This window comes from Ammospiza caudacuta, chromosome 4, assembly GCF_027887145.1.
Source record: "Ammospiza caudacuta isolate bAmmCau1 chromosome 4, bAmmCau1.pri, whole genome shotgun sequence".
Taxonomy (NCBI): domain Eukaryota; kingdom Metazoa; phylum Chordata; class Aves; order Passeriformes; family Passerellidae; genus Ammospiza; species Ammospiza caudacuta.
In genome coordinates, this window is record NC_080596.1 from 9,774,539 (window position 1) to 9,846,627 (window position 72,089).

General features: G+C 37.8%; 1 protein-coding gene across 1 annotated transcript; it reads right to left on the reverse strand.

Moving 5' to 3' along the window:
- Window positions 1-9,699: 9,699 nt before the first annotated feature.
- On the reverse strand, window positions 9,700-46,231 carry TACR3 (tachykinin receptor 3). Its single transcript, XM_058803975.1, has 5 exons — window positions 45,756-46,231; window positions 32,223-32,411; window positions 30,343-30,493; window positions 12,893-13,089; window positions 9,700-10,015 (listed from the first exon to the last, which is right to left on the reverse strand). Exons 1-5 carry the CDS (start codon window positions 46,229-46,231, stop codon window positions 9,700-9,702), a joined length of 1,329 nt encoding a protein of 442 aa, XP_058659958.1.
- Window positions 46,232-72,089: the final 25,858 nt, after the last annotated feature.

A 72,089-nucleotide genomic window follows, 5' to 3' on the forward strand; every position in this document is an offset into this window, starting at 1 on the left:
CTGCTGAGATACACAGCACAGTGGGTTTTACTCCATAAGAACTTAGTATTATATTACTAATGTAAGAGAAGTAAGTACAGTACTTATATATTAGGATTATAAAATAAGAATTAATTTGATTGTACTGATATCATGAGACGTATCCATGCCCTGTCATGGTTTGCAGTGCCATGTTTATGCAGTGCCTTCCTCATGTACACAGTTTGATATATATATACATATATATACATATATATATATATATACACACAGAACTATTGCTTTTTCATGTTAGAATGGTACAGACATGTTTGTGCTTCGATAATAAAAGGCCATAGATTATCTGGTGGTGGGAAATAAAAAAGCTCTCCTAACATTTGTGGGAAAGCAAGTTGAAAGGAATTACCTTTGCCGTCCCCCCCCTTCCCATTTCCAGTAAAAGCTTTTCTGGTGTGTTCATTGAGGAAAATGCTGAGCTTTACAAATATACATTTAATGATTTCTGTAGCTTAGAGACTGACTGCTTTCCCTCAGAGTAGACAAGATTAATCTACTTTTTCCTTCTTCTTTTCTATCTCTTTTCCCATTATCTCTTCCTCTTTTTTTTCCCCTGAAATTCTTTGAAATAAATGAACTATCAGCTGTTTCTAAGGGTGTTATTTAAAAACATTTGTATTAATTATTTAAGGGAACAATACATAACTATAATTTTGAGCTGACATTTGCTGCTTTGAATCTGTGTTACAGAGTAATGTTTTTTTTCCTCGAGTGCCAAAGCATTTTCTGCAATTCTCATCTTTGGGGTTATGAACAAACCTAGTTATCCCCTTTCCATCTACAGAATTTGGGACAAGCCTCCTAACAAAAGAGGAAGAAGAGCTGGAGACTAGTGTTTCTCAGCTTTAGTGGCCTAACTCTAGCACACTTACTAATGTAAGTCACAGTAATTCCATGGGACCATTTCCAGGCTGCCTTACAAGTATAGGCTATACATAATAGTCATAATAGTCTTGCTAGAGGAGCAAGAGAAAAGAAGTGGAATTTACAAATACGGGTAGAAGCTGATGATGAAAGTGACAGATCTGACACTATTTAATCTACTGGAGAAATATGGCAAATTCCAAATATTTTCAAGGGATTGAATTTCATCACTGTCTTACACTGCAATAGTGTGATTTGGTGAAGCATTCAGCAAAGCTGTGGTAGGAGAGAGCAAAATCCATTTTGAATAATGATATCATAGTCAAGTCTGACCCTGCGCATCAATAACTTGTGATAAGAAGTTACTTACAAATGCTAATTTAATCTGTGTTCACAGTAGTGGGTTTTTAAAAGCATCCAGCTGATACTCAGTTGTTAACTCTCAGGATATTTATGCTGCTTTTTTCAAGGTTGACTGGCATATAATCCCAGCATAGACAACAGAATTCTGTGCCTTCATCTTCAGTCTGATTAAATATGCCCCATGGAGAGAGAGAAGGTGAAGTTTCTTCTTAGTTTGAGGAGAAACTATATCACATTAAAAAAAATCCAAAAAAGAGAAGTGAGAAAAGGCATTGTACAAACTGGGAGAAGGGTTTGAGAATTGGTGGCACAAGTGCATTTAGAGTAATGCTGTCCCTGCCAGGTGGACACAAGTAGCTCCAGGTGAGGTTTCTGGCTCCTTTCCTCATGATTTGGTGCTCTGCAGAACATGTGCACTGGCTCCTTCTGTGGCCTAAGCTATATGTTAGAATTGCTGCCTCTGGTGTTCCCCAACACCAGTGAACATCTCTCCAGAGAGAACGCTTTTCAAAATTACAATTTCACATTTATCAGACAAAAGATAGCTTCTTATTCTAATTTATTTTGTTCCATTTTTCTTTATCCTTAGGTTCAGGCAGGAACTGTGGACCTTGCAGAGTTACCAGCCCTGGTAAGTACTCTACCTCTTAAGCAAAGTTAATTTGGTGTTTGACCATCATTATTTAGAGCTTTTGCAGGGATTTGAAATACAGAATAATATTAGCAGAGCTTTTTCAATTAAAACATGGAGACCTGTTTTAGTATATCCAGAAACATATGGTGCCCTGTGTCAGAGGAGTTTTTTCTGTTTTCAATTACCCCTAAAGGCAACAGGTCTTAAGTATTTTGGTACCTGAACTCCAAGTTCCTTTGTCACCTCTTCAGAAGCCTCAAAAGAGTTAAAGCCCTTATGTCATTATTAGTTCTCAGGCAAAATTTTTCAGTAGGACAGAAACATGCATTGCAGTCTGACTATCATATTAAATTGATTGGGCAAATGGTCATCCAGATCCCCTCAAAGCTGTATATCAAAATGATATGACTAGCACACTTTATCATATCACCCTCTGACACATCCACATGGATTTCTGTTGAAATACTCACCTGCCAGTGGAAGAAGGTGGAAGATTATTAGCATTTAACTATTTGGTTGTCCCCATGTCTCATTTCTGAATTCCTGTTTATTATTGGATGTTTATTACATTACTTAAAAATTACTGCATGGGTCTGAGCTCTGTGAAGGGGCCCCAGAACCCATGCTAAGAATTCAAGATGCACTGGGGACTTGCTTAATTCTTTTCTATAGATGAAACTTGTGAATTTCATTCAGGGTTGTTTTCTTTCCCTGGAGCTTGTGTGTGTATGTGTGCATTATTTGTTCCAAGAATTTCTGTGAAACACCCACCCTGGTATTTCACTGTGGCAAGCAAGGCAAATTGAATGATTTGGTAGAAAACAATTAGGATTATCACTCATGACTCTTTCAGGTATTTAGGTCTATGTTGAGATAAAGTGTGGAGCTCTTTGTCTCAGAACTTCCAGCAATGCTGAGAAATCTGTCAGGTCACACCACAGCTCCCTCATGGCCTTAGGGTCAGGCTTCTCTTGGGTTGAAACAAGGAGAGGCTGCCAAAGGTGTTGTTATGGCAGTAAGATGGAAGGTGTGTAGAGTGTGTGAGGAGTTCTACCATTTCATTTTTTGAGAGATGGTTAGGCTGATTTCCCTCCTTCCCCCCACCCCCTCCACCGTGGTACACATTAGGATAATTGCTTTGGAATGTAGAGGTAGTTACATATACTATGAGTGGGACATGGATGATTAGGGATAATAGAAATGGTCCAGCCAAATGTCAGTGTAGGCAAGTTTACCTGTGGTAGTTCGGTAATTTCAAGGTAAATTTTAGCCCCCACAGAGCTCTGTGTTCATATATCTGTGCTATTTTTTGTACCTAAGCTTATCTGCTGCTAGCTCTGAAGTATATCTACATCCTCTTAGTTTTAGGGTGATTCTATGTCTAACAAGCTGTGAAAAGGAGTTTAGGGACCAGGGGCAAGCTATTTGGCTGCTTTCTCCATCCTCTGTTAGCAGTGGTCCTGCTACTACCCCATCCACATTAGCCTGGCCAGGTCACAGCAGTCGCATGACTCAGTAGCCTTGAGGGTGCTGCAGTGCAGGGCGTACATAGGACAAGAAGTGAAGATAATGATGCTTCTATGAGCACTTCTTGTCTGCCTTGTTGAAGTTGCCAATCCTCAGGAGAGCTGCTCCAGGTGGGCCCCCTCATCTGGCCCATGCCTTCTTGGTGACGCATTTGTCTAAATGTTTTCAAGGTTCCAAACTCAACCTAATGAATATATAAGGATGTGAATATATTAGAACACACTTATGAATAAAAGCTTACTTTGCCTAGTGTAAGGTCCTACTGGGTAGAGCTTCAGGTGGAGACAAAGCTCTACCTTTGATCTTGAAGGTGTTGCTGACTGACTTAAATTTTTCAGTTCTCATGCAAGATGATACAGATTTCAGTATTGCAAACACGAAAGAGCTGCTGGCTGGACTGCTCAAAGGACTGCTGTGAAGTCCTTTGGTGCTGGAACATATCCCTGTCCTTGGTCAGACCTCCTCTGGTAGAACCTCTGCAAATCTGGAGATGCTGTCCAGGAAGTTTTCTCTTGCATTCAAGAAGGAGCTTGCCTGAAGTTTTGATGTGTGTAGTATCTACAGGCTTGATCTTTTACCTTCACTTGCATGTGAATTTGTGGGCAGTGTTGTAGAAGAGCTGATGAACATTTCAGGTGTTGTCACATTTGTAGGATTTAGTTGGTCAATGCCTGCTGATTAAATTATTAGTTGGTTGGTTTTGGATTTTTTAAAATCTAAAGTGTGTAAATACAAGCAAGCTGAGCAACATGAATTTTCATACTAAGTGTGCTTGGGAAGTACAGTTCATGTGAGTGTTCCAGGTGTCCTTTTTTTCTGTTTGCATCACAAATATTGCAGTGAAAAACTCCTTGTGAAACTTGGGAATAGTGATTCCAGAGGCTGTTGCAGAGTACTCATAACAAACAGCTTTGGTGTTTTAAAGCTTAACCCTTTGCTTTGGGAAATCTGATGCCAGTTGTAATGCAATATGCATGTTTCAGTTTTATAGATGGGAGAGAAGCAATTCAATTGGCCAGTAAGTATATCCATGTGATATATGAACTCATCTAAATACAATTTTTATTTAAATACCCACAGCAACTGCTCATGGACTGATAAAGAATTACCTTTGACTGGTCTCAACAGATCATTTTGATTTATGAATGTAGAACCACTTGAATCTGCTCATGAACAGGAAGACACAAACTGAGCTGAATGCATTATTTAATACAGGGAATTCACAAGATATCTGTAAAGAGTGGTATGCCCTTAGTAGTATCTCCTGCAACTTTTGCAGCAATCGTTGGAGGTATTCTTTAACAAACAGTCCATAGTATTTAGGACACTAAATTTAAACTCATCTTGAATTAGAGGAAGAAGTTCAGCAGTAAATTTCCACTTGGAATAGGCATTTCAAAAGCCTTGAAATAAATGCAAAAGGAACAAGAGTTCCTCTGAATCCTGTATCCTGGTGGGCACAGCCTGAAAGGTTTTGAAATTTATATCAGTGAAACAGGTTATTCTTCACTGGTGTGAAAAGAAATTCCCCAGTATTAAAGGAGGAACAGCCACTTCCAGAATACCTGAATGGTTTTATTTAGAAAAGAAAGCACCAACTTCTAAAACCTGTTTTGTTTTCCTTTTTTTCTTCAGTTCCTTCTGTATGTTATTTTTGAAAATACATGTTGGTATTGATCAGAGACCTTCCTCAGTGACACCTTTAGTTACCAGATGTAAACATGCTGCAAATAGCTCACTCTGTGCCGGTCTGCCCGTGCCTCCCAACCTTGACAATGTGCTGTAAGTGACCTAGAAGGAAGGCTGTCAAGAGATTCCTGCCAAAGAGATTCAGGCTGCAATCTGCTGAAAGCATACTGTCCAAGTACCCTGAGCTTGCTTGGAGTTCATTTTTCCTCTCAAGATCGTGCTTTTATGTTGAAGACTGTTGCAAATCCTGATTTAGTATTCTGCTGACTATGCCAATTTGTCACAATTGAGTGGTTTAGGTAGCTTGAAGAATCACTGTCACAGGTATTGAGAAAAGTAAGTTTTAATATAAATTCATGAAAGTGCGGCCAAGTTCAATGGCAATGTTCACTCTATTATTTACTACGTAAATGAAGCATACAAAGGCATATTGGCTTAAAATCACGAGAATGATTTGCATGGAGACCAGGGATGCAAGTGATTAGGGTGCAAAGGGAAGGAAGACCTTCCCATAGAGTCACAAGGTTCAGAGTGGATGCCATTGAAAAACTTAACCTTACACCTGATCAATTTTTCATGCTGAAAGGATTTAAGTAGTACTTAATCAATTAACTAATTCAGCATTTATGCAGTAATTCAATAAAATTGACTAAAATTGCAGAAGTGACTTAATTATCCTGAGATGTCAGTGTTTATGCTATATTTGCTACAGGATATTTAAATCAATTCACACATATGCATGCACACAGACACAATGAAGTGTGTACAGAAGTACCTGTGAAAAATTCCCCCTGATTTCTGTCAAATACCGTCGAGTGCTTTGGCTTTTCTCAGCGGTTAGGGCTCAAGGAGTGAGACTTTATCTTCCTATGCCCTGTCTTCAGCTTTCTCACAAACATGAGAGCTTGCAAGCTCTGAGAGCCATCTCCCACTCAAAAGGAGATTCTGGTGCATTCCACTGAAGTCCAGGGAAGCTCAAAGGGCCTCACTTAGGACCTCTATTTATAGGGTAGCGAGATGTAATCTGTAAGATTTCCATCCTCAGATAAGTAATGACTGGAGTTTCCAAAGCAATTCCAAATTGTTTCCAATACAATTTCAAGTTATTTTCTAAACTCCAGCCACAATGGTATTATTCCCCTTGGGTTGTGGTTCAGGGAAAGTACCAAGGCTGTAAGTGGGGGGCTGACTGTGCTCTTGTCCTTCATCTCAGGGATGTTCCCAGCTCAACCACTCAAGAGTTGCCATATGGTCAAGGGAAGCTTGACCACCCAACTCATCACACAAAGGCCAGTGCCCAGTGGGGATTCCTGAGGTTGTAGAGTGGTTCAAAAAAGAGTGTGGGGAGGAGAATGCACCATCACAAAGATTTGAGACAAGAAATGAGGGGCCTTTTTTTTATTGTTTAAATAGTTCTGTTTAGCTTTTTAAGTTGGTTTGGTTGCATGGGGTTTTTTTGGGGGGAGGGCGGAAGGGTTTCTTTTTTTTTCTTTTTTTCCTCTTTTTTTTTCAATGTTTAGCCAATGTCAAGGGAATGACAGAGTAAACTGATGCTGATTATTTTGTCTTTGGTGGTGTGAAAGTTAAACCTGTTCCCTACCAAGGGAATGTCCTTGCAAAATGGCTGTTCAGGGAGCAATGATCTCTTCATCACATAAATGTTTGAGGCAGACTCCAGTAGGAGCCTGGGCTGAAGTACTACAAACTGTTATACTGAGAAGGACGAACATGTTTCAGAAGATTTCAGGATCAGAAGACCTTTCCTGATGCTGTTTAATTGCAGCTGTTTTGGGGTGTTATTGTGCCCCTCTTGATAAGAAGCTAGCTCTGTATTGGTCTGTTTTCCTTAACTCACTCCTAGCAAAACTGAAGGGTGTGGATTGAAGGTTGCAGACATGAGACAGCCCCAGTGCTGCACCAGCAATCACGCAAGAGCATGTGCTCTGAATGCCCACTACTACTTTGAGCAGTCTTATTGACACAAACTGAGGGTGATCTGATTTCCTCTACACTTAGTGAAGGGTGTCAGGAGGCTTGTAAGGAATTTTATAGTGACCAGGCCACTTGCTGAAAATGCTTGTTCAGAAATAGTAATTCGTATGGAAGCTGCTGTCAGTCACAGCTTTTGCTGTGCTACTTGTTTAAGTGTGTAGCCCTGCATGTTCTTGGGGGCTGAGACACAGATTGATTTGCACCACATTATCACTGTAATGTTTTGTTAAAGCAGTGCTGTGATTACAGGGAGAGATTTCTCAATTTATTATACAGGAATATCCTGTAATTTCAGAAGAACTATAGGAATGGTGAGGGTGTTTTGATACCTCTAGCCCATGAAAAGATAGAGATATTATCAATGGATTAGTTGTCCAGGACGTCATATCATAAACACCTAAAGTGAAATTGTTTCACTAGAGGTACAAGTGTGAGGGGGCCACCATTGCTTTCTTGATATTTGACAATGAAAAATCCTAAATGTTACACGAAGATGATATTTTATACATTTATGCTGCTGTACTTTTATATACAGCTTTTTAAAATTTATACTCTACATTTAAAAACAATAAATTTATCAACACTGATTTTGTAATAGCCATTGTTAGAAAAGACTGTTTATTTAACAAGTATACATTTTCTCTATTTATGTTTCTCAGAAGTTGTACATGAGCAGACAGAGGACTTCACAGCATGTATTTGTAGTACATCACCATCAGGTTAATATACTTAGCATCATTTTTTGTTTGTTTGTGACTATCCAGGATCTTAAAAGAGTTGCTAAAAACCTGGGAAGATTTAAAGTTCTTAAAACAGAGTATTTAAAGGGAAAAAATTCACAAGTATTTTATAGGCATTGCATGACACTTGCTGGATTACTACACACTAAAAAAAGACAAGGAGAAATGAGAGCATGACACTTACAATGTTGGAAAATACTTGTTTTTTTAGAGAAGTAGACAGTTGAAAGGCATGGACCAACATTTAAAAGGGAAGTAATTAAGGAATGGATTGTTTCAGTGGATTTAATATCAGGCCATAGATAGAAAAAGTGTGAGTCTGGAATTGTGATTCATTTTTGTAAGAGTACAATATTCTGTGATCAGGTTCTTCGGTTTTTCTGTACATGGAGAATTTAATGTATCAGGTTTATGTATTTGAGGATATTTTACCTTAGGATTTTGATTTAGTGATACCACAGTTCACTGCAATCACTATACAAGTACAAGCTAACACTTAGCAGAACGTAACAATTGACTAGGTACATGAATCACAATACAAATATGATTCTTGTTTTACTGATCTTGTTTGATATGCTCATGGTCACAATGCTGATCATCCCCGGTTGCTGGGATGTGGACTAAAGCCAGCTCAAGCCTTTCTCTCTCCAAATGTCGCTTTATTAATTGCTCACCTTTGGTACTGTGCTGGTTTGGCTAACTGGGGAAGACATTCACACTCTTGTTTGTATTTTCATTAACTGTTTGACAACAAACATTCATGAAACCAGTCTATCCATGCAACTGACACAGTCATTTAGCTAAAACTAAGGCTGCTCTCTGGTCCCTTTTTTTGTTACAATCAGCTTCCTCTGCAACAGTGATGGTCAGTGGAAACATGTCTGTGTAAGAATGCCTAGAATATTTTCAGAGGCAGGTACAGGAGTATTTTTACATGCATCAAGCTATGGAAAATTTGTGAAAAGAGCCCAAATTAGGTTTTTTTTCCCCAGTGGAAGTTTGTCATCTTGACTCTTGTTACTTTATCTTCTGTAGAAAAGAGTCTGTTGCCACAGTCTTATTTTTTCATATATGAATCTCCAGTTTAAAATCTTTTGGCCTTTCTTATGTCAATCAGAAAGGTTCTGTTAAGGTCACTGAGACAGACCTTACCCACAGAACTAAGATACAAAGCTATGAGAGATTCATCCAAGCAACATATTCCCCTGGAAGTACAATCCCATTAGAATCTAATGTTTACTAATATGCAAACTTTGGTAGAATTAACTTATCTCTTAGTCATGTTCTTATATATTTTTGCAAAATTACTGTTGCAGACAGAGCTGAACTACATTCATGTGAACTTAATTTTATCTGTTTGTCTGGGAATGGAGCTAAATTGTGAAACAGCTTAATAGACTTGGGGCTCATTAGGTGTTCATTATAAATACATCTTTATAATCAAATATCACGTAATTTTGTTACTGTAGAATTAATACACTCATAATGGAAAACACAGTACATTTCTGCTTCAATAAGTAAAGGAGCCTGTTACATTTTGGTAAGTCAAACATAAATGCCACTGGTCAGAGACAACTGAAACAAAGTTTTTAATGCCATTGGTTTATTCTGGATAATCCCTACAAACACTGTTGTGGCTGAGGTGCAACTATGCTTTTGGACTGAGACACACACATGTCTTCAAATTCCTTTTCCTCTCCAAAACAAAAAAAAGGAAGAGATTTCCCAAAAATCTCACAATATTTATAGCTAGGGTTTATTAGTGGAATCTGGTTTGCTTTCCTGTGGTATGGATTCCGAGTCCCAAAGTGGGAGAACATTGTCCAGTGTTGCCCTTCTAGCTAAGAGAAATGTTTAGGAATAAACATCTGCTGATGTATGCAGTGAACTGATGAGGCTTGAGGCCGTGGAGACAGTGTTAGAATTCCTCTGTGAGCAACCATTGAAGTTCAGGTCCCTTGGAGCTGCTCTTTTCTTATGGCTGGCGTGCACGCTGTCTCCATCATTGGTGTCCAACACCACGGTCATGCTGGAGTCCATCCTGGACACAGCGTAGAGGCTGCTCTGCCGTGTGGGGTGGAACCTGGCTGCCTTCAGCTCCAGCTCCTCATAGCTGGACACCTCAATGAAGGGGCACCAGCGCAGAGCTCGCTTGAAGCCAGCTCGGAACCTACGAGGAAAGAAGCCTGGTGAAAGCCTGGGCTAGCAAGGCCCCAGGCCTTCATCTGAAAGCACAGAGTGCTGCCAGGGTACTGATTGGCCAGTTATTCTGCCCCTAGGCCTGGGTGGGCTGAAGTCAGTGGGAGTTTCCTTGACTGAAGTCAGAGTAGGACAAAAAAGATAGTGATAACAACTCATTTCAGTTTGATTTTCTATATGCTGTCCTGCATTTTAACAGCGGTGTTTTCCTTATAATGAATTTCCTGTCTTTTGCCTCTGCAAAGTAAACAAATACTAACTTTCACAGAACTGTCTTCAGAAATTGTTTTGATTTGACCTCTAATGAGATCTGCACCTATATTTTCATCTTCTTTCAGCAAGGAACTTTGTAACTTTTCTGTAAAGTGCCATCCCAATTTCCAAATTTCAATATCCCTTCTGTGTTTCTCTCTAACAGGGATGCTTATATGAGAATGAGTTAATGACTAATAATTGTTCATGTGAAATATTTGGAAAATAATTTTTAATAATGAAGAGGATCCTACAAAGTTGAAATCTGAATGTGAGCAATATATAAACGGGCATTTTGAGGCTTTAGAGCATCAGTGTTTGCAATACTCATACAGAGGCAGGGATTCACCGTAAAGACCATTGTTACATTTTGTATGTATGCATTTCCAGAATAAATGCTTAATATATTAATTAGAAAAGCAATTCTCTGTGTATCTGTGTATAAATGGAAAAAGAACACCTTTTCACCTTGACCTAAAGCTTATCTTTCTCCCTTTTCTTGCTGCTCTGGTTCTGTTTAAACAATCAGCTCTGTTGTTTATCCTGTCTGTAAGTTTTTTGGAGCAGTGATTAAACTACCACAGTGATGACTGTAGGTAAAAATTCAGATCAGGTGTTTAGGTAAAGTTAACAGATCTCACAGACGTGACTTTTCCTTCCTCAAATTTTTAAGTTTGCCGTGGAGTTCTCACATGATGACAACCGAGCAGGTAGGTTGCTATTCAGCATTCTCTTTACATGCAGTCCATATTTTGGAAAAATACTGAAAGAGCCTCTAATGGAAATGGATTTAGGGACAGGAATTGTAAAACCAAACCATCTTTTAACTGTATTACTTTTCTTGGCACCTTCCATCCTCTTTCTAATTCAGGGCATGTTTTTTCTTCATCTTGAAATAATGCTCTCTTTATCTAGATACGTAATATCCTAATTAGCCTGGAAGATGATGCTGGGGATAGATGTTCTAACTGTCTGATACTAGATCCAGCAGAGGCATGAATTGATCTGACTCCCAGCAACAAGCTCTCTTTTCCTATTTAATGGAAAGGAAGCAGATATTCTGGTATCTTCATTTCAATATGGAACTTAATTATAAGAGCACTGTCACCAGGACTTCATTCTTGCATCAAATTCTGAATAAGGTGACCTTTAGTATGTCTCAAAATATTAATTTTTCTTTGACTGTATTCTTGAATCCAGACATTTAATTTTGCAGTTTGCAAGTGTCAACATAAGCCACATCAGAGATATTATTTTTTATAAATACTTTTGTAATTGTGCCATAAAAAGTTTTTGAAGAAAATGGGATTGGTTTAGAAGTTTTATGGTGGTAATTGAAAAATATGAGCCCTCATTTTTCCTTGTCTTTGATTTTGCAGACACTGGACACTTAGTGAAATCTGGTTTCTGTTGAAATTAATGCAAAATTTGCCATTGGAGTTAGTTTTGTTCTGCCATGCTAAAACTTTACCTTGTCTTTAAACAGTTGTAAATGATGAAAAGCTCATCAGAAGGCTCTATGAATTTAGTCATTGCCTTGTCTTTTTAAAAGATCATGAATGGAATTGTCGTAAGTTATCCTCATCAAGAAGGATGATGCCAGTGTTTTTGCACCAATAAAAACTTTTTAGGATTTGTTCACTTCATTTTTGATTAGATTCCTTTTGACAAGTACTACATGATCTTTAATTGGGGTTTAGGAATACCATGCAATATTGCTATGAAGTTTGACAGTAATTAAACTTTGCACTGGCTGTGAAGTCAAAAGAGATTTAAAATAATATTTAAGATTACTTAATACTGATTTGTACTGACTGAGTTTGCGAAGTAATTAATTGTTCCTGGTGTTCTTTATCCAATAATGCTAGAAGAAATACTTGTGAATAGGATGGCTAGGATGATGTTTGTGTAGATCCTGGTCTTATAAATTGAAATGAAAGATTTGAGTCTATTCTGGAATGCAGTAGTCTCAGGCTAGCAAGTATCTGTAAAATGTCACCAAACTCAATAGGTACAGTGCCTTTGAAATTCAGAGCATAATGTGCTGCTATCAAACCCTACTGTAATTTAGTGTTAAATAATGAGAATATAAATACTTGTATAATATTTATCAGCCTATTGCAGATCTTGGAGCGCAGTGTAAATCTAATGCTGAGATCTACAGAGCACAGTTAATCATGTTTTGTATTGCATTCTTCCAGCAAAACAAAATTGGGTATACAATTGGTGAACATACAGCTTGCACTCTGTATCACTAATTACCATCTTCTTTATTTTTATATTTTGCAAACCAAAACCATTAAAATGCTATAGGTTTTTAAAAAAAAAATTTGGGGGTGCACATGGAAAGGACTGGTTTCTGAAAACTGCATTTTGCTCTCAAATTTGAATTAGGCCAGAATATTTACTGGAAGTCTGCCTCTGGGTTTTTGGGGCTTCTTTTCAAGTACAAACCTTAAAAAAAGGGGGTTTTTAAAATTTTGTTTTTTCCCTGCTAACTGGAATCTGTTTAAGTGAAAAATCTGTGTCTTTTTTCCATTTAAGCAGTTTATGTTCTTAGTGAAGTTATGCACCTCATTTCATAACCAGCTCTTACCTCTTATTAAGACAGCAGTAGATAATGGGATTGTACATTGTAGAGCTCATGGCAAGCCAAAAGCTGGCTAAATAGATTTGCTGAATGTATTTCCACCGGTTTAATTGTTGATAGATGCCAGTGACTATGAAGTAAATGTGGTAGGGCAGCCAGCAAACGGCAAATGTCAGCACAACCACAATCATCATTTTTACCACCTGAAAGAAATAATAATGGTATTAAGCCTTTTTAGTTTGGGCTAGCATTTCAACATCCATTAATAATTTTCTTGTAATTAATTTTTAAAGTTAGTCAAAGGAAAGCTGAATATGCTTTTATATAGTTTTTACTTTTAATCAGACTCTATTATTTTTTTCTTGACTGGAGATCCTCTTTTTGTGAAAAAAATATAGCAAGAAAACCTTTCCTGACGTTATTTGTATTGATTTTTGCAAGTAATGTATTTGGCTATATTAGATATCACTTCTTTTCTGTACATCTAACCATGGCATAAGGTTACAGAGTGTTTTATTCAGACACCTCATTTTGGCCTTTATTGACCTTGCTGTCTATTTTTATTGTGGTCTGCAAGTCTATTTCTTGTCCCAAATTTTTAGATGTGGTTTGAATATCTCTAAGTTGTAGGAAATGAGCAACTGCAGCATCCTGTGTAATTTCAGAGCCTAACAATTCCCTTGGCTGGTGATCCTTATTTGTTGTTTTCCGCAGGCATCACAACATCTGTTAGCTACCATAGTTTCCAGTGAGCACAAATGAAGAGGGGCTCTGCTTTGTGCTCCAAACACGAGAGGACAACTTGCAACTCATGTAAAAATTTCACTCCCATATTTCTCTTTTCAGTTATGTCAAATACTAGTCCAGCTACCATTTTCAGCACAATATGTCACATGTTTACACCACAGGTTTTCTTTTTGTAGCTGAAACAGAACTAGACATGATAGATCCATGCTGGGAAGTCTCTTGTTCATTTGTACTTTGTCATACTGAGGAATAAAAGGGATCTCTATGAACAGTTCCTGTATTTTCTCTGTACAAAGTGCCATTTCATACTGTTTCTAGTTTTACCAAGGGAAAAATCCAAACAGCTGAAATTTGCCATACTTACATGTCTTTGGTTCATGTTTTTATGAAATTCCAACTAACATAATTAAATGATTTTACATAAAAATGTTATGGTATCCTCCTTAACTCTCATTACATCTTCCTATGGGAAGCATAAAGCAATTTTTCATTTAATAGCTGGCACCAATTAACAATCTTTCTTGCTGGATGGGACTGTAATGTGCAAGATTTTGCTTATAAGAATACTTATTGTTATATATATGCACTGATCATCATTTAAAGGCAAAAAAGAGGCATCTGGCCAAATATAAAACATTTATAATAGTTGGTTCTTCTGAAGCACTTTTCATCAGTTAACTATAAATCATCCTGTGAGTAGGAAGATCAGTTTTATAAAGGAAGGCAGCGCACCAAAACATGGTATCACTTTTACCTTTCACAGGTATGTCTGTGTATCTGTGTCTAGGCATATATAGAAGTTTATGGGACTCTATATGTGATTTATGGGGTAGGGGGGAAAAGATTATGATTTTATGTGGACAGAAATTTCTGGACTAAACTATGTATGTGAAGTGATGCATAAGATATGTTGTCAAATCAGTCTATCATTAAATGGCATTGCTATTTCATTGCTTTTGACGTAACTTCCACTGTTCTGCTGGGGACTTACACCTCTGCCTTGCACACATTGTATAGATGGAAGTCTTAATCCTGTAGTTTTACCATGTTACTTCAACTCCCTGTCATTGATTTTCGGGTGCCCTTTGCATGTTGTTGTGTTTTTATAGATCTGTCAGGAATGATAAGTGTTACTTCAGCACCTTTCAGGACTTCTGTAATTTCAGAACACTTGAGAGTCTTCATTATTTATTTTGATATTTAATTAGAGGCCTTGCAGTTCCAGCTGTGCATGTGAAACTGTTCCTAGAATTAGTCATCACTGGAATATCATAGGTACTGAATGAAAGGATTTTGTGTCCAAATTTTCAGAGTGTAAACAGGTCAATCTGTATTTACAGCTTACAGTTCATCTGTGCAGTGCTTGAGAACCAAAACAGTAAAGCATCCCAGCAACAAATGTAGCTTAATCTGGTTGAGTTTAATCTGTTGTAGTTTAATCCATGTCACTCATGCCCCAGAGATGCTAGAAATCACAGAAAGAGTCCATGTTGCCTGTTTGGCATACTCAGTTGTGTAAATTTTTTTCCAAAAGAAAGTTGTTTGTCTTTTTTCTGATATCCAAATGCTCATTGTCTAGTTTTCTGTGAGATATTGAAGGGCAAGGCAAGAAGAGTCTAGAGTCTACTTAAAGGTCTCCTAAAGCTAATAAACCTTCACAAGCTGTACGAAAACCAGCTTTTAGATTTCAGCTGCTGCACAAATTAAATTTGAAGGAATGAAGTTTCAGTTTAAATTACTATTAAATACAACATTTCAGGTTTTTTCAAGGGACCAGAAATCCCAAAGTAACTTTTACCCTGCAAAGAAAATCCAAAATTTTTCTTGTCACAATTTCAGGCAATTCAGCTCTAATTTTTTTAATCAGGCAATTCAGTTCTAATGTTTTAAGTTTTGAAATGAAAGATGCCAAATCACCCCCAGAGAATTGCATCTTTCCCTGCAAGGTTACTCTTTTGTTTAAAACAAAATACTCATAGTTTAAAAGAGTGAGATTCGTATAAGGCTTTCTTGTTGCTGTTTCTCTCTGGAAATCCATGATTAAATATTAAGTCATCATCCTTCTGAAAGCAGAAATTTCTGAAGCAAATAGTCAAACTAGATAACAAGCTACAGATGATTTTAGATGGACATTAGTGTTTGATTTAATTTGTGAAGTAATGAGTCACTTGAATGACAGACAGTGAAGCACATTACATTCTTAATCATTCAGGTTTGCATGCCATTTTAAGTATTTATATAGTACCGTGCACTTATTGTCATATTTCCTAGGATTAGATAAGTGAGATGTTGTAAGTCTGTGTGGTGTAAAATTGTTGGAAACAGAAGGCAATTAAGGTTAAATTTGAAGTCAAATGCAAAAATTGTGAGAGGAATCAAAAAGACCTAGTCTGTTGTCATGTCATCATCTAAGAATGACTATGTGTTGGCAAAAATGGAGGGAAAAAAAAGAATCAGGAGGAGGAGGGAGATTATTTCCCATGTCCTTTTCCCTTTCAGAGAGAGGCATACGCTGCAAGGCCATACCTTGCATTTTATGGCTGCAGTTCTTGTCTGTAGTGTTGGTCTTTCCAGTATAAAGTTTCATTTCTTGATTATATCAATAACTATGAACTGAAAGTGACTTCAAGGTCTTTAAACCCAGGGCACCTTGAGTTTACTTGGAATAAATTCTGATGAACAAGTGCCTGTAAACCAACAGAGAAAGTAAAACAGGCCCAGTAAGAATTTACCACAAAAACTTGATTGTCTTTTCCCAGTACACTGTGGTGTTTCATTAAGAAACCCCAGTGAGACTTTACAGGTCCAACTGCAGAATATAAAAGACCTTCAGTTGTTTTTTGACTACTTAAACCTGTGACTGAAAAAAACCCAACTCTTTTTTTAATAGGTCTGTTCTGTTTCACTTTTTGAGATATTACTATTTTTCAGTTGCTTTTCCTTCTGTTCTGAGTTGCATAGAATTCATTAGAAAGGTTTTCTCTTGTGCATTAGGAAACATTTCTAAAGCAAGAAAATGACTGAATTCAGTTACTTAGCTTAAAATCTAGCTCTGTTCCTGCCTCCATTTCACCATAGAGCTTTCCAAAATGTGAATTGCAGTCAAAATCTTTTGTCCCAGTGGCACCATTTTCTCCTGGTGTTCTGTTCAGTCTCCCTCTGTGTATATTGTGGGCAGCATGACTGGAGAAAAGAGGATTTTTTTCTGTTCTAGGCAATACTTTTGTTAAATGAGTTGTACTGAGTCTCCTAGTTGTGCAACCTTCATGCAAGTCTTGAGGCTCGATTTGTAAATGTAAAATCAAGGTATTTATTTTTATACATTGGTTTTCATCAACCAGTTCTGCTGATACTGATGCACTGCTGCCTATGTCTAAGAAAAACTCTGTCTAGAAAAAGCTAATTTATGTGCTTTCTGGTCTTTATCCATTCCTTAAATCCTTTCTGAGTAAGAAACATTCTTTCATTAATGAATGTAATGAGAAAAACAATGTATATGAAAGAGCAAAACTGATGTAAGTTCGTTGGAATTGGAGCTTGCAAGTTTGCCTTTGCTGTGAAACATTTGGAACAGTAAAAGTGAAAAGGAGCTAATAGATTCTGCTGCACTTAGAAAAACCAGCAAGTACATTTATTTTTCCATACTGTTTTTATTTTGCATGAAGAATAGCTAGAAGAGTAGTCTGGTTTAAGATGTAGCATTGAGAGCAGCTCTTGAAAGATTGGGAATAACATATACTGTTCTGAGAGACTCAGTTGCTGCTAGAGGAATATAGCAATTCACATTGCAAGGCAATGAATTGCCAGCAATACCTAAGGCTTGGACCCTACAATCATTTCCTTTTCAATCTTCTCTGCAGCTCCTTATTGCCTTTCTAAGGCATCTTTGATACTGCTGCTTATACAAGTACAGGAATTTGGCTTTTGATTTCATTTCCACTTATGTCACACAGAACAATTACTTTCAGAACTTTTACTCCTGGGTGTTATGCAGATATGAACAAGAAGCAAATGATTTAAGAACCCATGGAGTGTAAGAATGTCTTGTTTACCCTCTCCTGGATGTTTTTTATTCATGAACACAGCTTAAACGCAGTTCACAGATAATCCCTGGAATCATAACTTTGGCCCTGTACTCTTGGGAGAAGTAAAATACCACACTAATATTTCACAAAATGTTTCTCCAAGCATGTTAGGATGCAGCCAGTAAATCCACTTCCCAGTCCTGGGGACATACATGGCACTTAGGCACCAGAGAGAAAGGAACACCAATATGCCTTTTGTTCTCCATGAAGCTTATTTGGAGTAAACTATCTCTCTTCTTCAAGAAATTTAGGATTCAAAGGTAATTCTTCTGGCAGTAGTACAGAGATGGAGCTGACTTCTGAGGTACCAAGTGCTTTGACTCATTCAGGGATTTTCTGTATTCTTTCAGCCCATAGGAAAGGATGGATTATCAATAGTTGAAGGAGACGCACATTTAGGAGGAGAAAGTATGAGAATGCTTGGAAGTCTTTCAGCCAGATAAGGTATTTGCCAATTCCAGTGCTCCAGATGCTTGAGTCTTCTGACTTATGTTTTCCATCTGTTTTTCTCAGCTACTTGAAATAAAGAAACTGTTTTTAATTTCAATTTGCATAATCCCTTGGTGCAAACAATTAATAACCATTTACTTTTTAGTTAAACTCAAAAGTTGAAAAATATATTCTTGTCTAGAGTGAAGTAGTTTTTAATTAGTTTGCTTTCTTCCAAATTCCCCAATGTGGGACTCCCCTCAAACCAAAGCAATTCTTACATTTTTTATGAATGGTCTTAGCTACTGCTGGTTTAAATTATTTTCCCCCAAAGCTTCATACAACACAGAAGGTTTGACAGTGATTTTGCGTTTCTCTCAGCATGTCAAGAAATATCTGTTCCATTGCAAAGAAGAAGTACATATTTTGCTCAGAGTTTTATTTTCCTTGAGAATATGTGATTTTACAAGCATCTGACTGGGGGTAAGGAGGAAAAGTTTCCACAAATTTTGCTACTTAATCAAAGAAGAGATGTCTCACTTTCACACAGGAGATTGAGTGTTAGGCAATAGGCTCATGTCTGCTACTCAGCCTAAGAGAGTTTTCTGTAAGCTAGACAGCAAGTAAAGGTAGGTGGCCTTGTATCATTGTCTTGGTCTTAAGCCTTGAGTGGCATAAGAAGTTTATGTTCTTTAGAAAATGACTCTGAGTGCTTGTTGTGGGATTGGCGTTATTGGGCATGATTATGCACCTGAGATCTAGTTCTTGGAAAAAGTAGAAAAACTGATTGAGTGCTTTTGTGCTTAAGATTTATACCACCACTTATTTTACAATATTTTCCTTCTTTACCGGGAGTGAATGATGGGGTGAGTTCATTTCCATGCCTACAACCAAATATGTGATTTGGTGTGGGGGGAAATAAAATAATCTTTTTTTTTTTTTTTTTTTTTTTCTAATAGGGGTAATTAATTCTGAAGTCCACTTTGACACAATTCTGAAAGTGTTCTGGAACCTTTAATCCTCATTGTAGGCTCAATGTTTAAATTAATTTTCCATGAAAGACTTCTGAAGAAATGGCACTAGTGAATGTTCTCTTTTGAAAATTATTCTTATGTATTGGACACTGCAATAACCAACTAATGCTATGATGAATTATGCCAATGAATTATGCAAAAGTTGCATACTATCCTACTTGTGTTTTACTTTATGTGGGTTCCTTATAATGAAACCTGTCCTTCTGAACCTAAAATGAAATGGGTACCTTTTGTTATGTTCAGAATAGGAACACAGACTCTTATTTCATATGGAAAGACTACTGTTGGAATTGTTTTATTTCCGCCTTATTCACCCAGGGGAATTAAATAAGTGATTTATATAATTAGAAGCCATTTGAATGTCTACCATATTTCTCTAGAATTTTGGCACAAGAAAATAATGAGAAGTAATGCAGATTGTTTCCTACATAGTTTGAAAAACCTCTTCTCTTTTCTGTTGTTAAGAAAATAACTATGAATTATTCCTGAACTGTATTTATTTAAATTGCATGACTAAATTCTGTTAGAGAAAAACACAGTTAAAGCTATTTTTTAGTTGCCATCCTAATTATGCATTTGCAGTGGTAAGAGCATCTTCTTTTTCAAAGTCTGAAGAAAAAACTTCTATTACCACCTAAGAAAAAAAAAAGGGCAAAAAATTTTAATATTGTTCCCCAGTCCATTTTCATTTGAATTGACTTAAAATGAAACTGGTAATGTCAGTGAAGTTGAGGTTTATATTTTGAATTTAATGCACCTAGTTTATTTTTGTCATTCTTCAAATGACTGTACAAGGTTGTGAATTTATTAGGAGAAATAGACTTGTAACTCCCATACAGAATATTTTGGGAATACTTGGTCAATAAAAAGTGGTATGTGCTCTGGTCAATTATTGATGAAAAGTATCAGGTGTGTCATTATCTTGACAAGGATTTATTTTTGTCGAGACGAGCGTTCCTTCAAGTAACAAAGTATCCACATGGCTTGGCCATAGTGGTCAATACATTGGTCATTATTGCACTGGTTTGATACTCCTGTGGTATCCCAATTTGTGGAATAAAGTATAAGCTGACCCATGCCAGGGTGGCTGAAACTGTTTCCTAGGAAACCTGCTTTAAAACCTGGGGAAATAAATTACTTCTATCCAACCACAGAAAATGAGTAATTAAATAAAGATGCTTTGAATAGGTTGTAGTACAGAATTATTAATTCTAAAGAATTATATTCTTGAGTAAAAGGATTGGATTTGTTAGGAGAAGGCATTAATAGACATAACATAGACACCCCTCTGTGTGGAGGTGTGTAGATTTCTGCTTTAACTCAGAAAAAACCTGTGCTGGAGTTACATTTTGTTTCGACATGAAGAGCATCCTGTAACAAATGCCAAAGTGTGTGGGTGTAGTACTGGAACTGCAGTTCTGTTCTGCTGAATATACAGGTTTTGGCTCTGCGGTCCTCCAAAATGAGTGATCTGCATCAGATTTCCTGGGCTTTCCACCACACAGATGCTTGGCAGTGTTCTGGAAAGCTCAGCAGACTGAAAACTCCTGCTAAAATTAATTTGTTCATGACTTCCCTACAGGGATTTGATGAGGAAGTGGCTTCTTATGCACTCTCGCTCTGTATATATGTGTGTGTATGTATATATACACAAATGTGTTTTTATGCACCCATGTACACACAAGAATATTCATGTGATCATAATTTAGCATATGTAATGGGGTGACTTTGACTGCAGATTAGATGATACAACAAAAGACCTTTTGAAGTTTCCAAGGTTGGTTTATATGCTGGTGAAAAAATTTACATATAACTTGAAGAACACACTTTGTCCTGAATGTGGCATTTTAAGGTTATTGTTCTGGAGGGTCAGGTCCCAAACTTGAACTTGGGGAGAACTGCAAAGAAGAAGTGAAGTCTATCTTAAACCCAATTCCATCATTTGAAACATGAAGATCATAATCTCCATGTTGAAAATCTGAATGTTGAAAAAGAGATACTTGGCTTTCATTTCTCTTTCTCGTAGGTATCTTGGTTTTATTATTAACAAACATGTATAGTTGAATTCAGCAATGCAATGCATTTGAAAACACACTGAGCTCACTGACATTGGAGTGAAGCATTGTTGAAATTTTTTGTCTCTTTACCTAGTGTTACTTCCATTCTTAAATATATGAGGCACTAGTAAGCAGAAATTTTTGCCCTAGGACTGTGCCTGGACTTCATAATTCACATAAATTTTCTGCCGATAGTGATGGAAAATATAAAAATAATGAGAAACATCACAGCAACTGTAAGTGCACAGTTTTGAGCCTAATCACTGACCATGCAGAACCAATCTCTTAAATCTGCTCCTGACCTGGAGATGTTGCCAGCTGTTCTATAAAGAAGTATTGACCAGGAAACTTTGTCAGTAAATATGTAAACTGGCAAGGCTATGCGCAGTATAAAGCCATTTTTAGTGTTTACTCTGCTTTTACTTCTCTATGATTGCTGCTTGAAGCATGGATGATGGGTGTGGAAAGATGTGTTTGTTCACAGGGCATAGCTGAGTTTTAGGACCTTGAGGCAATGAATGGAAGCTGGTACTGCTGCTGAGTGTTCTGTAGTTATTTGGAGATAGACAGCAGAGAAGAGCAATAATTCCAATAATTTTGTTATATTTCACTGTGTCAGTCATGTTCAGAGAATGATCAGGAGGATGTCTGACTTTATTTCTACCTCAGTAGGAAATCTTGTTCAAAGTTATGGGCAGATCATTAAAAAGAGAACAAATTGCTAGGAAAAAAATCTTGAAAAGGAGAATAGGTGAATCCTTTTTTTTTCTGAGGTTCTAAGACCATAAAACAGCTCTGTAAAAAGTATTTTGTGTTTAACATGCATTGACAGTAATTCTCCTGTACTCACGCCCCAATTTTTCCCTCGGCAATTTCTAAGCATTTGAAGAGTGAGACTGTGAAATAGAAATCATGATTCACAATATTAATAGTTACTTTGCTCATTCCCTACATTTTCGGTGGGTTTTCAGTCTATATACTTGGTAATAGAATTTACAGAACTTTTTAAAACATAAAACCAAAGATTATTGGTTATTCTGCCTCATCCTAATGGAAAAAAAGGTGCCTCTTTGTGTGTATGTGTTTAGGGAGGGGGGTCATATATTGTCATTAATGTGATGACTGTGCAAGAACTTAGTTGTAAATGAAAAGCCTAAATCAGGCTTTCATGTTAGTATTCTGTATTCTTGTGGAGATTTTTGATAGCTATGGGAATATATTACTGATCAAAATAGTAACAACTATCTTATTCTGCAAGTATTTTCACCAGGAAAGATGATAATGTGATTTTCTGACCCTCAATACCCTTTTGAAGTTTAAGAAAAACTTAGAGAAAATAAGCTTAAAAAAAAAGTCCTATTCTGCAAACTTTTGACTGCAATACCAATTACTTGCAAATAGAGACTTTGACTTTAGTGTTAATAGCAACCTGGTGAGTCTGGCAGGGTATTTATCTTTATCATTATGGAACAACTGCTCAAAATGTTAGTGGAACACTAACAGTTGCAGTTGGGTCCAATAACCTTGTTAATGGCCAGTCCTGGCTCACCCCTGCAGAGCCATGGAGAAGGGCAGCAGGCAGGGTAAGCATCTGTGCTCTGTAGGAAGCACCTCACATCTCCTCGTGTAACTTAGTCCATCTACATGGTTACAAACCCAATTTTAGGCATGTGTAGCACTTTGTGAAGTCAGGCTTAGCTTCATTAGCATTGGTTTGCATCTACCATATGAAGAAGGCTATTTCATACTTCCTGTGAATATTCAGAGTTATGGGTATCATAGTGAGAGGTGCCCTGAAGCAGAATGAGAGGAAATCTATCTTTAGTTATTAATGTTTGTAAGTAATTTTACCTGTTACATTTCTCCACTGAGCTTGATTTGGGAAACACTTTCCACTGGAAAGGTAGTTGAGAGAAAAAAAATTATTGAAAGTATTTAATACTAATCTCTCTCTAATCTGGGGTATGTTCTCTAAGCATCGATCTTGAGATCTACCTAATTTAATGTATTAGGAGTTTTGTACAGCAAAATAAAGGCATGCCAGATAAGTTTGATGACAAGACACTTCTGAGCAACTGTGCTGCTGCAGAAGTGAGAAGGAACTGTGGGAGCAGAAAGGAAGTTTCACAGTGCTGTTCATATACTTTGTATGGTACCAGTAGTGATTGTGTCCCTAGGTGGGGTGCTGGCAGTCACAGATATCACAGAGCAGATAGGAACTGCTGGACTGGTACTGTGCTAGTTTTGATGGGTTGTTTTACACTGTACTTCCACAAGTATGATTGTACTCAGCAAATTCTGGAATTTGCTCAATTAAGGACTAATAAAATTATCTGATGTGAATTTGTTTGCCTGTTGCGAACAAAAGAGGAGGAGACAAATGTTATTGACTCATTATAGCAAGACCAGGCCATCCATTTCATGAAAGGAAAAAAATGAAATATTAGGATGTTCTAGATGAGGCATTCTCAGTAGAGAACAGGGAGTTACCCCTGTGCACGACCATAGTGACACTACGTTGCTGGCTTTCCTTGTCTGGTTTTGGTCACTTTTTGCATAAAGATGTTATATAAAAGAAAATTAGAAGCACTAGTTTCATTTATGTAACAAATGTAAACAAAGACTGAGAGAAGAAATGGACATAAAAAAAAATCTGTAAACATGACAGCAATGAGGGATGTTAAGTAATTAATTAAGCTAACTGAAAATAACAGCATAGAGCTGTCTATAAAGAAATTTAGCTGGAAAACTGAACTCTATGGTTTGTGACATTTTTACAAGATGGAGGTTTAAGATGATATCAGAGGAATTCTCTAAGAGTTGTTTGTGGCGACAGGCCTGAGGGCTGGTTCCTGTTCTGTTTTCATTTAATGTTTTACCATTGAAAGAACACAAACTGACACTCAGTGAATAAGTGGAGAAAGCACTGGACAGCACAGTTTGAAATCTTCCAGTGTCTGGCAAACAGGGGATGAGTTTGTTTTCTAAAGAGCCTTTAAAACCATCTGAGAATTCCTTCTTCCCGTTTTCTTTTTCCTTACGTTAAGTAAGAAATGTGACATTGTCAAACACAAAACTTTCCATGACTCATTGATATGGAAATCTTCAAAAGTATTTAATTTTGAGAGTAGCTTCACAAAATCTGAGATACATAACTATGTGATTATAACCTCAGACGAGACTGACTTAAAAGTATGAAATCATATAGTCAGATTAATCACTTCAGAAACTTTTTGGTCACTTTGATTTTTGCTTAGGGGAAACGCAATGTATGAGCATAAGCTGCCCCTTTGGTATTTTTGTTACACCCTCAGTTGCCTGAGGAATTAATTAGGGACATTTCTATGTAAGGACTGCAGTCTTAAAAAGCATCTCTGTTTCTATTGATTGTTGGCTGATACCAGAGCAGTGGAGTGCCCAGAAGTGGTGCTGGCTGGGGCGAGTTGTTCTTCAACCTCATATTGCTAAGCCTTTTTTCTTTTTGAATGTGCTGAACAATGATTGCTAAATTTGTCAATGTGGCTGCGCTCAAGTACACCTGTGGCTTTCAATCATGGTAGAGCTTTGGCCAGCAAGGTGCTCACAGTGCATCAGCATTTTGGATAAATGATAATTTAACTGTAGCTGTATGAAATTTCAGCTAGTCAAGCCATACAGCCACTCACACATTACAATATAAGCCATTGTGCTATGACTGTTAGATCAGTGAGATCACCTCTTCTTAAAATAGTGTTTATTTCTCCAGCTTAATCTTCTATGTTAGCTCTCTTTTAGTATTTATTTAGTCTGTTTTGTACTTTGTTTTCATTGCCACTCTCTGTAAAGTCAAAGAGAAGATGCCTTTACAGAAGATATGTATCGATGGACCAAAAAATTATACAGGCCCCTATTTTTGTCAGGAGATGCACAGTATTCCTAGCAAACTGAGCTTCTGCACCTCATTACCCCACAACAGGATGGGTAGGTTGTTTCACATATCACTCCCAGAAATGTAAGATCAGCTAAAGGGAAGAGGTGTGTCTGACCACCATGGCCGTCATTCCTGCCTGGGTGCACAAGCACAAATGAATCTTCAAGGTGGAAATGCTCGTGTCCCATGAATAAGTAAATGATGAGGATGGCACCATGGCAATGTAAGTTCTCCTCAGCAGACTGCTGTTGCATGGCAGGTTTGGGTGATCTGTAGTCCTAGAATGTATGTAGGGTGAAGATGCCTTCACTGTACATACAGGGTGTTCTAGGATTTGCTTCTCTTTGCACACTTAAACACGTCTAGTGAATATTTTGACATGTGCAGCCTTGGTAAACCATTACCCAAAAAAAGACCATAAAATTGTGTTTCTTACTGTCTGACTTTTAAAAACTAGTCACAGGTGATGTTTCAGTGTATATAAGGGCATCAGCTGTCAAGATTGGGCTTTCCCTAGAAATCTGTATTACAAATTTGTGTAGAGTAATTGACTGCAGAGGGGAATTAATTGAATTTAAGATAATCAAGTTATATTTACTTTCTGCTGCATTAAACTTCTATTCCCTATGTCATTTTGAAAATGGCATATAAATATAAGGTAGTGGAGACTACAGTGCTGGTTCCCATGCTGGGATAAGCCAGAAGATGGGTTGCTTTAATAAGTGGTTTTAAATAACTGACTGAAGATTTTAAACTTACCATGTGTTTATGCAGTCCCATGAGAAAGCAATTACTTTCCAACCTTGAAGAAGTCTAAACAAATATGTAGGATAAAAGTGAAGTTTCAAGATGGTGTAGGAAGTCACATGCAAGACAAACCCTTGGCGCCAGAGTATCAAAACGTTTTGTTTCACGTGGCTGGATGCAAACTTTCACAAAAGGTTTTATGAATGGAGCAATATCTAACCCTAGTCTGTCTGTCTAGGCCTAGTGTTGCTTGTTAACTAGAAGGATCTCTCATTTTAATTATTGGCTATCATCTGATCTGTGAGTTCATAGTGTAATATTTCATCACCTATTTATTTTGAATAAGCTTTATATTATGAGTATTGTTTTTTCAAATCTGTCAGCCCATAATTAATTCAGTATTTCAAGAGTTTTGATGCCGTACTGCAATGTTTTAGGCTTTGACTTCTTGGGGTTTTTTTTCCTTTCCTCTTTTTTCCTGCCTCTTCTCCACAATAAATTACTCCATAGAGAAGCAATTAATCTTTTTTTCTGGTCTGACCTGTTTGGCTACCTTTTAATGCCAGCAAAAGTATCATTATTTCTAACTAGTGCTTCTCTTTGTAAAGTGTGGTATAAAATACATATTAAAGTGTTTTCATGTAATTTATTAATATGCAATAAAGAAATAAAAAAGGAAAACCTGCATTTTTAGTGGCATTGAAAGCCAGTGAGAAATCAGGAGTATTTTTATGGCTACACTGCTATGTAAAAACAGGAGCATAAAGACATAGGACAGTTCCTTCTAAATCAGACAGCTGCCCATCTATCCTACTGTTCTGTCTCAGAGGCAGTAGAAGGTGCTGTTTACCCCATGAACCTGGCAATTTTCCATCTTCTATTTTCCTGATACTGTCCCAGCACCCAGGATTGTTTTAAAGAGGAGTGCATCTCTGATTCATCCTTTCAGTATCTACTTGGACATTAGGGAGAAATTTTGGACATCAGGAAGGATTTCTTCATTGAAAGGGTTGTCAGTCATTGGAAAAGGCTGCCCAGAGACATGGTGGAGTCACCATATCTGAAAGTGTTCAAGAAATAAATGGACATGGCACTTAGTGTTGTGGTCTGGTTGACAGTGGAGACCGGTCCGAGGTTGGACTCGTTGATCGTGGAGGTCTTTTCCAACCTTTTTCACCTCTATGATTTATGAATTTATTGCTTGGTAATTTTTCAAAACCCTTTCTGAAATCTGTGAGATCATGAGCATCTGGCAGGAGAACCTCTCAGATGCCCTTCACTGACTTTTAAATTACACCTTCTTAAAGTGCTCTCACTTCTACCAGCCTTGTGCTCCTCTCCTATTGGTTCTTGCATTTCAGGATTTGGTGACCAACAGTTCTTCAGTCACTTTTATCCACTACCTTTGTGTTTCTCTAAACGCTGACACCTTGTCCCTTGGCCTCCTCATCTCCAAACTAAAAAGTGCTGGCCATTTTAATCACTTCATAAGTCCTTTGATAATTTTTAGGTGCCCTTCCTTGGACTTTCTCTAAATCTATGAAAAGGAGGGGTAAGGAAAAAAGAACAAGCCAGAGAAATATGTGTGAAGTATTCATACTGGAGTTCTCACAAAGGCTGTGAGAAGCAAACATATGGGACTTTTTTTCTCATTTTATATTCAAAATTGAGTAAAAGAAATACATTGAAACAATGTGTCTTTTAATCAATATTCGTTGCTAAAATAAATTGAGATGACACCTCAAGCTGTGTTAGGAGAAGCAGAAAATGCAGAAGTGTAAGTGTGGAGGAATGAAAATTACTGAAAAAGATGCCTGGTGACATACTATCACAAAGTAGCAGTCATAATTAAAAAGAACAGTAAAGAAAATACAAAAGTTAAGGAGAGCATTTTCTGCTGCTCTGTATTCTTCCCATTGTGGCCAGGCAGTAGCATCTTTTGATGAGATAAATGTTCTTTTTTCAGCAATCTGTTGTATCAGAATTGTACCTCTTGATAAAACCAATACTAACTGATTTTACTTGCAGTACATTATTATTTCCTCATATGGTTTAAGTAAAGCTGAAAGAAGGATTGGAACTTTTTAGCAAGCAAAAGCAGGGTGTGGAGGCAACATCTGAGAGCAAGGATTTGCAGTGGATATAAAGAACATTTTGGCCTAGCAAATCTTACAATAATATTATGAGACACTTGTACAAACTTGTTATGTGTGACACCACTGAGACTATAATTCCATATTATGAAAATAGGAATTGCAGGAGAAGAGATGATGCTCAGCTGGACATTAGTCAGTCTCATGACAGGAGCTTTAAGAAGAAGGGATAATGGTTGCAAAGTCCCCGCATGTAGCAAATGTTCAGAAGTTCAAAAACTGATACCAGGCAGATTTAAATGGGACGGTCCCTGAGATATTTGAGCTGTGTGTCAAGGAAAAAAAAAAAAGGGTTTTGTAGTTTCATCCAGTCCTGAATTTCTAAATATTTGGTCTTTGACCTTACTGATACTAAGGATGACTTTGTGTTGTCCAGCCTACAGTGTGTAGTGTGAAATTCTTTGAATCCTTCATCCCTTAATGATGCTTTCAGGAGGATTCAGGACTGTATTGCCCAATCATATATCTGAAGTGATGAGACTATCTGTTGAACTACTAACGGCTTTGTCAAGCTTCAAATCTTTTGCCACCAAACATTGTTTACTTTAAAGGTCTTGCATGAACTGTTCACTACCTTCTTAATATTAATTACCATTTCAAACAACCCTAATCAGACACCTTTGTGCTGTAACATTGCCTGATATGAAACAGTCACCTATTTTATATTTCTCCTTCATTATAAGTGCATAGATTTTCCATATGTCTTGATACCTATATACTAAATAGCAAGAGAAACAGATTATTTCTTTGCCTGAAAGGGGCAAAGCACTAGCTCTGTTATGAGAGGCGGGCTGAGTTATGGCTTTATTTGAATTCCAGTCCGTTAGTTCCTCTCCATGAATAACCAATTATGATTCATCTTTCCAAATACCAGTTATTTCATAAATCCTGTTGGAGTGCACAGCAGTGTAGCTAAAGTGCTGTCATGGAGCTCTACCCATAAAGTCACTGATGCAGTTATAATATATCTGCACATAATTTAATTCCCCTGTTGCATGTCTTGAAGGTAGGCATCTCTTTACTCTCACATTTAAAATCCTTTAATTAGGGATGCTTTTCCTTGTCTCTTGTATATATTTAGAATTCTAAACAGGTGCTGTTTTTAAAGTATTCAAGGGATTTAATTGGGCTCTCTGTTTCATATAGTAAAAACCAGATTTGGTCTTCAGAGACCTCTAGTTTCTATGTCACAAGGTGATTATTTTACTTAGTCATTTTGATAACAGGTCCTGCAGTTTTGGCATATCCTGGTTCTGCAATAATTTAATAACTTCCCTTCCACATTTGCTTTTGCAAGATGTATCTGTTACAGAAAGTTATTTCTGCAGTGTCCTGAAAGAAATGAAAATGTTAGTGTTCTCCAGAATTTGCAGGAGATCTCATGTTCTGTCAGGACCCAATATGCCCCACTCTGCTGTTGCTGCAGCCCAGTAGCATATTCCACTGTTCAAACATACAGCAAACTGGGCAACTGCAAATGTGCTCATCATTGTAAATTAGAAGTTTGTATTAGGGTACCATTTTTTCAAGTCTGAAAGGTTAAATACATTTTTGTATAAAAAATTGTGTCAGAAATAAAAATGTAGAAGGCTGTCTTACTAAATAAGAAAAGTTAGGTTAAGAAAAATAATGTTGTAGGAAAGAAACCTTCATTGCACTGCAACGTTAGGAAAACTGAACTGGAGATGGTCAAACAGTTAACAAGCAATGCCAGGTCTAGTTAGTTTAAGCAATACCTACAGTGAAAGGGATTGAAAGAAAATATCTGGGAAAACTTGGTTGCATTTCTCACAATAAAGTTATTGTTTAAAAATATAATTTATATATTACAAGGAGGCTGATCAGTGCTTATCTCAAATATGCATGGACCTTAATCACCTGACAGTTACAGCAAGATTCACTTTTGTTTCAGTAGGATAATAATCTTACCTAACAAGAGCTAATGGTTTGCTAGCCCATTGTTTAAAAGTCAGTTTCTTAACTCTCTGAAGGCTAAACTTTTTTGCCTTAGTTTCCACATAGCAGACACAGTGTGTGCTGCTACATGTGGAGTAAGAAGTTAAAACACAAATGTTTCCTTTATTTAATGACAAACATTAATGTTATGAAAAGAACAGCCAGTGAACAGAGAAGACAACTTGTCAAACTTAATCAAATTTTGTATTGTAGCTGATCTCTCATTACTGCTATTTCAAGTGATTTGGTGTTTCTGAAAGAATTTACTGTGATATGTTGCAACACAATTGCAGATGATTTTATAAGTATTCACTTAGTGGGATTTACTGAAACAGTACCTTTCTCTTAGCTTTGAGCTGCTCGTGATATTTGTTGGATGTGTCGCCTGGTATTTCTCCTCCCCAGAGGGTAATTCCCACCATGGAATAAGTGATGCCCATGATGAGCAGTGGGAAGCAGTAGACCAGCACAATCACAATAACATGATACCTGCAATGAAAAGATAGTAAGGTGGTAAGTGCCTTCAGAGGAGCTATACCAATGGAATGGGCTGCTAGAAGTCAAGACTTCTATTTTAGCAGAAAGCATGTTTTATATTAACTGGCTAGTCCTTGGTGTTTTCACTGTCTTTTTGAAAGTCTGGAATTGCACTGCAAATTTATGTACATTTTAATGCATGTGCTTTGTGGGGTGTCTAATGCTGAGCCTGGACTAGTGTATTATGAGTGACTCTATGGTTATTCTGATTAGTGACTGCAGAATAGGGTGGGTTTGTCCATAACTAGCTGAGTTGATTTAATTGCACAACCAAGTATCATGAGGGAAAGCTAGGCATTTGGAGCTCTAGTCTGGACTATAAAATAAAGAGGAAAGTAAGTATTTTAGTGATATATTGATGCAAAACCCCTGATAAGAGTCCTATCACCCACTGTTCTTCATATGGCCCATCTGTGCACACAGACAACACAAATCTGTGTGCAGTATAGTCACCGCTGCTGATGTCAGCACTGGGAAAACAAAGATCATTTCTTTTGCCTCCTGCTAGTTCCTGGTTAAATGTCAACTTCAGATGAAATCCTAGTGAATGATAAGTGAAGGATCCCCAACAGTCACTGAGAGTGACCTTCCTGCCCTAAAGAGAAATGTCTGTGAGTGGCTCCTAAAGTGATAAAAATTATATGTGACTAGGATGTCTTTCACCTGCCTCATAAAGAGCAAAAGGTCAAATTTGATTCCAGATAGTTACAAAGACTTTCAGCCTTGAACACAATATTTTTCTTAAATGTCAGTGATGACATGAAAGGACAGATGCCTAAGTAGCCACTTATTCCTAACTCTACCAGAGGGACAAATAGGATATATTTAATTTAATTGACTGATATTCTCACATTCAGAAAGTGGAACCAGTTACAGGTTATCCAGTTTTCTCTTTTGGACTAACATCTGACATAAGTAACAGAATGAAGTGGCAAAATCCAGCCCTCCCATGGAGAATTCTAGAGAAAAAACCAGCTGGTTAGGGCCTTCTCATTCTCTACAATTACCTGAAAGTAGATTGTAGTGAGATGGATGTTTGTCTCTTCTCCCTAGTTACAGGAGAAGAAATAGCTTCAGGCTGTACCAGGGAAGGTTTAGACTGACTATTAGGAAAATTTTATTCATGGGAAGGGTTGTCAAGCATTGGTACAGGCTGCCCAGAGAATCAATTGATTCACCATCCCTGGGTTTATTGAAAAAAACCTGTGAATGTGGTACTCAGGGACATGGTCTAGTGGCAGACTTGGTAGTGTAGGGTCAGTGGTTGAACTTGATGACCTTAGAAGTCTTTTCCAACCTAAATGATTCTAAGGAGAGACTAGAAAGCCTTTTTTTTTTTTTTTTTTCCTGGTTAGGATAAAGAGGAAGCTTGCTTTGAATTGCATGTTATGTTCCCAGTTCTGACCATCTCTGTCTGTATAGAAGTAGTGATCTTACATGCAGCAATGACGGTAAAAGTGCAGCACAGGAGGGAGCACACTCAGATGTGGAAGAGACTAAATTTGTTCTGTTTATCACACATAATGCTTTATCATCCGTAGAAAACTGGCTCTGCATTTCTCAGTGATCAAAGCTGTTAGTTATTCTGCGTGTAGAGTATCTGCACAATGCCAGAGATTTTGCCAAGTCCATTGCAAGTCTCAACATCACCATGCACAAGTTTAAAAGAACAAAAGCTTACGTAAAATGCTGTTTTGGACCACCTGGCCATGCTACATAGCAAAGAGTTCTCCCAGGCATCACCTTGGTTATGGAGTATAGGCACTGGGGAAAGGCCAACAGGAATGCCAAAATCCATATGCTCCCAATGACCACCTTGGTAGCAGTTGCAGAGAGCCTAGGTTTCAAGGGATCAATAATGGCCATATATCTGTAAAAGAAAACAAAAACCTCTGTGTAAGAACTCTTCAGAGATTCAAATGTATCTAGAATCAGCCAAAGCTTAGGGTAAAAGTGGAGATATTTGTCTTCCTGCAGTTCTGATGTTGCTGTGCTCTTTGTGTGGTTCTGCTCCAGTGAAGGCAGCACTGAAAGGAGAAGCAGGTTCATTGGATATTATTTTGCAGCCATGGGACACCCAGTTAATCATATGTACTATCAGTAGAGAAACTATTTTGCAAAAAGTTAGACAGTTCTGTTACTGTACAGCCTGATGGAAAAGCACAATGCAGCCGAATCCTCTGTTACTTTGCTAGGTCATACAACATTTATTTCTTATACAAAATTTTGCAGCCAAGTTGTCAGGATTAATAGTCATCTGTCCCAAAGCTACAGGAATCTGATAAGTCCACATGCATTTATTTCAGTAGAGAGAGACTGACTTCAGATTGTCTGCCAAAGAACACCAGAGCAACTGATTCATACAGAGAACTGAGAGAAGAGCCAGTTTAGAACTGGTAAAAGCATTAAGGGAAATAGATGCATAAAGCAAGAAAACATCTCATTTGCCTTCTCAGTTCCCATGCTCCCAGGAAGGATAGCATTCTTTGTCCTGGCCCATAATTGTATTGGCAATTCAGGTATGCTGGTAACCTTAGAAGAACATGCAAAAAAAGAATCAAAATGTTTAAGTAATTACAATTAAAAGTTTAGAAAAAAAAAGCAATGAGAAAAAGCATCTAAATCAACAGTAATAGAAAAACAAGTCTTGTTTTCTGTTTTTTTTAATTTCTGTTACAGATGCAAGGAATAAGGGAGACACAAAATTTGTATCAACCATTTTTTGATTAATATCTTGTGTTTGCTGCAATTGAAAGACTCATACTCATTTCAAATAAATGGAGTAATATATTTTAAATGTTACGGTACACATCTAGGTTCTTGTCAGACTTGTCCAAGGTTTTTACATATCGACATTAGCCATGAGACAATAACAATAATATTTATAAAATAATGTTTCTGATAAGAATTTGTGCAAGAATCTTTTACATCCATATTTACATGCTGTGATACACAAATTTTACTCAAGATAGTCTTATTTTTTTGGAAATTCTATCTTTGACAGATGAGTAATTACAGAATAGATATTTGTTTTAGCAAAGCTAACTCTGTTTATAGTTAATGATAAAATATGTGATAAATCCAACATCGGTCATAATAGTGCTATGCCTTTTCTAGTAGAAATAACTGCCCTAGTATCTTAAAACATCTAAGTGCTGTCAGAAACAGGGAGCGATCTAAAACAGCTTCAGTTCAGTTCTGAATCATCAGTTTCCATACCTGGAATTTCAAGTTTGGTAATTTTTTGTTTTCACTGCACTTTGATATTTTTTCTCTGTAGGGTAACAGTTAGTTCCCCTCTCTTTCACGTGCCTTTGGCTTTTTATTGCTTTAGGTATTACATAGTATGAAATAGTTTCGAGTGCTGGGTGTCTTCTGTTTCTTGAGAACAGCAGTTGGATTGTTGCCCTCTTCTACCTGGTTCCTTTCTCCTCTGAAGAGTAAGTACCACTTGGTAAAGAAGTCAAGTTTGTAGTCATATGCCCTGTCTTTCAAATTGAGCTGGCTTTTGTGTGGACTGCCAAGCACTGTCCAAATATTTGAAGATCTTTACTTGTAGTAAGTGATAAGCTGTAAGCAAATAATAATCTTACATGCTTGTGAGATTCTTGAGGCATCTTCTTCTAGCCTGGAATCATTCCTTCAAATTGCTACTTTTATTCAGATTGCACATTGCTATTATTTTATGTGCTATTGTCAGATTTCTGTTACATTCACATTATTCTTATTCCCAGTTATATTAATCTTACTCCCAATAGATACCAACAGTAGTTCTTGTTGCCTAAGATAAAATTTGGTTGTTTTATCTCCCTGTCTGCCCTTTAAAGACATGGATTGTTTGGGTGAAGTGACTCATACAGCTGTACTGATGGAAATTTTAACAACTGGCTGTCTGAGTAAAACAAGTCAAAGGCCAAGCATCAGATAAAAAGCACGCTATTTATTTTTAGAGTTCAAATTTGAATGATAAGCCAACAGCCTAGCTATTGCACAAGATTGATTACAAATATGTCGCAGGCAGTCATTCTAACAAGCAAAATGGAAAGGAAGTAGGGGAGCTTTGACTATTCCCTCAATAATAGCTTTGTTCTGGATAGATTTAGTGGAGAGTATTGACAGCTCTGTTCCAGAGCCTTTGATAACAAATCTAAGTTATTCTACTTTGCCGGTACACTAACAATTACAGTGTGTTCTGTAAGTGTAAGTTCTCTAAGTGGCTTTTCTTAGAAACAAAATTGCTTCATTAACATAGTGAGATATTGCTTTATAACTGCAATTATTACATTCACTCAGATTTGTCATACATGTTTGGTAGCATTTTCTTAGGGAAACCATCATTGCCAGAAGTAAAGTAGAAAATGTGGATTGAGCCTTTATTGAAGGTCAAGAACTACCTCCACATTTGAACAGAATCTGGATGTTATCTCTGTAGCCAAAAGAAGCCTTGAAAAGGAGTTCTTCCTGCACTGTTAGCTGTCATTTGCAAAGGAGGCACACATGCTCCTGCTTATGATTTTGTTTGCTGTAAATGTTATCTTGCCATTGCAAGTATCTATGGCTAGTTTGTCTATCTCTTTAGACTCAATCTGAAGTAGCGGTCACTAAATTTTTGGTTTGCTCTCACTTTTGATCTCTCTCCATTCAGCAAGGGTGCTTCCAGCAGGAATGAAAGCTCCTGCTAGCACAGGCTAGAGGTTCCATGCTTAGGTGTTGCTCAGAAAATCAGTGAGGTAAGGAGGCTAAGGATAGGATAGTGGGTATGTATAATGAACATATTGCCTCTGAATATTACGATTGCTCTGTATGATATCCTTACATATATTAAGGATGGAAAAATGCCACTTACAAGGGGGAAGAGTAGACATGTTATCTGAATTGTGCAGTGAATGGTGCTGAACATGGTGTAGAAATAGAAGAAATGTTTGAATAGGCCAGGAGTGAAAGGGAGAATGATGAGATATATAGGATCTAGCAAAAGAACTGAGACTAGGGAGCAGTTTGTTGAATGAAAAAAATAGGAGTGAAAAGAGAAAAATGACAAACTAGTAGGAGAAGTAAAGAAAGGAGAATTGTAGAATAACAGCATATAGAAATTGTGTTGAGAGAGGAGAGAGTAAGAAAGGAAACTGGGGGTCATGTGAGAGCAAAAGACATGACAGAAATCAGCCCTAGCGTAGCAGAGATTCCAAGGTAAGTAGATGTGGTAAAAAACCAGAACATTTTGGCAGTGTGGCTTGGTGGCAAGCCCTTCTGCCTTTGCAGCTGTATGGGAGAGAACTCCCAGAGAGTTTTTCCTCTCTGTAATCAGCCAACCATAAACAACATGCAAAGGGAACAGCAGGACTTCTTGGGTGCTCCGATGTCATCTGTCTTACAGACTGTTCTGCTACTCCACAGTTCTTTCAAGTTGTCTGAGCTTCATCATAGACTCATAAAATAAGCTGAGTTGAAAGCAACTCATGAGAGTCAGAGTCCAACTCCTGACCCTGCACAGGACCATCCCCAAGAATCACACTGTGTGCCTGAGAGCATTATCCAGGTGACACAGGCTGTGCTGTGCCCACTTCCCTGGGGAGCCTGTTCCAGTGCCCAAGCACCCTGACAGTGAAGAACCTTTTCCTGATACTTGAGCTAAACCTCTCCTGACTCAGCTTCATGCTGTTCCTCCAGGTCCTGTCACTAGTCAGGAGGGTGAGCAAATTGTTGCCTGTCCTTGTGCTTTCCCTTCTGAGGATGCTAAAGACTGCAGTGAGGTCTTCCCTCAGTTTCCTCCTCTCTAGGCTGAGCAATCCAAGTGACCTCAGCCACTCCTCATAAGGCTTCCCCTCCAGACTCTTCTCCAGCCTTGTGGTCCTCCTGTAGATGCTCTCTAGATAGAGTAATGCCTTTATGTTATAGTGCCCAAAATTTATGCAGTTGTTCTGAAGCCAGTGACAAATGCAGAAGCCCTCATAGGTTCACCATGTTCTGTGACATTTATATGCAGACCTTGTACCTCTCCACACCTCACAGAATCACAGAATCACAGAATTTTCAAGACTGGAAGAGACCTATAAGATCATCTAGTCCAGCCGATGTTCTAACTGTTCAGCTAGATCATGGCAGCAAGTGCCACATCCAGTCTTTTTTTAAATTCTTCAAGGGATGATGCCTCTACCACCTCACTGGGTAAATGATTCCAGTTTCTGACCACTCTTTCTGTGAAGTATTTCCTTCTTACTTCTAACTTACATCTAGCTTGACGCAACTTGAGACTGTGTCCTCTTGTTCTATCCGTTGTCGCCCGGAGAAAGAGGCCGACCCCCAGCTCACTACAGCCACCCTTCAGGAAGTTGTAGAGAGTGATGAGGTCACCCCTTAGTCTCCTTTTCTCCAGGCTGAACAACCCCAGCTCCCTCAGTCGCTCTTCATATGGCTTGTGTTCCAAGCCCCTTATTAGTTTCATTGCTCTCCTCTGGACACGCTCAAGTAACTCAACGTCCCTCTTAAAGTGAGGGGCCCAGAACTGGATACAGTACTCCAAGTGAGGCCTCACCAGTGCCGAGTACAGGGGAAGAATGACCTCTCTGTTCCTGCTGGCCATACCATTTCTGATACTGGCCAGGATGGCATTGGCCCTCTTGGCTACCTGGGCACATTGCTGGCTCATATTCAATCGACTGTCAACCAGCACCCCCAGGTCCCTTTCCACCTGGGCACTATCCAGCCACTCCATCCCCAGCTTGTATCGGTACAGGGGATTATTATGGCCGAAGTGCAATACTCGGCACTTGGACTTATTGAAGTTCATCCCATTTGATTCTGTCCATTTGTCCAGCCGTTCCAAGTCTCTCTGGAGAGCCCTACACCCCTCTAGTTGATCTACACTCATACCCAATTTGGTATCATCAGCGAAACTACTAATAAAAGACTCTAACCTCCTCTCTAGGGACAGTAAAAGGTGATAGGTATTTGAGTTGAAGTAGGATTTCTAATGGCTACAAGCAACTGAAGCCTTGTTACACCACTGAAAAGCATTCTGGAGCCACGCAGACATTTTTTCAGTGGGGTGCTGTGACAATTTGCTTTGCAGTCTTTGGACAGTAACTGTTCAGTCTGTCACCAGGCTTGAGCAGTGTGGTTCCCTGCTGAATAAAGGAGTCTGGACTCCCACTGAAGTGGTTTGATTTAAAGATGGGACTTGTAATGATTTCTCACTCCAGTGGGAGCTGCTGATAGTGCCACAGATAGTTTATTTTACCCAACAAAGCAGGGATGTACTGCTGAAAGGAATGAACTCATTATACTGATTTATCACAACAAGCAAAAATTATTATTACCCCACCCAACAAAACATTTATACTTGGAAAATAATTATAAGATGGAATATGCATATTTAGAAATGCAGGAATGGAAATATGTACAGGTAGAGTTCAAGCTAGCACTTCCAAGAATGTGGGTTGCTCAACAACTGCACCATGTTCTACCGTGTATGACTCCAAAGCATTTGAGGTAGCACTTCAGTTTCATATGCACATCATTAGCACATGATTTTTTTTTTTTTGTGGCCATATGACATCCCACTGTCATCACTTCTCTTACATCTTTATCTTGTGTTAATCTTTGTCCCTAATTGATTACTACTGAAGTCAGCAAGAGTCTTTCCACTAAGTTTAATGAGAAATCATTCAGGCTGCATGCTACAATGGCTGGTGCATCATGGTGTACTTGCTGCTGCTCTCTTTTCGTAGCTGCTGGGGTCAGAACAGATCCAGTTCCCTTCTGAACTGCTCTGTTTGTCTAGAGTCTTCTCTAGACAATTTAGACTCTTCTTTTCATGTGTCTTGGGTTCACCAAATCAAGAAAATCTGTTTTCTCAGAAATAGTCTTCTTTTGAATAACATTGATAAACTCTTTAAGCCAGTAGTTTTAATGGCAGCATAATCATATATCTCTCTTACAGTTTTCAAGTAATATGAGCCAAATAGCTGCTAAATACTATAAAAGCTTGAGAAGTTTTTGTATTATGGTCCCAACAATAGAAAAGATTAAAAATAAACCCAATTTGTCTTTTTGTAAAATAGCATAGACTGGCTAATACAGCCAGGAAGACCTTTAGTCTTTAACACATCATTTAGAAAATTGTGGCAAAAATACACAAGATGTTATTAAAAGAAAATGATGTTCAAAATTGGATCCTGCAAATGCCCATTTGGAGATGCAGCTGGAAGCCGTTAATCATCCTAATTGATTTGTTTCACCTGTTTACAATGTGTTTATAAACTCACATGGGGCAAAATGTAATCATCTCAGATTGTAACAGGAAATTGGAACTTGAAAAAGGAAGAGACTGAGAGAAAAATCATAATGCTTACATGTAAGTGACTTGTCAACAGGACACCACAGAGCATGCTTCTTTCATGAATACAGAGAGGCTGTTATTCCCTCAAGACAGAAGCTGATCTTAGGACTTTCTATTTAGAATCAACTGGTATTTAAAAAACTTAAGGAAATTGCTGTGATTCCCTGCCCTTGTTTAGAACATTGGTGTGGAAAACCCTCCAAAATGTAAGCTATATAGGGTAGACTAAAGGTGATGGAATGAACTAAGATTTTAAAGGCTTTTTTTTGTATTATGAAAACAAAATCTTTAACTTTTGTATTCTTTAATCTCTATCTGCTACCTACTAGAGCAAGGCTCCTTCTTTTCTTGTGTGACTGGTTTGTATTCATTTATTTAGTCTGACTTTCTCTGCAGGAAGAGTGGCTGTGGGCATTTCTGTAGGACTGTAACTGGCTGTTGAGACAGACTGGTTTTGCTGCCCTGAAGGGCCTGTTGTGCAGTGTTCACCTTAAAGCTAATGCCATAAAGGAGGTGTGTGACAACATGATAGGTAAACACATGGTACATTTGAGAATCAATATCCCAGGAGTATAATTTGGCCTTGATTTACCCAGAGGAATGTGTGTTGCTCTGGGTGAATGACTATTTGTGCTTTGAGCAGGGGGAAACAGTTTTTCTGAAATCAGAAGTAGCTTCCATTGCCTTGCTTACAAGCACCTCTTAACTAAAACCTAAAACCGGTAACATTGAAAGTTTCCAGGATGGCTGAGCTCTCATAAACAGTGCATTCTGCTTGAGGAGGATCTGATAACTGACAATGGGCTAGATTTTTATAAGTATGCAATTGATTTTATGCAATGTATTCTGTATCAATGAATATTGATAGAAAAGGCCTGTCTCATAAAGTGACGGACTGACTTCCCCTGACAGAGAGGTTTCTGTTTCTCCTTTTCTTTTAATATCATCTATGTAGGCTATTGAGGACCAGTATCAGTGCAAGGTCTGTAGAAACAGCTCCAGCTGCATAACCACTGTTAGTTACATTTCTTCCACTGTCATCTAGATGGGTTCCTTCTTGTTTCTGCAGTTATCTTGAAATAATTTTATTTTAGGGAAAAACAGGTATATGAATGATACAGCTTTATTTCCTGGTTGGTAAATCAGTCAGAAAAACATGCATGTAGGCAATAATATTTAAGAAAATCAGCAAATAAACAAAACAAACTGCTCTCCCCCAAAAATTCATCACCCCAACCCTTGACTAACTTTTAAAAGTACCACAGGTCACATTGCATAGTAAACCACATAGTGTATTTTAATAGTTTTCATTAAATTATAAATAAGAGTATGTATTTAAGGCTAAGATTCTGTCTGAAATGAACTTCTTGTTTGAACATAAGGTTAAAACTTAGTGGATATTTCCTCTCTGGAACAAGAATTCTGGGGGCTTGTTGCTGTTGTAAATGTTGCTTATATTTCTCAAGATATTGGTGTATCAACCTCTTTTTTTACAGCACCTTTTGAAAGCAGCTTATTAAATAGAATATTTATTCAGTACACAACAAAAAAGAAAAAATAACTGTTATGCCTGTATTTTTTTTCCAGACTGCCCCAGTATGTTTTTAATAATTTAACTCTGACATGAATTTTGGCCAAAACTGGAAAAAAGTCCTGTCTTTTTGCCCAATCACCGTGAAATTGTACCATTGCAAGAAAAGGTTTGTTTTTCCTAGGCCTCTGCATGCTGAATCCTGTTGCCATTGCTTCAAAGTGTTCTGCAGAAACTATCTCACCTCTTTACTAAGAGAGAAAGAGAATGGCCAAGTCCAAAAACTATTTTAGACCCCCAGGTGGGTCCTTTGTGTTTCAGCTCTTGATATTTGAACCCTTAATGCCCTCCTATTGAACTTTCTCTCCAGTTCTGAGAATTTGTAGCTTTCAGAGGGCAGCCTAGATACTGGAACTCATAAATAAGATGTGCTTCATCTTCCAATACTCTTTGAGGAAGACAGAGAAATGCAGAAGGAATTTTCTCTTTGAATTCTATAGTTTGGCAAAGTAAGAATAGAAATAATAGTGATCATTTCTAAAGCATATCTTGCATTTTTTGCCCTTTGTGATGTGCAGTGACCAAGTCTAATTCCTGAAGTTGTGAATTTGAAGTGCAAATTCTCACTTCTTTTTAAATGAAAACCATTTATTTTGAGACATCTAAATCTGAGGGATAGGGAATGAGAGAGGGGCGAAAGGCTGCAGTTCTGTTTGAGCAGAGCTCCGTGCCAGGTGTGGCAGCTGGGCAGTGCAGGCTTCCTTCTGTCACTGCTTCAGCCTCCTCCATTCACCAGTGAGCCAAGCACAAAACACTTGGTGCCAGGCTCACATTCAAGGTTGCAAATACCAAAGGATCTTGATGTGCATCTCCTGCTGACACTGCTGCCATATCATCACAACACAGGGTCATGCCCTGTGCACTCCGTGTCTTAAACTGCCAGAAATGTTTGAGATCATTTTTATACATACACATTTCCCTGTACTTTATTATTTCTGAGCACACAAGGTAGGTAACAGATACTTAACAACAGTCAGATAATAGATGATTTGGAAGGACTATCAGTTTAAAATGCTTATGGTGCATGAAGGCCTTGAGCAATTTGTCCCAGGAATGGGAAATCAGGGAGAGTGTGATACCAAAATGTATTCTACTGGAAAGATAAGACATTTTTGTGCCAACTGCCTACTTCAGAATTTCAGTAACATTAATTTATAGGGCATGTGGTACTATTTTGTGACAATAATAACTGCTCTTACAGAATACATCTGGAGAGATTGAAGAGCCTAAGTGATGTTTTCAGGATGTGAGTGTGTATATATGATGAGTTTGGATTTTATTTTATGAGGTGAATCCTGTGTTTTTCTCATGTCCATCTTCTGTTACAAGCTCGTATCATTGCTTTTGCTGAAGTCTGAGTATATAGAGGAATTATTAACAGCCATCAGTAACTGAAAAATGTCACAGGAAAAAGAGAAAACTGACACAGTATATGTGTGCTTCTGTAAATATATTAAAAGTGAGAAAATAAGATGGGAAACTAGAATGACAGGTATTGAATAAGGATAAACATATGCTTGCTAGAAACTAGGTAATACTAAGGTTCATAAAAAAAGAGAGAAGACTGTGCAAGCAGAGAAATAAAATTGAATATTAAATATAAAGTCAAATAAAATGAAACAAATGTTTTCTGCCTTCAAAGACCAAAAACTTTCAGGTGTACTAGAAAGAAAAGAAATGGTAAGATATGAATAGGATCAGCAACTACTCATGATTGCTATTAGAATACTTTTAAGTCATGAGGAGTTGCTTTTACGAAGAGTTAAATTCATTGACATGTGAAAATCATTATGGAATTGCAGAGAGAAAAGTAACTGAGAAAGTAATACAGTAAATGTGCTAAAACCAGGGGAAACTGCATAGCACTAAGTGCTCTAATGAAGACATGTTATTTTGTGCTATATTGCTGCATTCCCAAACTTCCACTGTAACCATCAAGCATCTGCAGAGAATTTTTAGGCCTACACACAAAACAGGTTGTATAATGAAGCAATCTCTGGACTCAAAAATAATTGCTGGCGTACCTGAGCCACCTTCTTTGCATGCTAAGATCTTGTAGGAAAGACAGCAGATCTTCAGTACTAGGTGGCCTAAATTCTGCATAATTTACTGTCATTAGTATGTCCAAGAACTGTACAGCAGTCACACACTGTATTGCCGTGATCACAGATGGAGTTTAGGATCATGGATGGACCCTTTAGGATCATGCACTGGTGAGTGACAAGGGCATATTGGCTCCTATTCAGTTTATCTTGGACTGTTTACCAGTTTATCCCCATAACATAGCTAAAGGAACTGTTGCACTGGAAGTAATGGAACTGTGCAGTGCGAGCTACAGAAGAATGCAGGAATGAATGCCTGCAGCACAGTGTAAAATCCCTGCTGCTTCTGGTGCCTGAAACAACTTGGTTTGAGTACCTGTGCCATCTCTGCAGTAGACTGCAAACAGCCTGCTGGAAAAGAAGGAGAAAGCAGGGAAAAAAACCCACTAGGAAGGGTTGGTCAGAAGTGTGAATAAAGCCACATGAATTTGAGTCTGTGTTCAAGGACCAGGATCTTCAGTCTTGGATACTTTATTCGTCAGCTCCAGATGCAGCTCACCCCCACTGCAGGAAGTGCGTAGTTCACAAAACTCTGTGTCAGCCCAGTAATCTCACAATTCACACATCTTAGAATGTCCCACAGAACCAGATGGGAAAGGAAACTTGTACTGCCCATGACCTCTGCTCAGTGATGTCCAGGTTCACAGTCACACATTTACACTCTATGAACATTTGGATGCTCTAAAGCAAGCAGTGGAGCATAACACAACATACTTTTTAGTGAGTTACTACTCATGACCTTTAGTATTTTGAGATGGTAACAATTTCTAAAGGAAAATCATCTGATTCCATCATTTCAGTTCCCTTAGCAGCTTTATCCAGATTTGTAGCTTTTGTTGTTTTAATTCTTTAAATTAAAAGAATGTGTAAGGATGAGTTTACTGGGTTAAAATGGCTGAACTTATACGAAAGGCAAACGGGGAACTAAAGTTTTAAAAGGCATCCACCCAGCAGATCTTTGCCCTGGAATAGGGCAGTCTGTACATCCAAGGACATTCCTTGGGATCTGTTTTGACCCTTAGGTTTCCTCAGCTTGGCAGAATTGCTTTGCCGAGGTAGCCAGGGAATATTTAAAGGCACTGAATGCATTGGGTGTGATTCGGCATAAAAGGAATAGCAGTGAGAATAGGGAAGGAGGGATAGACTGCTCTTCTGTTTGTTTTACATGATGCCGCTTGGTACTACAGAGAGTTCACCTAAACACAGCTATGCCATTGTTCATTGAGAAGATATTCATTTGCCTTTGGAAGCAGGTGAACTTGGAGGATGTAACATAGTGATTTCTTCAGGGGATTTTCTGACAAGAACTAGATCAGAGTGAATAACAGTAGCTATTTACTCACCTCTGAGCACCAACATTTTGCACTGCTACACTAAGGAAAACATTTCCAATAGATGTATCTGTCCATTGCACTTTAGTCAGTGTGGAGCAGAGCTGTTTTCTCTCACTCTGGAAATGCATTTGGATTCCTAAGGAACTGTATTCACTTTTGTTCCCAATTTCCTAACATAAATTTAGGAACTACCAAAGTAGTAAGTACTACATCTCTGTGGATAATTTTGTCAGGAAAAAATGAAACAAAACATTAGTCAGAGCGTTCCTGTAACTGCTCAACTAATGACTTGATGAGCTGCAGCAGCAACTATTCAATATGCAGCTCTTGCTGTTAAATACTTCAACTAAAGCCGTTTTATGTTTCTGAAAGCCTCAAGCTAGATGACAGTCTTAAGCAAAACTCAAAAAGAGAATGAAAAAATCTTTGCCTGGTCAAAGGTGGTAGCATTGGTGTTACACAATCTTCTCAATTTTTAATGGGGATTGAGATTTGAGAAGATACATCACTAGCAGGAGGAAAGTGTGCTGATTTCCTCACGTCTTCTCCCATCCTCAGAGCAGAAAAGTACAAGAGTTGAAAAGAATCTAATTTGCTCTTTCCTTCCTAGCTTTACAGAACTGAAATGCATTTAGCCGAGAGTGCCCCTGAAAATTTTCTATTAGTAGGGCAAACAGAAAAGTATTATTATGAACTTGTCCACAAGTTCATAATAGGCACAACAATGTTTCCCAATCTTTTTACCTGGAAAAATGAGAAATAACATTTAAAAAGTGGATTGAATCTTATAAAACCTTAACTACCATCAGTTGGAAATACTGCAGTTCTGATAAGTCAATTCAGAAAATATGTATAATGTGATTTGAATATGTAGGAGTTTAGTGAATAATCTCAGTGCATTGCTAAGAGGAGTAAAAGACCTGAAATACAAATCAGTTAAAAAAAAAAAAAACAACAAAAAACAAACAAACAAACCCCAGTAAGTTATCTCTCCAGCACAGCAAATGTGAAAACAATAATAAAGAAACATTTCCCAGGGGAGACTCAGAACAGTCTCTGAGAAACGGAGTCCATCAATGCATCTGTGTAGGAAACTGGCAACTACATCTTCCCTCTGCTGTATGGATGTTACGACTGTCTTATTCCATTATTGTCAGGACTACAAAGGTAAAGTTTTTCCCAGATATTTTTTCTTTGAGAGTCACAAAGCTTTATTTTGCTTCAAGAAATCAGAAAAAACCTGAGCACTTTGAAACTATGTTCTTACCAGACCTCTAGATATGCACAGATGGTAATGTAAATAGTCTCATTAGTTAAAATCAGCAGGAACAAAGCATCTCAGAGCTGACTGTGAGAAAAGCTATTAAAAATGGGATCTGAAGTGATTTCTGAAGAGGAGGCAAATGCCTCTGCCATCTGCAGAAATACAGAAAAGAGGGAAATTTGAAATCCTCTCCCTTTACACACAGACGCTCTGCAACTCCTTATCAGTATATATCAGATGCCTGGCTGAGAGACAGACTGTTTTCACAGTGGGAAGCAAAACCCTGAGTTGCTGTTACAGAATAAGTATTGAAAGATGGAGCACAGCTGAAGTCAAACAGAGAGAGGAAATTTTGGTATAAAAGAAAGCAGTAGAATAAAAACAATGGAAACCTGAAGAAAAAAGACCAAAGACCAGGAGGAAAAGAGTGTTAGGAAGAGATCCTAAAGAAGCACAGAGGAGCACAGTGAATGAGCTATTGAGATCTTTGCCTCTCATCGCTATGATTGTTGTCTCTGCATTTTTATTTTGGCAGAGAATCTGATCTCAGTCTCTCACCCCTACACTTTTCTCTTGTCTCACCTGTCCACAGCGATGGCTGTCATGGAGTAGATGCTGGCGAAGACAGCTGTGATTGGGAAGAAGTTGTGGAAGCGGCAGTAAGCCTCTCCAAAGTACCACTCGCTGTGCAGCGCGTAGATGAAGTTGATGAGAGTATTGAAAGCAGCCATGGAGGCATCAGAGAAGGCCAGATTCACCAGGAAGTAATTTGTCACTGTCCTCATGCGCTTGTGAGCCAGGATAATCCAGATGACAATCAGATTCCCAAAAACGGCCACCGCCACCACACCACCGTAAGCCAGAGACCACAGGGCAATGCGCCAGGAAGGTTGCACGAACTGATTGGAGAAGTTGCCTGCTGAGGAAGCTACAGGGGCAGAAGCATTTGCTGCTGGTGCTTCCAGAGCCTGTCCCCAGGGATCTCCTGCTTCAACAAGGCTCACGTTCCACCTGCTGCTTGTGCTCATGTTCCACTTGGCTGTGGGGACCGAAGTCATCTTGGGTGTTTCTCTCCCCTCTTCCAGGAATGATGTAGCTCTCCCACCTCCCTATCCCAACCCCCCCAAAATCCCCACCAACAGATAAGAAGAGGGAAGGAAGAGAAGGGGAAGTAAGGCAGCACAGCAGGTGCTGGAAAGGAGAGCTCTGTCAGAAAAAAATCTTTGGCTATGCTGTTCAAACTGTTAGAAATGCTCTAACGGACAAGTCAGGAGAGCTACCTCGGAGTAGAACAGCATCCTGTTTCTCCTCTGTACAGCCTCTTGCTTTTGATTTTGCTCAAGGAGAAGGGGACTGGGAGCCAAGGCACATTTTATAGGCTTGTGAGTTCCCAGCGTCACGAAGGGAGTGGAGCGATAAGCTCCATCGGCTGGTAAGCTAACAGCTCCTTCCCTCTGCTCTCCCTCCCCTTGTATGTCATTCGTTGCCAGCAGCAGGCACTTTCAGGAGCTGTGGAAAGCATCACAGGGAAAATGAATTCTCATCTCGTTTATGTTGAGAGATTTGTTTTATATTGTCTTTCTTTAAGTTTCATTATTGTGCATCCTTTTTTAAATAGTCTATTTGCCCTGTGTTTGCAGTTCTAATCAGCTGGCTTAGTTGAAATTCCCAGGACTGAGGCTGCCTTTTTATTAAAGCTCTTTCCAGATGAATTTATTCCAGATCAATTCAGACCTCCTTTTTTTGCTGCTCTCTTTTTATTTAGTACACACTTTCCTTGAAACCATTCTGTAACTTACAGATTTAGAATAGTGACTCTTTCAGACAAACAAATACATTTTGCTGCTCTCTAATTTCACTTTTCATTCTGTAACATGTAATTGATATCAAGAAATATTTATAAGCTATTTGCATGTTCAGCAGTTACTGATTTTTAGTGAAACAGAATGCAACCCTAAACATAGGTGTCCCTAGTTATGGGTAAAATATTAATGGCTTGTTTTGTGTCTTTGAAAAAAAAAAAGTTCTTTTCCCTGATTTGCATGTATTTCATGCTTAGTACTATTATTATTTTGAGCAACCAATATTTTGATATGCAGTGATTTCTATAACGGTATAAAAGGGTAAATGAGGAAATTTAACACCCAATGTTTTCAAATCCAAAATCAGTTTCCTTGTTAATATGTTAACAACAGCTGGCATTAGGAATGCATGTTTTATGCAAGGATTGATTGCAAGGGACTTCAACTAACAAACCTTTGTTATTCAATAGGCTGCAGTCTTAAGAAAATGTGTTTTAGTGCCAATCTTTCATGTTTCAACAATTTAGAGCTTCTACTTCTCATCAGCAGAGGTTTCAATTGTATCACAGCAGTGGGAGCTATTCAATGTCCCTATCAGCAATGACACATTCAGTACTTTTTTAAACAAAAGCTTCAAACAAAAATCAAATACTCCTGTATACCACTTCCTCCCTGATATATTTACCCAGTGGAAGCAGTGCCTGCATTTTAATTGTCAGGTTTTCACTGCAGTTTTAATTTGAATGAATGTAATTGTGGCTGTTTCTGTATGAGCTTTTACCAACTTATCCCAGCCCGAGCAGCTGCCCACATCAGGCTTAGAAGCTTTGCAGAAAACCACAGAAGCTCTGCTGTAAATCACCTGGTGCTACAGCCTGTCTAAAACCCACCCATGCACTGCAGATGCTTGTAACAGGAAAGTCACTGCAGTTAATCCCACAGTTCCATTTTGAATTCTCAATCTTCCAGCTGCCTCTTCTTTCTTCCTCTCCCTGGAGGCGAGCCTAAAGAAAAGCATGGTAGACAATCTCTGTGAGTTTGAGAAATGAAAACATTCAATTGCTGGTTCCAAAGAGTGAGGAACAATGGACTGACTAGTTACAGCAGAGTTGGACACTCAGCTGTTAATTCCAGCAGCTTCACTCAAGGTTTTCACATGGTTGTAAGCCAGAGAGTACAAACCCAGCCCTGTGCCCTGTACCATTCCACCTTTATGCCCAAACTAATAACTCCAGACTTTATTCTTTTACTAAGCTGATGTGTTTTTCACATTTGTACACCAGTTGTACAAGTGCCCCACATTTTTCTGTTGCTTCCATCCATCTCTCCCAACCTCAGCTCTATTACTCCTTTCCCTTCATTTTAGCAGAGACAGGCATCTTATTTCTAGCACACAGTACTGACAAGCGTGCGGTAGAGTGTAAACTTACAGGAACAGAATCCTGTAGGGCACTGTGGTAATTTCCTCTGTATGGGGAGATAAAGGATCTGTGTTTGCACCACTTGCTGAAGTTCATGGAATCCCATTCTGGTCATGTTTGTAAATTCTGTCTCAGGTTTCCATGAAAAATGTGTAATATCCAGTAGTGCTGCAAACTAGGGACTGGATTTTGACTTTGAAAGCAGAAGTCTAATTTCTTGTTCTGGAATGAAGCTTGTTCTAGCTTTGCTGTGAAAAATTGCTGGCCACTGCACTCCAAGTGTTCAGGAGAGACCATTCCCATGTCTTTCCCTAATCATCTATGGTCCCCCCAAGGGAATTTGTTCTCAATGCATTCCCCGTCACAATGTGAGAAGACAGTACAAGGTAACATCTCCTTATTCTAGCAGAACAATAGGTAAACCGAGTCCTTGAGACTTACTTTAAACACAAATCAGGAAGCTTTTTGTAGTCTGTGTTTGTGAAATGTCAGCCAGGCCCCCCAACACAGGAGTGTCAGCTTTGCAGTGTAGAAATCAAAGTCTCATTGATTCTGTCTTCCTCTTCAGAGGTATGCTGAGAAAATAAGTCTTCCCTGTAGGGAAATTTTTGTATACTATGCTCCTCCCCATCCCCTCTCCCCCATAAATGAGAAGAAAAACCATGAGGTAACATTAGCATAAATGGACAAGCTAGATTTTTTAATTAGTCATTTCCTCAGTAAGATGGATGTGATCAGCCTGCAGCATGTATCTGAAACTGGCAAAAGAGGTGGCTGAATATCTGGACTTGTTTTGTTTTGAGAAGTGGAAAACTGAACAGCACAGGACGAATGTTGGGCATCTGGATCAGTCTCCCATGGGGAATATTTATAACTCCTTTTGGAGATGACTAAATATTTGCTAGAATAAATTCTCTGTGTTCTGGTTTTCATTCTTACTGAAACCACAGAGAAATAATTGGAGCAAAACCAGATTTTCCTACATCCAAAGGGCTACAGCAAAAAATAGGGTAATCTGCCCTTGCTAGCATTTTACTAAACTAAATAAGAAAAGATGTTGGGCAGCCAGTCATTAATTGAATCTTGTCTATGGAGGAAACTCACATATATAGGGATGTCAGCTGTGCTTCTCCATTAAAATTTGTATTGGTTACACATGTACTGATTGAAATTTAGTCAGCTGGAGGCCATCAGCATTGAGTTTCTCAAAAAAGTTCCATAGCAACTTTGGTGAACACATTTGTGTTCATAACTTCTGAGTAGCATAATCTGCCTGACTGGGATGCACCTTATGCATCCCAGTACAAAAGACAAGGATCTGTGTTTTTTCTCAGTCTCTCATAGACAATAGAGGGTAACTGTGCTGGTGTTTTCTTCCAGAACTGTTACAGGTATTTGTTATCTTATGTTAACTTTTGGCCATTCCAGTTTATGCCTATTTGCGGTTGGAATGTTTAATTTTCCACTCTGTAAGGCTACTCAGTTTTAGAGTGACTTTCTTCTGGCCATCTGCTCTCTTCTATTTCCTGATGGTCATTTGCTCCTTTGCTTTTCCACTGACAGCTACTTTGTACTTTTAAACTGTGGTTAAACTTGTCACTATTAGCAGCTCCCCAATCCTAGCTTCACAGAAACACTAGGAAATCGATAAGAAATATCTAATGTGTGAACAGAAAAGTAGCTGTGATTGTCTCTACTTCTTCCTTTGTGTTATACAGTTTGAAGCTATTTTTTCACAGTTCCAGCTTAGCTGGCTCCTGCTTAGCCAGAGCAGAAGCTTTGCTCCTGACTTAGCATCTTGACTACAAGGTAAATTTAGAAGTTATTCTTAGTTGTTTATGAGATTACGATTTAATTTTCTACAGGTCTTCTGATGTGCTTGAAGTTTTGTTTGAAATTTTTCTTTCACTAAATTTTTCTGTGTGCTATGAGAGTGAGAGACAGAGAATATCATCATCATTGCACAAATAGGGATTTGTGGTAAAACAGCAGCCTGCACAGTATCTCTGTTTAGCAGAAGTGATAATGGCATCATTAAGATGTTTTACAAGGCCTGTCCTCTGTCCTTTCTTTTGAATATAGAAGAGAGGGCATTGTGAAGTTTGCTTTTGGTTTTGGATTTGCTTGCTTGATTAGGCTTAGCCTAATTACCTCTTTCCCTGCCTCCTTCCTCCAGTGCCCCACTGGAGGAAATGATCCTTCAGCAGGAGCAGCTTTTATTCTTCAGATTTGATAGCTCCTGTTCATCAGTCAGTCATGAAAAGGTTTAGCTGGGGCAGCAGAATTTATGCAATTTAAGGATGCTCAGCACTGCCCTATTTATCATGGCTGTGTGTTTGCATAGTGCTGCTCTCATGACAGTGCCAAACCACCTAGATCTTGAACAGTTTGCTTTTATTTGTGTAGCTTAAAACATAAGTGGAAAACTTAATAATTCTTTGATAAAACTTGAAAACTTCTGATAATTGTTTATGAGTGCAAAAGTGTTATTCCTGTCACCAACTGCAAGTGACTCAGTAGGATATTTAGCAGCTTCACAGGCATCCAAGTAAGGATGTCGCAGCAAAGGGGAAAGACCAAAACCAGAAATACAGTGTGTGGCTCTTCATCATGGCTAGAGGGGGCCAAAGGGTGAGGAAAATCAGAGCCAAATAAATGATTAGAGACAAGTTTTCTTCTGGAATATGATGCTGACATGCAACTTTGCTGAACTATTTTTAGAATAAAGTAAAACTCAATATGTCTAGAGATGAGTTATGAGAAACAAAAAGTAAATAGAAATGAAGACTTATGAATTTCAGATAATACAAATTATTTTGTATGAGAAAACTTTTTTCTTCCTCAGTGAAAGATTTCTTCAGCCATTGAGAGTTTGATCTTCTGATCCTCCTGAAAGGCTAAATACATGTGTTTTCCATTGTCTTCAGCGTAGCTTATCTCTCTGTTCTTTAGCTGCTACACATAGGACGTGACTAAAGGTGCTAAATTGCTGGCATGGTGAGGTGCCTGTGCCAAAATGTAATTTGTAGGGCACAGTGTTTCTGTGAAAAGTAATTCTTATTCATTTGCTTTCCTGGTCAGCTAGGGCTTTGAGATGAAAATATATTATACAAAGTGTGATACTATCAATTTTTGGGAAGAAATGAAGTGGATTGATTCAAGTGGTTCTTCTACCTGACAGCAGTATATCTGGAGAAGAGGTAAAGGCAAAGTGAAATGGACCATGGTGCAATTAACATTTTCTTAGGTTATTGTGATTAGTCTTCTTTCCTGCTATTATTTTCCTCTTTACATTGTTTGTGACAGTTCTTGACACAAATTAATGGGCAACCTTCACTGATACTTTTTCCCCCCCTTGCTGCTGTACATTCTCTATTTTCTCTAGTGGGAGACAATTTATTTGCAATTGTAAATCCAGGCACCTCTTCCGTTTCTTCTTTCTCCAACCTCTCAAGTGCCTGTCTAATGTCATAGGTGAGATGAACTGACTGCTGTGTGTGCACTGAATACATGTATGCCCATATTCTTCTCTTCTTTTAAATTGCTTTAATAACTTTTTTAAAAGTTACATTTAATGACAGAATTATATATTGGATCTTGTAGGTTTGGAACCTACAGCCTTGAAATTAATGGGTAGCTGCTGTAGCCACCTGAAATTGCAAGGCCACTGAAGTCAATTGAAAAGACACCTACTGGCAAAAAAAACATTTCCTCTGTCTCCTACAGGGCTCTTTCCAGCAATTTGTTGCCTTACAAACATCCAAATTAAGGGAGATTTTACTGGTGATTTTTCTCACTCTTGAAGCTGATGTGATTTTTCTCACTCTTGAAGATACTTAGTTATATACCTATATTGCATATAATAAACACACATATTGCTTATAATTTACATACAAACTCTTACATAATAAAATGTGTGTTTTAAGGTCTGGAGCAAGTTGAAAAGGCATGAATGGAACTGCAGTAATTCAGTGCTGAGTAATATCAGAAAATAAGATTTTCTGATAGCTTTACCCATGTTATTTATAGAGCATCAGTGACACATCTGTGTTTCACTGTTACCTGAAAAGTGAAACAGATAGGCTTTTTGACTTGTTTTTTTAATAACAGGAGATATCATCTTACCATTGTGGTATCAAGAGAATATTCTGTATTTTTTTCCTTAACTAAAATAAATGTTTTTATGGATTGATTTTTTATAAAGCACTACAGGAAATCCACAGATTTAAAATACTATGTGGACAGTATTTCTAAAAAGTAAAATATCAACTCATCTACTTTAGAAAACGAATTGGAATGTTTGTATGGAACTGTGTTCTGTCAGCATAGAAATATTTGGTTGCTCTTTGTTATACAAGAAAAAAAAGGAAAAACAGTACAAATTTAGACATGATGTTACTATGTTTTTATGACTTTTGACCAAAAATTACTTTACATTCTAAGTGCTAGAGCAGGATCAGAGTAAAGGGAATTTTGTAATTGCTTGTGTAGTGGGCACATGATAATTTAGAAAAGCTGTGTCTGCCAATGTGTAATAAATATAGGAGAGAATCTCTGGCAACATAGGAAACTTTTGTCTTGAAATATATCTATTTTGCATGGGAAGTAAAGGATAAAATGAAAATATTGTCAGCTATTCTCTCTAATGTGCAGTACCACTTATGTTCTCTTCTACATTTTGTAATTTGATTTGTGCCGTGCCATTTTTAGAATCCAGGTTTTTCATCCGAGATAAAAGTGGAAAGGAGATCTGAACTTGGCTTTTCCACATTTTGAACCACTGTTGTGGCCTAAATGGTGACAATGTCTTGTCATATCTTGTGCATTTGCCTGTGTGACTGTCAGTGGAAAAGAAATTGCTGTCAAAACTGATGCACAAGGATTATGTTATTCTTATGACATTTTATCACACACCTTCTATTTCTAAACTTAGAGTTTCTTAAGCCAAAAGTTCTGCTAGTTAGTTGATGTTCAGTTAAATAATTCATTTATTTTTCTGAAATCCCATATGAATCACCTATGTAAACTTCTATGGAGCCTATTACTGAAATTGTTATGTCTTAAGAACTAGTATTTATTACTGGAAGTTTATTTGTTGCCAAATGTATTTTTTTTTCTTCTTCCTAATATTAAGGTTGTTTCTCTGTTAGGTGACCTTTCTTCTTCCTTTGGAATTGGAATGAAAGGAAAAGCAGCTACTTCCATATCAGTGAAATTCAATTTGTGGCTTCAAGAAGTCAGTATCTTGCACCTTTTCTGCAAACCACTGCACTATCCTGTTTCTGCTATGACATATATTTACAAAGGAATTCCTATTAATTTGATTTTCTGTATTCATGTTGAAAGAGATTATTTAAGTGAGAACAAGAGTTCAAGTGACCTAACCTTTCTCAATAATTCAGCAAGTTCCAGAGGTATTATAAGGCATCAGAAAGGAAGGCAATTAATTTTCTGAGGTGAAATGACTTAGGCTAATCTATTTTTTGTGGATGACATATATCACTAGATAAGTTTTGAAGAAGCAGTAGCAAAGAGGGAGGGACAGGCATGAAAGCAAAATGTAGTAACTAAATATAATTTGTAAAGAATGCATCTTATTAATTTGGCTCTAAGAATTAGCATTCAGATTTGGTGACTAATGACTTTTGAACATCAAAGAAGGTACTTAGATTTTTGTCATAATGTTCTTTTAAGATTATTTTTATTAATTTTCAAGTAACGGGCCCCTTCTGGTCCTCATTGCTGGTTTTAGAAAAAAGCCACAACTTTTATGTGGAAATTATAAAAAAGCCAGTAGATAGCCTTGCTGCTGCTTTCCTGACGCCAGATTCAAGGCAGGTGGGTTGACAGTGTGTCATTGTGTTAACAGTGATGGTATTTGATCCTCTGGCATTTTAATTAACCATATTAATCTGGCAACAACAATGTTCTCCTTAAAGAATACCATTCCTTTAGGGTTGGCAACAGGTAGCAGTATCTTGCTAAAAATGCTTTCTAGCTTTACTGGATTTCTTTTAAAATAAAGATGAACATCTTTTCCTGTCTAGGTAAACAGGAAAGGAGGAGGCTCACAGCCTGAATTTTTCACACATTTGCACACCCCTGTTCACATAAACAAATACAGACAAGGATGTTTTGAAGATAATTTCTGTGTCTTATGGTTGAATAAGATGTTTGACTACAAGTGACAAATGAAAATGAGTTCTTACAAGTTCTTAGTTCTTACAAACTAAGCTTCACTGTAGAAAAACACATGCAACTACCCTTGCCTGATTCAATGGCTCTTACAAGAGAGTAGCTGATAAAAAGACTATAAAAGGAGGTCGGGGAACTGGAATTGTAAAAATTAAAATGTAAGTCTTCCTTACCTTTCCTGCGGCAGACAGAAAAAAAATTTTTTTGATTAAATCCCTTACATTCCCTTCAGGTTATTGTCTGAAAATAATTTGTTCTCGTGTAGCAAGCACTGGGGATTGAAGCTATTTTATAAATCTTTTCCTCTTTTAAAACCAGATGGTGGGTTTTGATAAAATGTTTGTTGTCTCCCTAAATTGTTCATATAATCTAATTTTATTGAGTAGAATTTGTAGTGGTAGGAATTATGTGTAGAGGTAGCATTTGTAGGCTGGAGAAACTAATTTCTTGTGTCTGACTTCATGTATTGAGGGTTTTATCTAATGGATTTATTTCCAGATTTATCTGGTGGAGAAAGGGCCTTCCATCTCTCCTGCTGTAGAGCACACATTTTCTTTTATGGATGATAAAGACAGGGAAATCTCGGGCTGGCATACAAATTCCAGCATTGCCCTAATGAAATACTGCTGTCTTAGAAAGATGAACTAATGTTCCCTGCTGCAAAGCAGTGTTTTTCCTTCATGTTCTTGTTCCTTACTGAGTTAGTGTGTGGGATGCCCAAGAAGGAAAAGCAAGGGGCAATTGGAGTCTGAACCTGTGGAAGCAGACAATGACAGCTACTAAAACCAATTTGCATTCACTACAAAAAGAGAAAACTGGAGAGAGAGAATCCAAAGGAAGGACTAAAGGGTAAAAGAAAAATCACTGAATAGCAGATTGGAATAGGTGATTGGAAAGAAAGCATTGAAGATAATTGGAAACTGAACCAAATTGTTTGGGGAATGAGGGAGAGGAGGAAAGACTGAAACAGTGCTTTTGTCTGTGGTTACATTAAGGCTTGTATAATGATGAATTTTGACAGCATCCATAATGATGGATGCAGTTTTATCTGTCAACACAGAGCAGCCTTGTTTGGGCTCCTGTCTTTCAGCAGCAGAATTTTATTCATCCTCCATTACCACAGAGTCCAGATGCTTCTCATGTCTCCAGACTTCAAATGAAAGCATTTGACTTGCAGACAGTAGAAATTGTTTCTTTTGTGAAATACTGCAAAGCATTCTGCATGGGGGTGGGTTTTTTATTGTTTGTTTTTTATTTTTTATTTAAATCTAAACTTTTGAGACTTTCCACTTGAGAAAAAAAAAATCTCCAGTTCTGTGTTGCTATTTTTATTTTGATTCAGGAAAAAAAAATATTGGAATTTCTCATAGCTGTACATTGGAGGCTGGGTTTTTTTGCGTAGTATCGAGCTTGTGGCATCTCTTTACCGGCAGCCCAAACTAATAATGTCAGTTGTGTTTTGATAATATGGGCATTAAAAAAGGATTTTCTTTATTCAATTGCAACTCCCTCATCACAACTGCCATTAATCTGCAGCAATCAACTGTGTTTTTCACTGCTGTCACCTCTTGTTTGAAAAGAACAAACTGTTCTTTTTGTAAAGCAAAGTGCAACCTGGCATTGCAGGTTTATATGACTGACAAATTCATATTGATATGCTAATCAATGTATGTTGTCACAATGCCTCTTTGTCCCACAGGCTTTGTTTTTTTGCAAGATGCTTTGCTAACGCAATTAATCATCTAATCCAGGAAATCTTCTCCTCGCATGTAAAAACTGACATCATCTTTTCTGCTGTATATACTCTGCATCTTTTGTCTATGGTGGAATCTTAGATATATCTGCAGTGTATTTTATCATTATAAATTGTTACCAACCCCAGCTCCAAATCCCATGCAAAGGTGCTACTACATATATATATACATATATACATATATATATATATATATATATGCTTTTCTATCTTTACCATTTGCTTCACTAAGCAATTGGTCCAGTGGAAATCTCTCCTTCAATCCAATGATGTTGTCTTGAAAAGCACATGTTCAGATAATTCTAAAATCTATACATAGTATTTCCTGGTTGGCACAGAATGTATGATACTAGATTTAGAGATAAAAACCTTCAATTTTTAAAAGAAAGGAAGCTCAGTGAAGTAAATTACTCTCCTGGATTTCTGCTGCAATGAAAATGTTATTCAATAGTAGCCACAGAGGGTTTCAAAAAGAGTGATGATGCTGCTGGTTTTTTTATCCAATAAAAGATGCCTCAATAGTTCCAGATAAGTACAGATAAGACTCTTGAAAGGTGAGTTTTTGGGTGAAGAGCTGGCCACCAGGTCTTTTCCAGTACAAAGTTGGGTAAAGCTGAAGTCTCTACATGAAAATGACGAGCTGCAGCTCCCTATGTCAGAGATATAAAGAATTGAAGCAGTGTATTACAGTCTTTCCCCCAGTTTGCCATTCTAATTTTGTTCTGTGGTGTCCTGGGAACTTACTGAGGAGATCAGATTTGGGGTACTATTCTTAATAGTCATGATGAGACCTAGCAAAAGTGGTTTTATTTATACTTTTGTTAGATCCAAAAGTAAATAATATCCAGCCCCAAAAAAGTATTGCATCTTGTCTCTTGAATTTGTGGCCTGATAATTTCTTTGGACTCTTCCTAATACTGTTGTTTATAAAACTGAAGAAATCAGCATTCTTTACATTCTCCAAACCCTGTTAAGATGTTTTAGTTTTGTTTCTCTTGCAAGCAGAGGATTTATAATATTTTTAAACCTTCCCAATTGTAAACTACACCATAAGTCTCATTCCTGTTAAATATTGTTGCCTTTCTCTGCAAATCTTATCATTACCTTTATCTTTTTTTTTGAATGTTTATAGTTGTACATAGCTGCATCTGTATATTAATAAAGCAGTATAATTGTGTTTTGTTCTTTATACCCTTTCTGGTAGTTAATATGAAGAGGTAATATATGAATTAACATGAATAGTTAATATGTGAATTTTGGTTGCTACGAGCCAATACTCTCTAAGAGTCAAGCAGTCATTTAAAGCCTACATAGTGGGCCCATAGCCACAGGGAAAAACTCTATTCTGTGCAAGTTTTTATTGACTCTTTTGGTAGTAAAGGTTTGCTCTATACATGCTGTGTTGTTATTTACAGGATTTAAAATTTCTTCCACTAAAATAATATTTTAAAAAGTCTTGCAGAAGGCAATTTGAAGAAGTGCAGATATACCCTGAGAAAGCAGAAGCCAAATCAGAAGGATTTTCACTGGACCACCTTTGCCTTCCAAGATCAGAATCCTGACTTCTGGATTCTTGGTATGATTGTTCTTGTGTTAGGGAATTGCAAAGGATGGGTGGCCAGAGAAAGAGAGAGATAGAGCATAGGAGTCTGGCTGTAGAAATCTTTGAAGCAGCCATCCCTTGGGAGAATTCACAGATTAGGATAAATGAGACACAGGAATTGCCCTGGTAGAAGAAGGCTGGGGCACTGTCAATTAATTTCTTTTAGAATTATCTATGTATCAGCTAATGAGATAAGAAAGGACAGGGTTTTGTTGTATGATGAGTTGGTCATTTATAACTGAGGCAGTAACGACTTCACCTGTTTGTATTTTCTTGGATTATGAAGAGAAAATATAGGCATTCCTGTAAGACTTAAAAAAAAAGGAACATCACTAGATTTTTAAAACCTGTAAAATATCACTTCCTAGTACAGGCCACCGAGTTTTTACAATAATTTTTTATAAAAATTAGAGGATTTCTTCTAAATCCTGTAAGATTTTTCTAGTTGGGGTGAATTTTTAAATTAGATTCTTAGTAGGCTTTGGCTGGTGATTTCAGCAGTACCTTTCAGAATTACAGAAAACACAAAATGTAGAAGAAAACTGCTGAATCATCATAGAATGGCTTGGGTGGGAAGAGATCTTAAAAGTCATCTAGTACTAACCTCTCACTATAGGCAGGGACCCCTTCTGTTTGATCAGGTTGCTCAAAGCCCCATCCAGCCTGGCCTTGAACACAACCAGGGGTGGGGTATCTGTAGCTTTTTTGGGCAACCTTTTTTTTGGTTCCAGTTCATCACCCTCACATTAAAAGGTTTCTTCCTAATATCCAATCTAAACCTACCCTCTTAGTTTGAGGGCATTCCCTCTTATCCTGTCACTACATGCTCTTGTTAGAAGTCTCTCTCAAGTTTTCCTGTAAACCACTTTTAAGTACTTGAAGGTATCCCTGGAGCCTTCTCCAGACTGAACAACCCCAACTCTCAGCCTTTTGTTGGTAGTTTAAAGTTTCTGGAGGATGATCATCATGAGTAAAATGCATAATTCCTCTATAAGAAATATGCATTATGGTAGATGAAAAGCAAGCAACAGCTTTAAGTGAGAAGTCTCCAAACTGGTAGAACTATGGATTAGAAATTGATGAATCTACTCTTTATTTGGCAAAATCAACACAGAAACAAAGAGGAGAATATACAGTTAGTTCCTCATTAATTATGACATAGGAGGTCAGAAGTGGTGTTTCCCATCAGGGCTCAGTATTTGGGCTGGTCTTGTTTAATACTTTTATTGCAAAACTGGATGGGGTTGAGCGCGTTCCAACTGAGTTTGTAGACAATGCTGGGTTGGGTAGGAATGTTGATCTGCTGGAGGGTTAGAAGGGTCTGCAGAGGAATCTCAACAGGCTGGATCAGTGGGCCAAGGCCAGTTGTATGAGGTTCTACAAGGCCAAGTGCTGAGTCCTGCCCTTGGGTGACAGCAGTCCCAGGCAGTGCCACAGGCAGGGACAGAGTGCCTGGGGAGCTGCCCAGTGGGAAAGGACCCGGGGGTGCTGGTGACAGCAGCTGAACATGGGCCAGGGTGTGCCCAGGGGACCAAGAAGGCCAAGGGCATCCTGGCCTGTGTCTGTGGCCAGAAGGATGAGGAAGCTACATTTCAAATTCTATGTTCAGTTCTGAGCCCCTCACTGCAAGAAGCACATTGAGGTGCTGGAGCATGTCCAGCAGGCATGCTGGAGGGCAACAGAGCTGGGGAGGGTCTGGAGCACAGGTTCTGTGAGGAGCAGCTGAGGGAGCTGGAGGTGTGTTTAGCCTGGAGAAATGGAAGCTTAGGCAGAGGGAACCTTCTTACCACTCTGCAACTGCCTGAAAGAGGTTGTAGATAGGTGGGGGTCATTATCTTCCACCAAGTAACAAACAATTTGACAAGAGGTCATGGCCTCAACTTCAGCAATGGGAGGTTTAGGTTTGATATTAAGAAAAATTTCTTCAAGCATTAGAACAGGTTTCCCAGAGAAGTGGTGGAATCACCAACTGCTAACTCTGGAGGTGTTTGCAAGATGGGTAGGTGTGGCATTTGGTGGCATGGCTTAGTGGTGACTTAGTGGTACTTGGTAAACAGTTGGACTTGATATTAGAGGTATTTTCCAACTTTTTGATTATATGATGATCAGGCTGATTGATTACTTTCATATTTTAATCTGCCTTGTATCTGTAAAATAAAGTCTGTGCCAGAAACACATTGACTGTGTAACTGTTATTCTCTTGGGATAAGAATCTAAGAATTACACTGACAAGAGAAAACTGAAGAGAGACTAAATGACAAGGGGAAAAAATAGCATTTGCTTCAGAAGGGCAGGAGGCTGTTTACATTTATGTCTGTCATACCTAATTCTTAAAGGTCAATACAGTTTCTTTTTAAGAAAACAATCAATTAAGTAATACAGCAATAAGACATCAAACACTGTAAAAAATATATGCTGTAATCGAAGAAGAATGCTGACATTTTCCAAGCGATGTTGGGGGAATCAATGGAAAACACTGAAGAGGGGAAATTATGTATTTTCAAACATTAATAGGAGTTAGTGATATTTTCAGGAGAGTGACAGTATTTGCAGTTCAGTAATGGCATTCATTTCAGGCCTTTGCATCTGAATTTTGATTTAGAGCAGCTGAAGTGAGCCGTTTATCAGCCCAGCTAGTCCAGTGGCAGCTAACAAAATTCCGTAAGAAACTGCTCAGGAGGTCTTGTTTGTATATGAGCCTGAAACTAACAAAATCATTAGCAGTTATTCAGATAATCTTGAAAGCATGTAAATTGAGGTACAGGGTCTTCTTGTAAGAGAGTACTTAATTTTTGGCAGTTGATGAAATGTTCTGGTTTTGTTAGTCTGTTTTTACCCCTTGGGAAAACACACCCCAGTAATTCCTTTCAAAGTCTCTGATATGGACATCAGTGAATAAATTGGCCAGCCTGGGAGGGTTCTCCATTGTTCTTACAGTGACTTGTGTGTGGCACTTCCTTGCTGAAGGCAGCACTTCCAGCTCCTTCCAGACACCTCTAATATTGGTGCTAATGAGAGAGAAGGAGAGCTGAGGAAACGCAAAGGTGCTAGGCTTGAGGAAGAAACAGCTGATGGATATATAGAAGCACAAAGCACAGAGCTCACTGTGGGGCTGCTGTCCACTAAAGCAAGTCTCTGGAAAAGTAGCAGAATTGATTTCAAAGAAGGACCTTCCACCACCAAGCTCTTATTAATAATAGTCAAACTTTTATTAAATGTTAGTCAAGCTACTTATTCTCTTTTGTAAAACTGGCAGTATTTTTTTTCTCTAAATATGAGTATTTTGAAAATAGCTGCCTGAGAGCACTGGGAAACATAGAGCAGAAACATCCTATTTTGTTGTTAATGAAGTTTACCATGGTGTCTAAATGGCTGTGCTTGGACATGTATAGGCCATTTAGGACAGCAACAGCATTCTGAATGAAGCCACCTTTCACAAAGTCACCCATTGCTTGTCCTTTGATGCTGTTTTAATTCAACAGTTCTGGTTCATAGGAAGATTTTTTGAAAAGGGGTATGACAGTCTGTCTTTTAAATGCTTTGTTTCTGCAGCTGAAGTAGAAAAATAAACTTGTAAACAGTGATTCACGGTAATTATCTGAATGGCTTTCCAGCAGAGATTTATGTTAGAAATAGGGGAAAGTCAAAGCATGAAAAAAAGGTTAAAGAAAATACCTCTACGTTGTGTTCTTCAGGCATTTATCTAATAATCACTTCCTTTGAATGCTTGTTTTGTAACGTAAATTACTAATGTTTATAAAGCTTTTTGGAAAATATGAATATAAAGAGTGTGCAAGTGCTCACTGTTATTATTACACATGAATCATTGCATTAACAAAAGCAATGACTTTTCTCAGGCATGGAGCCAATCCCTCTCACACTGGATTTGATAGGATGCATCTTACAATTTCAATAAGGATCAATTTGGCAAGGTTCAGTCCATTTCACTGCTCCTCATTTCATCCCAATCCATTTCATTTTAGTCACTTCATTTCAGAATTTTTATCACTCCACATTTAATGTTTGATTAAAAAAACACTGCTTTAAACAAGCTTTTCAAGGTGTTGCATTCTGGCTGCACTGACATCCTTTGTGTTTGTTCTACCAAAGCTAGCAGAGTGCCTGTCTGACTTTACCAGTCTGTTATGTGTAGTAACTTTTTATGGAGGCTATTAGGAGGCTGTTCAGATATCACTGTGCTGTATAAATTCCTTCTTCCTCTGTAATTTTCTTAGCAGACATTATTTTTCCTGTATAGATATGCTATCAGTCAGCTGTCTCTTAGTCCCAGCATTTTTATCATCCATATACAGGAAAGTTTAGTGGTGTTAATTCAGCCCTTTGTCAAAACCACGCCAAAGGGTTGTGAGCTAGATGTGTGCTTCAAGAGCATGAGGTGTCTTTTTCCCTCATGGTGTTACCTTACAGGAGTATTAAAAATACTGCCTGTTTTACTCAAGTACAGCAATATCAGTTAGCACCAAGAGCCTTTTGTGAAACTTGTGGGACTGAGCAGGATATTTGGGTGTATGGCACAGAGAGCTGTGGGCTGAGCAAAGAATCTTTGTGTGCACATTGGAACATTTGCCTTGCTTGTCTGAAGTTACTTATCTGACGTGTTTTGTCATGTAGAGTGCTGAAGTCGGTCCCTTCCTCACATTTATTGTGCCATTGTTGCCTGGAACAGCCCCCTGTTAGAAAACAATGGGGACACCATATAGAAATATCTGCTTGGTAAACTGAGATCTAGGCTGGTAGCAATGGTGATAGAAATTTTATTTTTATTTTAATTTTTGTTGTACAATTTGTTTATCTTCCCTTAGGCCTCTCTCCACATCTCTGTGCATGACCTGAAAGGCATAAAATTCCCATTATGACATCCATACGGTATCTGAATCCACTTCTATTTTTATTGTTTGTGAAGCCTAGTTTTTACTTCAGTTTGCTCTAAAGATCATGGAACAACACTAAACCCCCTTAATTTCTGGACCATAAAAAGCTTGACACTGACTACATAGGGCTTTACATTTTCTTACTTTAATCCACAGAAAATAGCAGGAAATTAAAGTAAAGCTCTTTTAAGTGTGAATTTTTAAAAGTTATAGTAATTTCTTATAGACTAAAATATATTTGCATTTAAAGAATTTTTACATTTTTTTAGAATACATAATCTTTCAACATTTTTGGAAAGAAGTATCTTTTTCTGGGATAGCACCTATCCATGTATGTGTCCAGTCAAGATAACAGGACCTTAGTCTTTTAGCACTCATTCATTGCTTGGGCAGTGGTTTTTCTCCCTTTCATGTTCAAGATAAAAAATTTCAGAATGTTGCCCGATTGATAAATGACACAAAACTCGGATAAGTTTTGTGGGTGCTTTATTAAGGGCCCGGGGAACTGGGGGACTCATGTCCCAAAGTCCGAGCCCCCAAATTCACGTATGGGTGCTTCCCTCTTATACATGCGATTCACAACAAAGTTTCCAAGAAACAGTTCCCTGTTCCCCTTGCCTAGTCACAGACCCCTTGTGATACATTCCTTGGTTCACAAACAAGACCATTAATCCTCTGCTTATCTTATTCTAAGAGCATTGTATGCTGCCTCTAGACAGGTTAGCATTCTTACTTTCTTGCACTAGTTTAATTATTTATTAAATCTCTAAGACTACCTGCTAGGTAACACACAAAACCCAACACACACTTTTAACGGCTACAAAACTACTTTTTAACAAACCAGTTCACACACAACTCACTATAATTAAATATTTTGTTAAATTTCATTTCTTTTCCAACAAGAAGATATATTTGTATTGAAAAAGAAAAGAGCTTGTGTTTTGCATTTGAAGCCACACATTACAGACCAAACACAGGGTATCACAGGATCAAATGGAAGCTGCATTTCAGTCTCCACAGATACATAATTAGCAAGGAATAGAGGGCAGTGCAGAAAAGCAATGAGTTAAACTATTGGACAGAAAAAATAATATTTAATATTTGGTAATTAGTGCAAATGAAGTCATGCTGAACTGAACTACCAACTATGGCAACCATACATAGCTGTATAAATTATTAATAAAGTTTACTGATTTGAAGATAGGAGTTGAAGAATAATTTAGGAAGCTCTTTTTCTTCAAGGGTATGAAATGATGGTAGCTGTTCACCTTGTTTCTGCCATGCTATGGTTATAAGTTATCAAATACATTATTAGAATTGGCCCTTATTTCAGCACCAAAGATGATCACTTGTGTTTAGTTTGTTGGGTGGGGATCTCTGCAAACACATCTTACTCCACTACTTGTAGAAATTCTTGTAAGACTTGAAACACAACTAACAACAAATACCAAGGCAGGATTTGGAAACTCAGAATGCAATTGGAACTGACAAAAAAATACCTCTTTATACTTTAAGAAGTAAACAGAATTTAAATTGATTTCTATCTGTCATTGTTGGCCAATGGAAACAACACAGTGGGCTGAAGTGATGGGCTTTTCACAGCTTTAATTCCTTGAGTTCCCAGTAAATAAGAACTTGAAAAAGAAACAGGGGAACTTGAAGCACAGTGCAAGACAGCTGTCGGTGCTGCTAAGGAGTTAAAGAATCACAGCTGGAGATAATTCAGAGGTACTGCCTTATGTGTTCTGCTTAACCCTTGGCACCAATCCACACTCTATACCACAGCTTTCTGAACAGCTCTAAAGATGGATAGAAGATAGTTGTGAGAGATAAGTGAAAAGAAAAATAGCTGCAATCAGCGGTCTTCTGATTCCTGAGTGCCCTAAGCTCTTGAGAGTACACCGTTATTATAAGACCTAGTTTCTTTTCTGTTCAATACCATTTTCATGTAGTTCCTTTGGAATAAACTACAGCAGAATAACTGTCTTTAATTTGCATCCAGCTCTTACTCTGGCAAACATCAGGATGAGTTTTGCTGCTTTGGCAGTGGAAGTCTTGATAGGTCCTTAGCTCTGCTCTGGAGGTAAGAATTAGTAATGACTCCAGTGGAAAAGGGTGAGCAATGTAAGAGCTACCAGGGAAGTAAATGAGCATCAGCTGAGCAACTTATTGTTCAAGAAGAGGGGCAAGAGTATAAACAATCCACATTAAGCAAGTGTGTAAGAATAGAGTGGCCCCAAATTTGTTGACTGGGCAGAGCTGGGAGCCCAGTGTATTACTGAAAACTTCCACTTACTACTTTTCTCTATGCTCAATATCAAAGTTGGACTACCAAAAAAAAAAAAAAACCCAACAAAACCCCCACTATTCCTGGTGTGTTCTGTTAAAAGAGCTACATCAGCACCATCTCTTTATGTGTCTTGATTTCCTTCCAAGAGCATGGAGGCTCTATTGTAGCAGTTCCTAGAATAGAGTGTGATGTGCACTGTACTGCCAAGCCTGCTGCAGACAAAAGTCATTCTCTGCATGAACTGAATGCTCACATGCACTAACTGCTTTTGTCTGATGGCTACAAAGTGCTTGCATTTTTGTCTCTTAAAAGACAAAAGTGAAATTTAAATATAATTTATTAACTGAATCCTTTCTTATTCTACAGATTTTTCTGCAAAAATTGCACCAGAAGTGTCTCCTTTCTGGTGCTGAGACCTTTCTGTTCATTTTACTTTATAATATCTTGTTTATTCTATTTATGATCATTAGTTATGGGTTTTATTCTTAAAAAATATTGAATGTAGATATTCCCTGAATGGGAACATTTTTCTTTTCCATTCAAAGGGTATCTGAATTCAATTTATCTCTTCTCACCTTTTGGGTACTGTAAAAATTTAATTGGTCTCTTAATTTATATCTGCATCTCAGTTTTATTTACTCATTTTTGAAGGGTCAAAGGTAATCGATGATGAGCTTTTTAAAATGAGTGTATCTGGTAATTTCTACAATGCTTCAATATTGGATTGACTAGATTTAGAAGTAGTTTCAGTAACAAAAGGTACTGCATTTCTAATGCTCTTTACACTAGTAAAGATAAGGTGGTTATTTCTTCTACTTCTCCAGTTGGGAAGACTGGGAGACTCCTACTGTGACTAATCCAAAATTACTGCCAGTGTGCTTTTAAAGATTTCTTGTGCATTTCCATGACACTATTATAAGGGCCAACAAAAGCAGCTACGTGATGCACATATCATTTGCATCAAATGCAAATGTGATTTGTGGTTAAAAATACAAATAGGTCTAGAAAGTTGTTGATAAGAGCAGGGAGAGCATAAAATTAATTCTAAGAGCTGTAAGTAGGGAGTGTGTGGAATTGTGTCTCTGTAGGAATTATACAACTGCTTTATAACATCAGAAAAATAACCTTTTCTTCTTGGATCTACAACCTAAAATATTATCCTAAGAGCTAGTGCATGATAAACAATGTTTCTGATTTCTAATTCTGTAACAGAATTTATGCTTTTCAGTCAGTCTCATTGCTGTTAATCCTGATCATGTATTAGCCAGTTGGCTATGAGTCCTAATCTACACAGTGTGCAATTGCTGTGAAATCCAGTATCTTGCTGGGAGCTGTAGTGAGTTGAGCCTCTCTCCAGCTTCCTGAAAGTCTGGATCATGGTGCTGCTCTGGACTTCCACTTTTCTGTTGAAACTGGACCAGTGTCCACTAAAGGACTGAAGAAGGAGCAAAGCTGGAACAGGCTTGTGGCCCAGAGATAAGAGCACTTGTTTGCATGATCTGTGTCAGACACCTCAGTGTTCATCTCTGTATTTCATTAAGTGCTCAATTTAATGTGTATCACAGAAACAAGTGTTGCTTGGAATGGAAGAGGTTGCAATAGAACAAGCTAGTGTCTTAGTATATGTTGATGTCATGGAAGAGAATGGTCAGCCCTGGATGCATTAAGTATATATTTCGGTAGTTGGAGAATACACCTTTTGAAGCGTTTGCTCCCTAGGGCTAGAACATGACTGAGCAGGAAGGAAAACATGTGATAAGATTTGATAAAACACCTAATTACATACATATTTTTATGAAAACTGAGGACTGATGTTCTAGAAAGTGATGTGGATGCACAGAAAGCTGTGCAAAGTTCATGAAAGATGCACCTTGTTTCTTGTGCCACCTTCTTGTGCTTGTGCCTAATCTGTGTTCTTAACAAATTACTGTGCATGATCACTACCTTGAAGACAAAAAGTATTTTGAAGAATTTGTAAATTCCCATTCATAAATAACACTGCTCACCTTGTATTTGCCATGCTGCCTACATGTGAGAACTAGTTTGTTGTTAGAACTGATTTTTTATCAAATCAAGAAAGTTAGCTGTTGAAGTGAGGGGGAGAACGACCATCCTATAATGCATCGAACTCCGAATTTATTGATCGATCAGTCACCTTAAATAATAGTGTTAACGAACTTCATGCATATTCCAAAATACAGCTTTATGATAGGCTAACAGAGAAAACTCTAACCACTCCTTTTGTTTTACAATACCGTTGATTGTTTACATCAAACAAAATCAGTGTTCTCACTGTGATACGAACGGTTCTCAAAACTTCCATAACTGTTCTCAGGGTGCCATCTTTTCCCAGAGAGGATGTTACCTTTGTTATGGGAAGACTGCCTGAGAACTTTATTGTTTATGCAAGGATGCCTGAGAGAGACTAATTGTTTATAGAAGTCAGGCTGGGAACTGCTTTGAAACTGCTTCACAGCTACCTGTTACTTTTCTCTCAGTTGCATGGCTTCGTGGCTTTTTTCCTCAAGCCATGCCTGAACTAAACTCTCCACAGTTAGCTTAGCTAGTTGTCTTGATTTATTCTGTGTAATCCCAACTGCAGGCAGTAGTTTCGTATGTGACCATTGAGAGGAGTAAGTCTGTACTACCCTTGACAATCTCTGGAAGACTAGCAGCAATTTCTGACATTCATGCATTTCCAAGTATTAGGTTTGATAACAGATTTTAAACAAACAAACAATTTTTTTTTAAAGATATGAGTTTGGGTTAGAATAGGAAGGACAAAATGAGTGCCATTACTCAGTAATCCATTTTTTCCCCCTGCTTCGGGCCTGGTCTATAGCAGCACTAGGGATTTTTCTTTCTTTTAAGTAAGCATACAGCTGAACCCTTGCAAGTGTCAAGACTGAAACATTTCATACACAGAATAATTCCTCCAAAGATGTCACTTGCTGAAAAGCTCAAAACCTATTTACATGTTTGTTCTTGGAGTAAACTTTGCCTTCAAGAGAGTAAAAAAAGGTTTTTAACAAAATATTTTTTGGCCTCACCTGGAGTTCAAAAAAACTACAATTTCAATTCTATCATCAGTCCTTGACACTAATGCTAACTACATATTTTAGCATTAGTGCCTTTAAGACTTCAAGAACCAAAACAGTCTTTGGATCTAAAACTGACCTGATATAAGGGAGAAAATTGACAATGGTTGACAGGTGGCCCAGAGAGACTGTGAAAGAATGGAATTTTGGTGTTTTGGTGTTGTTGGTAATTTTTTGAGTATTCTCCCTTACTTTCATCCATAGCTGCATGCATTGGTGTTCTGAGATTTAACAACAAGTGGAGTTAGGATGATATGGTGTTAATTTGTGGGAAGAAAGGACAGTTTGAAATTGGACAAAGAGAAGGATAAATTAATTAAGATGCTGACACTTACTACTGTCTGAAGCAAATGAAATTAAGTAAAAGATGTTTGATGTTTTAGCTGGGAGGAAGTAGTGCTAATAGTCTTTACTTGAGTAATTATGGCAATAGAAAATTCCTGCTGTGATCAGTATTTATTAGATGGTAATATTTCAGTAATACTCCATATTGCTGTTAAAATCTAATTGGTGGTGCTTTTATGAATAAAGCCAAAAGCATGTTCAAAGGGTGGTGTTAACTGATGTTCCCAATAAGCCATTTAGAAGATTTTTTTGCTTTCTAAGTATGTTTCAGCCTTTTGCTGTTCTTGTAAAGCTTTGGAAAAAAATGCCTAAATTCTTGCTGGCACTATTCACTTAGGTTTTTTTCTTCCTAATAATCAGTAGGCCAGATGGAAGAGTTGTGATTAACTGATCTATTCTTTTTCAGAATATCTCAAATGACTGGGTTCTATACATGAATTCACTCAAGAAAGTAGATGACCTCCCTCCAAGACAGGACCATGTGTTTTTGAAAAATCAGTTTCACTCCAATAGCTCCAAGTCCATCTGCATTCTCAGGTAACCTACTACAAATATTTGTTTCCTTGACCACTCCGATTGGTGGTCTCATTACCTAGGTATACCCTCTCAAAAAGGTCTGTTCCTGTCTTCCAGTCAGGATTGCAAGTTGTAGTATCCTCTACCAACAGATGTTAAATCCACAACATCCCTCTTAATGTCCCTCATTTTGTCCTTGGCAGGTTACCTGCCTGATCAAACTGTTCCCTCTATTATTACCATTCTCAAAGCCTATGCACAAGTTTTCAAACATTTTAGTGACTTTAGTCCTTTCAGACTGAAATCTTTGATTCTTCTCTGACTTGTATTAATGATCCAGTGCATTAAAAAAAAAGAAGAAGAAGAAAAATTTGTTTATTACTTTAAATAACAAGAATGTCAACTTTCTGTGAGGACTCTTGACCTATTCTCTTGACAGATCTCCCATGACTCGGCTATTTCTTGACTTAGGTAGTTCACTGTGTTAAGACCATTGTCCATTAACTTAGTTACTTTTTTAAATTATAGTTTGAAGTTCAAATCCCTTAGAAGGGGAAAAGAATATTTTTTGGCATTGAAGCAGATGCAGGGGTGTGGAAAGAACAACTATTTCTTTTATAATAATTTCACATCACAAGTTGGACCATATATAGGTGTAAAAAAAATTAAAAAGAAGTTGTATGAATTTAATATATAACATTAGAGATCACATCATCCACATCTGTGTTAATCACTGACTGCATCCTTAGTGTATTATAAAGAGATTAGCAGCTATTTCCCAAACATACTGCTTTTTCTGTAACACTGAACTCAGTCATGCCTTCTTTTCCAACAACAGTGAATAAGCAGAGATAGTTTAGTCCCTTGTGACAGAGTGAAAGCTGAGGGATCTGGGAACATTCACTTCAATTTGAGAAACTACGTGCTGGGATCCCACTTTTTCTGCAGTGTAGGAAAAGTGACCTGAACCCTACATCACACATCCAAAGAGAATAAGGCCATTTTGTGTAAAGATTAATTAGGCAGCAGGGATTTCCCCATGACCTCACAATCCCTGCACATCTTCTGCCTCTCAATGGCCAAACAGGCTGGAGTTAGAGCTACTGGGTCAGAGTTGGGTCAGAGCTAGGAGTTCAGTGCATGGGAATGTGGTTTAGGAGTTCTAAGATATAGGGAGCTTGCTTCAGGGATTAGTGAAAATAATTGGGTTGAGGGACTAGTGTGCAGTGTAGGGTTAGAGCTAAGGGTTGAAACCTAACTGAGGTGGTCTGCAGTCACCATCTCACTCTACTGCCCTGATGACTCAAATCCACATGATTTGTTTTCATATACTGAATCACCAGTTTGATGCTCTGAAGGGACCTGAGAACTTCTGAGGTATCAACAGTGAGTGGAACCTTTTACACAAAATTCCCTGTAGCTAATTCTTCTTTGTGTGAACATCCATTCTGAAGGTAGAAAGAGGTTTTATATGACTACATACAAATGAAGAAACAAGGTATTGGAAGACAGTGGAATCTGGTATACGGGATCAAAACTGACAAGAAAATAAGTTGATTTATGAGTGGTAGTGGGTTCCCTTCCACTAAACAGGTAGACTGAACCAATCTGCCAGGAAAGAAGAGAATGCAGATGAAAGGAAATCAGGCAGCTGGTGTGTGTCTGATCTAAGAGTGCACGAATCAGATGGTTGATCCTCTGAGAGGAAGGGAAGGACCAGGTATCTATGTACAGCAGAGATGAGAAAGGAGAAAGAGTAACTGATAACATTATTACAATTACAACAGAATTTTAAAGTATTGCCATGAAATGGGTTCAAAGCCACACAGGTCACCTACTATGGTTCAATTCTGTTCTGTATCAGTTTATTTGTTGGGAGATAAATGTGAAATTGCAATTAATTTGCAATTGATGCTTAAGGCTGTTTGTCAATAGTATATATTGATTCAACTAAGTTAGCTTTGCGGCTGATTTTGGTTTAGTTGATCTAACATTTAGGCTCAAGCAAGATATTCCAAGATCTAGGCAGGAATGATATCTATCTTACCTTCCAATAAATTTTCTGTGATACTGATTTTCAGTGTGTTTCAGCATGTGAAAAAATATCAGAGGATATGTCTAATAGTTCTTCTGTAAACTAGAAATAACGATTGTTTTGCATCATTTCATAAATAGGATTGTACTTTGCCAATAGAAATTTTATTACTTATTGATAAAAATATAAAAGATGGAGAGAAGGTAGGGATAAAAGAAATCACTGCTTTGTATGAACAAGCTTGAATAGGGCTGCAGTAATAACCTAGCCAGAACAGTTAATGTAACAGGCAACAAGTAACATCAGTCTGTCTGGAAATTAGTATTAGAAACAGTTTTATTAAATGTCTCTTTATGTAAGCACTCAAGAGAGGGTATTGATAATAGTTTAATGAAATCTGAAGGTAGTACTGAAATGATGAAAGAGGTGCTCACAGTAGTTGAAGGAGATAAAATGTTAATTTTAGGAAAATGCACATTTATAATATAAGAAAATAAAAAAGGTGAATGTTGACCAAAAAAAAAACCAAAAGAGAAGGTAATTTATATAGCTGAGGAGGATCTCATCAATGCCTTACAAAAACTCACATACGCAAATCAGAAGAGACTCACATGAAAAGCACTTCAGCAAAGGAGATCTTGGGTGACAGAAGTGTGGTAGAAAACGATGGCTTAAGGTGATGCTGCAAATACAACCCATTCAAAGCTGACTTGCCGTCCAACAGCATCTAAGGTAGGGGACTCTTTGTATGGCACTGATGTGACAACTCAGAACAATATATTGTCAGAGTAATAACAAAACATGGGCATTTCAAAGACTCTGGAAACCATCCTGTGCTGCTCCATTCTGTGCTAGTAAATTCAAGAGTGCATAAAATAGAGGTAAATTTTGGCAAAAAAAGAAAAAAAAATTAAGATGTCAGGACTGTTCCCCATAGCTACTCTAAAACTGATGTACATGTGTTGA

What these genes read in the sequence shown, in the direction of transcription:
- TACR3 (XM_058803975.1), bottom strand. Translation starts at nt 46,231, where the DNA reads ATGACTTCGGTCCCCACAGCCAAGTGGAACATGAGCACAAGCAGCAGG. An exon ending in AGCTCAAAGCTAAGAGAAAG is followed by an intron (nt 13,090 to 30,342) that starts GTACTGTTTCAG and finishes TATTTCTTTCAG; the next exon opens with GTGGTAAAAATGATGATTGT. An exon ending in TACTGCTGTCTTAATAAGAG is followed by an intron (nt 10,016 to 12,892) that starts GTAAGAGCTGGT and finishes CTTTCCTCGTAG; the next exon opens with GTTCCGAGCTGGCTTCAAGC.